General features: G+C 43.8%; 2 protein-coding genes and 1 long non-coding RNA gene across 6 annotated transcripts in view; 1 reads left to right on the top strand and 2 right to left on the bottom strand.

Moving 5' to 3' along the window:
• The window catches only part of TBL2 (transducin beta like 2), a 4,718-nt gene extending 3,208 nt beyond the window's left edge, over positions 1–1,510 (bottom strand). Inside the window, exons 1-2 of one of the 2 annotated variants that reach the window (XM_074264091.1) lie at positions 1,261–1,510; positions 72–196 (exon numbers count right to left, since the gene is read on the bottom strand). In XM_074264091.1, coding sequence (XP_074120192.1) covers positions 72–196; positions 1,261–1,381 — 246 coding nt within the window. In that variant the 5' untranslated portion in view covers positions 1,382–1,510. The remainder of the gene's footprint in view (positions 1–71; positions 197–1,260) is intronic. The other variant, XM_074264092.1, reaches the window with a different exon arrangement.
• Positions 920–2,970, top strand: LOC141540277 (uncharacterized). The gene is made up of 2 exons (XR_012481512.1): positions 920–1,007; positions 1,122–2,970. It is a non-coding gene; the product is annotated as an uncharacterized LOC141540277 (long non-coding RNA).
• Positions 2,971–20,984: 18,014 nt separating this feature from the next.
• MLXIPL (MLX interacting protein like) lies at positions 20,985–47,412 on the bottom strand. 3 transcript variants are annotated; one of them, XM_074264087.1, is made up of 17 exons: positions 47,102–47,412; positions 38,143–38,249; positions 35,014–35,096; positions 34,675–34,764; positions 34,278–34,322; positions 33,729–33,930; positions 32,242–32,322; positions 28,452–28,612; positions 26,214–26,706; positions 25,858–25,925; positions 25,592–25,739; positions 25,138–25,250; positions 24,929–25,048; positions 24,264–24,391; positions 24,011–24,134; positions 22,517–22,646; positions 20,985–22,317 (listed from the first exon to the last, which is right to left on the bottom strand). In XM_074264087.1, exons 1-17 carry the CDS (start codon positions 47,395–47,397, stop codon positions 22,199–22,201), a joined length of 2,508 nt encoding a protein of 835 aa, XP_074120188.1. In that variant the 5' UTR covers positions 47,398–47,412; the 3' UTR covers positions 20,985–22,198. The 3 variants fall into 3 exon arrangements, with proteins under 3 accessions (XP_074120188.1, XP_074120189.1, XP_074120190.1); XM_074264088.1 differs by having other exon boundaries at positions 25,592–25,736; XM_074264089.1 differs by lacking the exon at positions 32,242–32,322.
• Positions 47,413–71,164: the final 23,752 nt, after the last annotated feature.

Raw genomic sequence — 71,164 nt, 5'->3', positions numbered from 1 at the left:
GAGGCGAGCTGACCTGTGAGACGCACAGGCCACCGCAGGGCAAAGGAGAGGGGGGGGGGCAGCCGGATTACCTTCAGCTCGGCAGCCAGGAGGGCGTGAGCAAAAGTGTGCTGGTGGGGCCGTTCCTTCCGATACCGCTGCTTTTGTTTTCTGTGCCCTTGGCATTTAGGGAATGAGATGCCGTTGGATTTTGGATCTGTAAGAGAGGAGACTCTCAGGTCCCTTACACAGGCCTGGCCACCGGAGGGCCCAACCTTCCTGCCTCTCAGCCCATCGCGCTGGGCACATCTCTCCCGACCAGTCCGGTCAGTCACCCACTGCTGCCACAGACTCGCCCTCTCAGACTTTCCAGGCGCCTCTGGGCTCAGGAGAAAGGGGTCAGGAGGCTCCCCATCGAAAGTGCTCCCTTCCCGCTCCTCCCGCTACCAGCGGGCCGGGCGCGGTGTCCATGAGACACTTCCCAGCCCCGAGACCCCGGGCAAGTCACCCCCCATTTACAAAACGGGAGAAGGAAATGGCAAATCACTCCAAGAAAACCCCAATGGGCCACGGAGAATGAACCCCAGTGTAAGTTAGCAGAACACGGGGTGGGGGCGGAGCCCCAGCGTCCTTCCCGCCTGCCCCTCAGGCTCGGGAGAGCATCAGAGGGACCGCTCGCCCGCTCCTCCACAGGGTGGCCCAGGACCGGCAGCTCCCTGGGGCGCTTTCTCATTCGCGGGTGGATAGTTATCTAGGCCTCGCCGAGGGGCTGGGCAGCCGTTAGCCTTATTTTACAGCGAGGGAAACTGAGGCCTGGGAAATGTGCCACAGAGTTCCACAAAGCCAGGAGCGTGTCCCAAGAGTGCCGTTTCCTCCGGGGGCAGGGGAAAACCCAATCAGCCTCGGCCACACCGGGTGCCACGTGTCTTCACAGACGCCTCTGCACCGCCCACAGAGAACTCGCGTCCGCTCCGGCACCGGAGATTTTTCCCTAGACCCCGCCCGTCTTCCCGGCCCACTGCCGGCAGGTATCCCTAGCCTCCTCCCCCTTTCGGCATCCGTAGCTTCTTCCGGTCTCAGCTTCCCTCATCCTTCCAGGCACCCGTAGCATCGCCTAGTAACCATCCTTTCTATGCTTCCAGGCACCCGTAGCTTTTCCGGCCACGAGTCTTCTCCCTCCCTCCCGGCACCCGTAGCTCCCCGCGCACAGCTCGTGAGATCCTCGACAGCAGCACCTAGGCCGTGCCGTCGGTTAAACCGCCTCGGAATTCCGACGCTTACCGTCCCGGTGGCTGCGGGACCTCTTGTACCAGCCCTTCCGACCCTGCGCTGCGATCGCCACTACCAGCAGGGCGAACAAACCGAACAGCAGCAACGCCATCAGCAGCTCCATTACCTCCATCTTTCTGTTGCTGCTGCCACCTCGATGGGGGGGTGGGGGAGGGTCGCGGTGGCGCGGCCAGGGCGGGGCCGGGCGCGGGCACGAGCACGCCCGCCACGGGGGCTGCGCTCTTCGGGTGCAGCAGGGCGCAGGCGCGAGCGTTAGGGGGCGGGGCGCCTGGTGCATTCCTCCGGCTTGTGGGAGGAAAACGGGACCCCCTCTGGAGTGTCTGGCCCCAGCTCGGCTCGTCTTTATCCCGTGCGGACCGTGTGACCTTGGGCCAGTCGTTGCCCCTCTTTAAGTCGGACATTACACATTTATTAGTCTCTGCTGTGTACCAGGCAATGTGCTAAGCGCTGGGGACAAAAAGAGCACCCCCTTGGGGGGGCCCCACTAATGGGCTCTGGCGGAAAACCCTCCGGGCGACCCTTGGACAAGACCCTCCCCTCCTCTCAGCCAGGCAGTGGACTAGATGACCTCCTTTAGATCTGGGAGGTCAGCTGCCTTTCCCCCAAGTTCTAGGGTCATAAACGGGGAGCGACACGCAGTAGGTGTTTAAATGTAAATGACCCAGTCTGGCCCTCCCCGACCCTTTTGGGATTTTCTTAGCAGAGACTCTGGTTTGCTTTTTCTTTCTGACTCATTTTACAGAGGTGGAAACTGAGGCCAACAGTGACCCGCCCAGGGCCACCCAGCTCGGGCATGTGAGTCCCTGACCGCAAGTCCGCGCTCTGCGCCCCATGGCGCCCCTTAGCGGCCTCCGTCCAACCGACTCCCAGCCCAGTGGTTGGGATTCCTCCTCATTGGCGGAGAGGCCTTTGCAAGGGGTGGGGCGCCGCTCTCCACCAATGAGGAGGGAGTCCCGGCCAATGGCCTTTGGGACTGGACTCACACATACCCCAATAGGCTGTAATTTCTGTCATTGACCAGGAAGGAGGAGCCAGATTGTGTTTGGGAAATGGAAGTTTCTTGTATTATTAATTTTTCCGTAACGAAGGATTGCCCTTCTCTTTATTAATTTTCATTTTTAAAATCTTGTGGGCCTGTTTGTCTTCACGAGGGTTTCGTTTTAGATGTTTCCCTCATCTTTCACATTTTACTCTGTGCCTCGGCGAGGAAAGCAGCCCAGCAAGTACACCTGCTATTTCCCATCCCTCGGCCCCCACCTCTCCAGAAAAGAGAAGGCAGTTTGTTAGCTCTTTGGGGCTGAATTTTATGATTACAATGAGAAAGTGTTCCGTTTTATTTTTTTGGAGGTAGGAAGGAAGTCGTTCAGTTTGCATCGCTGTAGTGATCGCCTATTATTTTCCTTGTACTGCTTATTTCCCTCAGTTCATAGATGTTTTCCCCGGCTGCGCAGAATTCTTGTTTTTTCTAATACTACACATTACATTTGTGTGTCAGCCATTCTTCCGTCTTTGAGGCCTGTCTTTCCAAACATTCTGTTGATGTACGATTGCAAATCGTGGAACCGGACCGTGCTGAAGTATTAAAATTGGGGATCATTCAGGGGACACTGGAGAGGGGCACGTGACTCGGCTGTAATGCTGCAAATCGATAGTCACGTGGGAGAAGTTGTGTAGAATTAAGATCCAGTAAATGTACGATCGAAAAGATGCACCGTTTGTGGTAAGACAGTCGTGCGCCATTGGCACTGGGCAAAGCATCCTTGGGTCAGGAGCATGAGTGGAATGGATGGCTTCAAATCTGCATTTTTGCAGGGAATACCCAAGTGGCGTGGCTGCAGTAAGATGCAAAGGGAGACAAAAATACAGGGAAATGCTAATCCTGGGAATGATAAAATAAACATTGGAGACTGCAAATAGTCCAGAGAAAGAATCTTGCCATCTTTTATCTAGCATTGTCCAGGGTAGTGAACAATCATCTTTTTTCCTTCATAAGTAGAGAATGGGGCTTGACCAACTCCAGCAGTCAAGGAAATATATCTTTTAAGAACAAGTAGTCCTTGTTTAATCATTTCAGTTGTCTCTGACTCTGTGGTCCTCCCTCCTTTTTTATTTTATATATATCTATAGATAGATATTTTCTCCCAGTTACATGTAAAACAATTTTTAACATTCATTTTGTAAATTTTTTTAAATTTTTATAATTATAACATTTTTTATAACATATGCATAGGTAATTTTTTACAACATTATCCCTTGTACTCCCTTCTGTTCCAAATTTTTCCCCTCCTTCCCTCCACCCCCTCCCCTAGATGGCAGGCATTCCCATACATATTAAATATTTAACATTCATTTTTAAATGAAGCTTGTGAATATAAGATTCTCTCTCTTCTTCGATTGAGAAGACACACGTGAAATTGTACAAAACGTTTCCATAAAAGTCTATTGCAAAAGAAAACAAATCTCTGCCCTCCCCCTAAAAAGAACCCTCAAGAAAAATAAAGTTTTAAAAAAAGTAAGCTTCAATCTGTATTCAAACACAGTTGGTTTTCTGGATGTGGATGCATTTTTCATCACAAATCCTTCAGAGTAATCTTGGATCATTGTACTGCTAAGAATGGCAGTTATTCACAGCTGATCATCTCACAACATTGCTATTACTCTGTACAAAGTACATTTCAGTTTGCTTGAGTTCATGGGGTATTTTCCAGGTTTTTCTGAGCAGCCTGCTCATTTTCCATAGAGCAATATTCCATCATAATCGCATGCCACAATTTATTCAGCCATTCCTCAATTGATGGACATTCAATTTCCAATTCTTTGCTCTGAGAAAAGAGCTGCTGTATATATTTTTGTGCATGCAGGTCCCCCTCCTTTTTTTTTTTTAAATTTCTTGGGATTCATTCCAAGCTGTGATATTGCTAGGTCAAAGGATATGCATGATTCTATAGCCCCCAAGGCATAGTTCATATCTTTTGACCATTCAACTGGGGAAGGGCTCCCATTTCTTACAAATTTCACTTAGTTCCCATATGCAGGAGAAATGAGGCCATCAGATAAACCTTCAGAATTCTTTATACAATTTATTTTGTTAACTACTTCCCTCCTCTCCTGTATGTTTTTTTTTTTCTGTTTCCTTTTACCTATCTCACCTCAAGAAGTGTTTTCCTTCTGATTGCCCCTTCCCCTAATATACCCTCCTTTCTAACATCTTCCCCCTTTCTCGTATCCTCTTCCCAACCTGCTTTCCCATAGGGTAAGATAGATTTCTATATCCATATTGGGTGTGTATGTTATATCCTTTTAAATTCAGTTCTGATGAGAGTTAGGTTCACTTGATCCCCCTTCTCACTTCCTCTTCCTCTCCACTGTAAATGCTTTTGCTTTTTTTAGGACATAATTTATGCCATTCCACCCCTCTCCCTTTCTCCTACTACATTTTTCTCTCCTTTTTGGGGTTTTCTTGGCAGAGATAGTGGAGTGGTTTGCCATTTTCTTCACTTTTTTTTTTTTTTTTTTTAAACAGATGAGGAAACTGAGGTAAACAGGGTTAGGTATGTAATCAAAACACCTGGTGGAACTCAGCAGGGGTGGGGAGCAAGCACTGGACACTGCTTCACCATTTGCAAGCTAAGCCAGGAATAGTGTTAACAACAGATGCTCTTTTAGAGCAAGAGAAGAATCCTTTATTCAGTGATTCTAGTGAAAAGGTGAGGTCAGAGGCAAGATACACTTCGAGTGCTGAAGTGAGAGCAAGCTTTATACAGTTGGTGCGCTTCCTTATTCCTCCTTCACGGTTCAGATTGGTCTGATTATAATCTTCTCTATTCCCCCATGTTGATTATGGACCCTAGTCGGATTGCATCAGTCTAAGCCTGGGCCCCTTTGTAGCCAATTCCTTGACTCTCACTGATTGATTGGATACACACACACACACACACACACACACACACACACACACACACGTGTGTGTGTATATATATATATATACACATTTAACAATAGCTTTTTATTTTTGAAATTCCCAAATTTTTTCTCCTCTTTCCCCCCACCCCATCCCTTAGACAGCAAGTAATCCAATATATGTTAAATATGTACAATTCTTCTATACATATTTCCACAAATATGCTGCACGAGAAAAATCAGATCAAAAAGGAAAAAAAAAGAGAAAGAAAAAAGTAAACAAAAAAAGGTGAAAATACTATTTGTAATTCATTTAGTCCCCATAGTCCTTTCTCTGGGTGTAGATGTTGCCATCATAAGTCCATTGGAACTGGCCTGAATCATCTCACTGTTGAAAAGAGTCACATTCATCAGAATTGATCATTGTATAATTTTCTTATTGCTGTGTATAATGATCTCCTGGTTCTGCTCTTTTCACTCAGCATCAGTTCATGTAAGTCTCTGCAGGCCTCTCTAAAATCATCCTGTTGATAATTTCTCATAGAACAATAATATTCCATAACATTCACATACCATAACTTACTCAGCCATAACCTCAACTGATGAGCAGTTTCCAGTTTCTTGCCACTACAAAGAAGTGGTACAAATATTTTTTGCACATGTGGATCCTTTTCCCTTTTTTATGATCTCTTTGGAATACAGACCTAGTAGAGCCACTGCTAGATCAAAGAATATGCAGTTTGATAGTCCTTTGGGCATAGTTCCATTTTGTTCTCCAGAATGGTTGGATCAGTTCGCAATTCCACCAACAATGTATTAGTATCCCAGTTTTTTCTACATCCCTTCCAACATCATTTTTTCCTGTCATCTTAGCCAATCTAAAAGATATTTAATGGTACCTCAGAGTTGTCTTAATTTGCATTTCTCTGATCAATAGTGATTTAGAGCATTTTTTCATATGACTAGAAATGGTTTTAATTTGTCTAAAAATTCTTCATATCCTTTAACCATTTATTATTTGGAAAAATGGCTTATAAATTTATAAATTCTTATAATTTGAGTCAATTATAATTTTATGAGGCTTTAAGAACCCGTGAATGTACAGATTTCCCCCCAGTTTTCTGTTTCCCTTTTAATCTTATCTGTATTGGTTTTGTTTGTACAAAAAATTTTTGTTAAGAACCATGCCTAAGTGAAGGGGCAGGCCAGTTCTCCGAGATCCTCCACAGCTGTGAATCATCACACTTGAAGGAGTTGCAAAGCAACCTTTAGACGCAGATGTTCCTTGTGGATTGGGAATAAAATAAATTGGAGGCAAGAGGGAAGAGAAAAGAGGTCAGACAATACACCTGCCTCTCAGTCTCCTTGTATCATCATCATCCTCTCATATGAAGAGATTCAGTCTACCAGTCTGAGTTAGACTTCCAGCAGCCACTGGCAAGTGGCTCCTGTATCACAACTTTTAAACTTAATATAATCAAAATTATCCATTTTTCACTTCAAAATATACTCTAGTACTTCTTTGGCCACAAATGAGAGGTAAGTAATGTATTATCCCTAATTTAGAAATGAGCTGAGCCTTGGAGAGTTTGTCTTACACATTGCCAGGCAAATTGTGCTAATGTCTTTAGAAACCCACTCACTAGAGCCATGGGATTAAAGTCAGAAGGGCCCTCAGAGGCCATGCAGTTCAGTCTCTCCCCATTTTGTAGCTAAAGAAAAGCCCAGAAACTGATTTAAATCCTGTTTCTGTGACAAGACAATCACTCTCTAGATCTGTTTCCCTTTTTGTAAAATGAGATAGAATTAAATAGCCTCTTGAGGTCTCTTCCCCCAGCACCAGATCAGTGATTCTCTTTCTATATATGAAAGGATTTAGGGTCATTCTATCTCTGGATCTATGATTCTAATAGCCTATCTGATCTTTTTCCCATTATAAATACATTGACTACCTGATTCATTAGTCTCTTATGGACATAAGTAGCATGAAAGAATTGTTCATTGTCTGGTTATCCCCCTAGAATGGATGAACCTGGGTTCCTGAAGCTTCAATATTGAAAACTAGATCAAAGTCTGTTGGTGAGGTCCAGTCTGAGGTACTAGTTTCTGTTAAGCTCTTCCTTTGACTGTATGTCATATCTCCCCCATAGAAAACCTATCCATAGTCTAGTCAGGGAGGCCATTCTTTCATTGGCTGATCCAGGGGAACAAGAGCACCTCCCCCCACCCCACACACACCTTTTCTGATCCTGTAAAGCTTCAAGAACCCTCCTTAAATCCTGCAGGAAACGAAAATGGTAAATTTCTGCACTAAGACCTTTAATTTCTAGCTCAGAAACCAATCCAAAAGCCTTTTATCTACCACTTACTTATGATATGGAAACAAGAGTGGAGCCTATCCATTCCAAGATATCCTGACCTTTCAGAAGCTGGCTCATCAAATACATGAGTCACCTACCCAGACTCCCAGGAATGGGTTCTGTTTACTTCCCCATTTCGTCCACTTTAACATGGGAGTGCCAGCATTTTCTTTTGGAACTTCTGTGTATTTTAAAATTGGTCACTTTTTTTTTTTTTCCTTGCATCACTATTACTACCCCTCTCATTTTCTCCCAAACTCTCTCCTGCCTTCCCCCTGCACCCCCACAAAAGTCCTCTCTTATTGCAGAATTGAATCAAAGCAAATTTGTGTTGTAATAGTTGTGTTTGAAAATGTTTAATAGCTCCCCAGAAGTGGGAAGCATGCCTGATCATTAGTCCTGAGAAGGAAGAGGGAATAAGGCTGATGATTTCTGTGGGTTTATTTTGTACCTTACTGCTTTCCTGATGTTGTCAATTTTTTAGTATATTGTGTGAGATAGTGATCTAAGTTTTAATTTCTCCCAGATGGTTTTCCAATTTTCCCAGCAGCTTTTGTAAAAGAGTCCTTATTAGCTTAGTAGTTTGTGTCCTTGGATTTATTGGATTCTATGCTACTGTATTCAATTATTCCTGGATCTTGAATACCTAATCTGTTCCACTGACCAACTTTTCTATTTTTAACCAGGATCATTTTGATCATTTGCTATTTTGTAGTGAACTTTGAGATTTAGGTTCTGCTATGTTCCTTTCTCACCTTTTTTTTTTTTTTTTTTTTGTGCTGAGGCAATTGGGATTAAATGACTTGGCCAGGTTCACACAGATAGGAAGTGTTTAGTGTCTTGAGATTAGATTTGAACTCAGCTCCTCCTGAATTCAGGGCTCCTGCTCTATCTATTGCTCCACCTAGCTGCCTCCCCTCTTCTCCCCCCACCCCCTCAGCAATTCTTTGAGATTTTTTACCTTTTATTCCTCCAAAAGAAATTTTGTTATAGTTTTGTCTAGTTCTGTTAAAAGAATCCTTTTGAGGTTTGATATAACAATGAATATAAATTAATTTGAGTAGTATTTTCATTTTAATTATATTAACGTAGTCCAAACATGAACAATTAATTGTCCAATTATTTGTCTTCCTTTATTTCTGCAGCATTTTTAAAAATTCCTATAATTCTTGATTTTTTTTCTGATATTTAAAAAATTTAATTTTTCAATTAAACTCTTTCCTTTCTTTTCTGTTTCTTGCTTTGAAAAATAATAAATATGCATAGTCAGACAGAGTTTATCATTGCTCCTCTGGAATCATGGTTGGTCATTCTATCAATTAGAATCCTACATTTCTCATTATAAAAACAATTTTGAAAGACTTTAGAATTCTGATTTATTACTTTACCCAAGTCTTATTAGAATGGTTTCTAGTGTTTCTTCATTATAGGTAATGATTGCTCTTGGTTTGAGATAAATACTATTTACCATATTAAGAAAAAGTCAAATTATTGCTATGCTTATTAGTGTTGGTTATATAAAAGAGGAAAATATTTTCTAAAAATATTTTTCTGCATCTATTGATATAATCAATGGTTAAAATCAAGTAGTTTAAAATTTTTAAAATTATTACTGTTGTCTATTATGTTTATGGTTTTTCTAACATTGAAGCAACCCTGAATTTATAGTATAAACCCAATATATTTGTAACCTTTTAAATATGTTGTTGTAATTTCTTTAATAAATTTTTATTCAACATTTTTGCATTGATATTCATTAGATATATTTATCTATTGTTTTCTTTCCCAACAATTTAAGTATCAGGACTATATTTTTCAGAGAAAGAATTTGGTAAAATTTTATATTTGTTTATTTTTACAAACAATTTCTGTAAAATTGGAGAAGTTAATTGCTTGATGGAATACACTCATAAGTCAATCTTGTCTTTTTTTTTTTTTTTTTTTTCCCTTCTTTGAGAATTCACTTATGGGAATTTGATTTCTTTTTCTAAGATTCTTATTTAAACTCCCTATTCTAATAATCTGAATTAAAATATTTGAATATTAAAATGTTTTTTGTAGATATTCATCCACTTTGCTTAAGTGATTTTTTTGTTGGTATCTGATTGCATAAACAGTTCTAATAACTTTTTTCTTTCATTTTTCATGTTGGAAAGTTGGTTTTCCACTTTTTAAAAATCAAATTTGGTAATCATTTATCTATTAGTTTTTTTAAAGCTCCTTGTTACATTAATTTCAGTAGGTTTTTTTTTTTAATTATTGTTTGTCACTCTTTTAGTCTTTTGTGTAAATTCACTGACTTGTTCTTTCTTTCATTATTGAAAGTACATAGAAAGACACAATTTTTTTTTCCCTTGACCTGGGAGTTCCGGAATTTGGCTATTATATTCCTGAGAGTTTCATTTTGGGATCTCTTTCAGAAGGTGATTGATTAATTTTTTTCAATTTCTGTTTTACCCTCTGGTTCTCGAAGATAAAAACAGTTTTCCTTGATAATTTCCTGAATGATCACATCCAGGCTCTTTTGTTAATCATGACTTTCAGGTAGACAAATAATTTTAAAATTATCTCTTTTGAATCTATTTTCCAGGTTAGGTGTTTTTCCAATGAGATATTTCACAATTTTTTGGTTTTGCTTTATTGTATCTTGATTTATCATAAATTTATCATTAGCCTCCCTTTGCTGAATTCTAATTTTTTTTAAAGCTTTTTAATTTTCAAAAGATATGCATGGATAATTTTTCAACATTAATCCTTACAAAATCTTGTGTTTCAAATTTTCCACCTTTTCCCCCCACCCTCTTCCCTAGATAGCAAGTAATCCAATATATGTTAAACATGGTAAAAATATTTGTTAAATCCAATATATACATTAATACTTATATAATTATCTTGTTGCATAAGAAAAATAAAATCAAAATAGAAAAAAATGAGAAAGAATATAAAATGCAAGCAAAACACAACAAAAAGAATGAAAATGCTATGTTGTGATTCACACTTATTTCCCACAGTTCTGTTTCTGGGTGTAGATGGCTGTTTTTATCACAAGATCATTGGAACTGGTCTGAATCATCTTTATTGAAAAGAGCCACATCCATCAGAATTGATCATTGAATAAATAATCTTGTTGCCATGAAAATGATCTCCCGGTCCCGCTCATTTCACTCAGCATCAGTTCATATAAGTCTCTCCAGGCCTCTCTGAAATCATCCTGCTGATAATTTCTTATAAAACATCAATTCTAATTTTTAAGGAATTATTTTCCTCAGTGAGCTTTTGTACTTCCTTTCCCAATTGGCCAGTTTTGCTTTTTAAGGCATTCTTCTCATAGCTTTTGTACTTCCTTTTGCACCATTCTCAATTCTTTTTCTAATTTTTCCTCTATCTCTTTTACTTTATTTTAGAATCTCTTTTGAGCTCTTTCATGGTCTGGGCCCAATTCTTATTTTTCTTGTAGGTTTTGAATGTAGGAACTTTGACTTTGTTATTATCTTCTGAGTATATATTTTGATATTCCTTGTCATCATCATAACTTTCAATTGTCAGAAACTTTTTCGGTTGTCTACTTACTTTCCTAGTCTATTACTCAACTTTTAACTCTTTGTTAAAGTAGGGCTCTGTTTCCAGAGTGGAGGGTGTACTGTCCTAGGCTTCTGGGCTTTTGTGCAACCATTTACAGAGATTCTTTTATCTGACCATAAGCACTCTTTTATGTCCTGAAACTGTTAGGAGGGTCCCCACCCCCACTATAGCTCTAAGATTTAGTGTGCTAAAGTAACAAAAGTTCTGCTTTGCTGACACTGGGAATAGGACTGTGCTGGAACTGCACAATGGACTCCCACCCCATTGCCACTGGACTCTCTCCACTGACTTTCTAAGTCTTCCCTATTGTCCCTGAGCTGAGAAGTCCAGAAGCCTCTGGCTCTGCTGCTGATTCAAAGGTCCCACTGAGGCTTGGGCTGGGGCTGTGCTACACTAAAACTGTACATTGGACTCCTACCCTCTTGTCACAGACCTTTTCTGCTGTATTTTAAGTTGTCTTTAGCTAGAAAATGTTCTACTCCATCTTTTTGGGTGTTCTGATGCTCTAAAATTTGTTAACAGTCATTATTTAAGAATTTGGAGTGGTTTAGCAGAGAAGTTGGGTGAGTTCCTGTCTTTACTCTGCCATCTTGGTTCTGCCTCCCAAGATACATTTTTTCTTAAGTACCACTTTGGTTGTATTCTATAGATTGTGGTTTGAAGTCTTATTGTTATCATTTTATAAAATTGTGTATTGATTCTAATATTTTTTCTTTGATTCATCAATTTCTTAGAATTATTTAATCTTTGCTTAAATTTTAATACTTTCTTAAGAGGCCTTTTATGGATTAGAATTTTTGTTTAATTGTGGTCAGTAAGGGATGGATTTAATATTATTGTTTTTGGCATTTGTTATATGCTTAACATGTGGTCAGTTTTTTTTTCTTTGATAAAGGTCTCACGTACAATTTATAGATATATTTCTCTCTATGTATATATACATATACATTTACATATATATATATAGAGAGAGAGATAGATAAATAGAGAGAGAGAGAGTACATAGGTTTTATCTGCTACATTCCTCTTCATTATCACTGAAAATTTATGATGTCCAATTTCTATAATATTATTTTGGTTCTTAACTTATTTCTTACTTAGATTTTTATTAGATTTGTCTATATCCAAAAGGAGTATATTGAGGAGTACAATCCCTAGATTTCATAATCGGGCAATTAACTAGCTCAGTGAATAGAGGGCTGGACTTGAAGTCAGGAAAACTCATTTTCCTGTGTTCAAATCTGGTCTTAGACACTTACTAATGACCCTGGGCAAATCACTTAATATGTTTGCTTCGGTTTCCTCATACGTAAAATGAACTGGAGAAGGAAATGGCAAACCACACCAGTATTTCTGCCAAGAAAACCCAAATGGGGTCATGCATTCCTGAAAAACAACAATTTTTATAATATAAATATATATTTATATATTAATACACATAATAACACACTGTGCTACGCCATTTGTGAATATCATGTATTGATATTTCATTATCTGTGACAATGGACATCAAGTGAGGTCCTTGATTATCTCTTTTAAGCAAATCTGTGTTTTACTCTTGCTTCATCTGAGATCATGTCACCTATCTCTGCTTTTCTGAGATTTCCCTGAGACATGATTAACCCTGCTTTAGCCCTTCATCTTAACTGTCTCTCTGTTTCTTGAAAGTAGCATATTGTTGGATTCTGCTTTCTGATCCATTTTTACCTTTGTTTCATCAGAGAGTTTGGGCGCTACTATCTCTGAAACAGTATTTATAAGGGTGAGAAATGGTTTTTGACATTGACCTCCGTCTCCGTTCTTGAGTTTCTTTTCAGTCTTCTGGTGGTCTATTCTCTTGTGGGTTCTGATCATAGTTTGTATGACCTTTAAATGGGAGTTGGTTCCATCCTCTGTTGAGATGCTGCTAGACAACAGATTGGCTGTCCCAGAACTTCTTCGACAATGTGTGAACCCTGTGTCCAGCTGTGGCTCCCAGGGCTCTGTCTTCTTGTATAGGACATATAAGGCTGGTTCTGTTCCCTGTTTCAGCTCTGATAATCTAGGACAGGAAAATAGCATCAGAAATCAGCCTGATAAATGGAGCTGGCAGTGGTTGATACCAGCCTTGTTCAGAATACTGGCTTCCAGTGCATCTCTTGCTCCTCTGCAAACTTCCCTGATGGGGATCCTCCTCTCAGCCTCTCAGTGCCTTTCATAGCTTCTGGCCTGGTGAAGGAGGGTCGCTCTGGTCTCCTCAGAGGGATTTCATTCCCTGTTTTTGCTTTTTTGGTCACCTGTGCTCAAACCTGGCTCCCCTGGTGAGACCTCTCCAGTTTTCCTGCCAACTTCTGTCTTTTTGGACTCTTATGGATTGGAGGCAAGAACTCATTTCTGCTTTTCAAGGATATTTCTTTATTATTAATCTTTCTGGTGTCCTTTGCATAGATTTTCTAGTTTATGTGGGAAAATGGGGCTTCTTTGTGGCTTTAACTGGAGGTGAAATAAAGAAACGTTTATTATTAAATATCTTCTGTCTGCTTAGTACTCTGTAAAGGGGCTGAGTCTACAAAGCAATCAGTGCTGTGAGTGTTGTAGTGTATGGGACTAGTAAGGGCTTGGTTCTCCCAGTTCTCCATTTCTTGGTCAGGCTTGGTTCTTCCTCTCAGTGCTGACTTTCTTTGTCTCAGCTCACTTTTGTGAAGGATTTGTTTTTCTTTAACACCAGTTGTAGGAAGTCAGTGAGAAGAAAGAATAACCAAAGCTCATCCTCCTACCGGCCCCAGTTCATCACTACCTCATCATCATCAAAGTTGATCTGATATGGGATGCAATGGCACAGGACCGCCCAGCATGGCGTACCCTCGTCAGAGAAGGTACTGTGCTCTGTGAGCAAAACAGAATGGAATTGGCCCAAAAGAAATGCAAGATGTCCAAAATTAGAGCATCTGCCCCAATGTTCATGGGGACTATTTGTGTGCAAGCTGTGGCAGAGCAGTCTGATCAGCCACAGTCGGACACTGTGACGCGATTCTAACATAGTGATGTCATTTTGATCTTCAACAACTAATAACTCATTTGCACAGAGAGATCCGTGTGTGGATTTCTTTTTTACTCTGCAAAGTTGTAAAGTTGTAAAAGGAATCGCCAAGTCTCTAAAGCTCTGAGCCGCTAGCCAGGAAAACCTTCTGCTATTTCTTTCTCTCTTTCTCCCAGTCATTTCTTCCTTCCCCTACTTTTTCTGTTGCATTTGAGTATTGAAACACATAAATCATCAATACCACATTTATACTAAAAAAAGCTAAAGGCAAAGGAAAGAAAACTTAGGAAATAGAGATTAAAACAAAAAAGGAAAAAAGAATCAAAAATTAAGGGGATGCCCATCAATTAGGAATTGGCTGAATGAGTGGTGGAATATGATTGTGCTATAAGAAATAATAAACAGGATGGTTTTAGGAAAAGCTGGATAGTTCTGGAAGAGAGGCAAAGTAAAGTGGGCAGAACCTGGAGACCACTGTACACATTAACAGCAATATTGTATGATGATCAACAATGAATGACTTGGATGTTGTCAGCAATACAATGATTCATGACAACTGTAAAGAGATCATGATGAAAAATGCCATCCACCTCCAGAGAAAGAACTGTTGGAATCCAAATGCAGATAAAAGCATCCTATTTTTTACTTCTTTTTTTTTCCTGTTTTCTTTCTTAACATGTCTCATATGGAAATATTTTATATGATTGCACATGTATAACCTCTATCAAATTTCTTGCCTTCTCAATAAGAGGGGGGAAAGGGAAGAAGGGAATTTGGAACTCAGAATTTTTAAAAGTGAACATTAATTTTGTTTTATGTATAATTGGAAAAATATTTTAAAAAAGAACTGGAGATTTCTAATATATATCTATTCATATGCAACTGGTGTTTAGATAAGAGCTTAGGGTGGAATATATAGATCTGGAAGTCAGCTGTATGAGATAAGTAGATCTATGGGAGCTGGCAAAGTCATCAAGAGAGAGCATAGAGAGAGAGAGAGAAAAGGATCAAAGATTTTTCTTGATGGGATATAGACGATAATCCAATAAATGAACCTCCAACAAAAGAGTGATGGGATAGTTAAGAAAAGAACAATAGCATTACAGAAACACAGAGAATGAAGTGTCTGGGAGGAAAAGGTCCTCAGCAATGTAAAGAGAGATCCAGAAGGAGGGGAAAAGACCATCAGATTTGGGAGTTCAGAGATTATTGGTAACTTTGGAGAGATCTGGGAATTCAGAGACTATTGGTAACTTTGTAGAGAGCTGTTTTAGTCTAGTGATGGGACTGGAAGCTGGGGAGTGAGTGAGTTAATGGTGTCAGAGCATTTAAATTTTGCAAAATGTTTTCCTCACAACAGCTTTGTGAAATCCATTGTTAGAGGATGACTGAGGAAAGTATCTAAAGTTGTTGGTCAGCCATGTCTGACTCTATGTGATCCCATGGACTTCATCTACAGGGTTTTCTTAGCAAAAAAACTGCAATAAGTTGCCATTTCCTTCTCTAGGGTGTCACCATTTTACAGATGAGGAACTGAGGCATAAAGGACTTAAGTGACTTACCCAGGGTCATATAGCTGAGGAAGAGGGAGAAAACACACATTACAGTTTAAATGACCTGATGAAATCATACAGGTAAGAATTGTCTGCTTACTCAGTCTCTCTATGTCTCTCTCCCCTTAAGAACTTAACCGTCTGGGGGCAGCTAGGTGGCACAGTGGATAGAGCACCAGCCTGAATTCAGGAGGACCAGAGTTCAAATCTGATCTCAGACACTTAACACTCCCTAGTTGTGTGATCCTGGGCAAGTCACTTAACCCCAGCCTCAGGGAAAAAAATAAATAAATAAAATTAAATTTAAAAAAAAAAGAACTTAACTGTCCACAAAAACCAAAGAAATAGACAAAGCAGTGTGGTAATGGGAGAGCAGTGGTTCTGGAACCAGAGAACCAGGGGTCAGGTCTTACCTATTACATTAACTTCCTGGGTATATTTGAATAAGTAACTTTTCTCACCTCAGTTTTTTCAATCATAAAAATGAGGAGCTGGACAATACGGTGTCTAACGTTCCTTCTAACTCTAGAATTCTAATAACATGAGAAATTCTAAGAAGAAACAGCATCCTCCATAAGTCTTAGCATTTAACAAGACAGAACCCTCAAATTAACAACATTTAAAAATGCTTTTGTCCTATATATACTTCTAATCTGAATTCTGCCACCTCGGATTCAATTTTATCACCAATATAGGATTTCATTACCTTTGCCATCTTAGAAGGTATTAAGTGGGATCTGAAGGTTCTCTGGATTTGGATTTATGTAATTATTAAGAATTGTTCCTAGTCTGTATCTACTCTATTACAAATTATCTAATCATGGCCTTTGCTCTTTGCTCCATTTAAGAAAGTCGATTACAGTCATTATAAATAGGTGATACTTCCTTATAGGTTCTGGATGTCATATCTTTAACTGATACATATAATGCAAGAATTTCTTCCTAAATCTTTTATTTTAGAAATGTTGTTTCTTGGGCAAAAAAAGTTTCATCTTTTGCTTTTTCAAAATTTTTCAAATTTAAAATGTTTTATTTTTGTATAGCCTATGAACTTGGATGCTCTGATTCCGAGTTTACATGGATCAAAGCGACTGAGTGGTACAATTGCTAGAGTGTTCTTCTAGACTCAAGAGCTGGGGTTCTCAAACTAGGGTCCGTGGGCCAGATGCGGCCCACTGAGGACGTTTATGCAGCCCGCTGGGTAATGGCAAATGGGCTGAGGGGCAGAGACCAAGTATGAGGTTTTGTGTTTACTATAGAACGGCCCTCCAACACTCTGAGGGACAGGGAACTGGCCCCTATTTAAAAAGTTTGAAGACCACTGCTCAAGAGGATCTGAGTTCTATCTAGCCTCATACACTAGCTATGTGAGCAGCTGATGTCTTTGAATTTTCTACTACCTGTTTCTCTTAATTTATCTCTCTTCCCTCTCTTCCCAGAAAGTCACTTCTGTGAAACCTCTACACACAGATTTTTCTCATTACATTTGGAACAAAGAATAAAAAACAAACAAACAAACAAAAAAACTTTAAAAGTTCAGTGAAAATGAACCTATGAGTTCATCCAAACCTGTCATTTTATTCAGTGTTCTACAGTCATTGTCCCTCACTTCCAAACACTTACATAGTGCCTGGCAAACAGTAGGCACTCTATAAATGCTTATTCCCTTCTTGCCCCTCTCCCCTCCCACCACTTTGGCAGAGGTAGATTCTTTTGATTCTACCTTGGGACCAAGCTTGGCCATTATAGTCTATTCTGACAATTTTGTTATTTTAGGCTGCATTGTTGTAGCATTCTTTGCATCCCTTGGGTACACGGTAGGGACTTCATGAGTAAGTGCCTGTTGGTTGATTGGATGATGCAGAATATTAACACCATGAGGATTGTTGGGATGATAGTAGAATGTCAACCTTGAGAGGGATAGGAGCTATCAGTAACCTTATCTAACAGGCTTGGCTGGGAGGGAGAGGACCACTGCAGGCCCTTTGGCTATCCTGGTTACAAGGACTTTGGTTCTTTGTTGCCAGTCCCTGCTCAGAGCCGGTTTTGACCCCGACTCTCCTGTGATGGAGATATGAACAGGGCTATCAGCAGACTTGGCATTGAGATTAGATTTCCAGTGAGAATCATACCCACTCCCATCTTCCTCCTCCCACACTCTCAGAAGGGCTGCCTCCAAGGACAGACAGACAGCAAACCCTGAGGGAGGAACCCTGAAAGCAAGTGGGGCAACTTTCACTTCCTTCTACTCTGCCCTTCTAGGGAAGCTGGCATTTCCCTCACCCACAGGCTACTTGACTGGGGCAGTAAACAGTTATTGATTGGTCTGGGGCAGAGGAACAGTGATTATAAAATCAGTGCTTCACCAAAGTTATTCTGGCCAGGGTGTGCAGATAGAATGGAAAGGGAGGGACTAACAGTGGGAAGACTCCTTAGGAAGCAGTTGCAGTCTACGTGTGATACGATGGGAATCTGTACCCAAGCTGATGGCAGTGGAAATGAGGGCAGACCCAAAAAGACATTTTGAGGATAGAAAGATCTGGTTGGATGTTGGATAAGTAACTGAAAGTCAAGGGAGAAGATAAGAAAGGAACCCAGCAAATTAAAATAATGACACAGAGTAATATCTCAGGATGATAAAACCAAACCTTGGATATTTAATTAGTGACCATTGGACATTGTGATGTAGTGGATAAGGAACTGGATTTAGTCAGGAAGCCTTGAGTTTGTTTATTTATTTATTTTTCCTGAGGAAAGGGTTAAGTGACTTGCCCAGGGTCACACAGCTAGGAAGTGTGAAGTGTATGAGACCAAATTTGAACTCAGGTCCTCCTGAATTCAGGGCTGGTGCTCTATCCACTGCGCCACCTAGCTGCCCCTGGAAGCCTTGAGTTTACATCCCGCCCTAAGTACTTACTAGTCTCTGAGAAAATTACAGTCTCAGTCTCAGTCTTTTCATCTATAAAATGGGGGAAAACAGTTATTTTGAGAGTCAATGAGATATACTAAGTGCATCTCAAATTTTAAAAGCTATATTTTGTTTTTGTTCACTTGTATCCATCACTTCATGACCCTATTTGGGGTTTTCTTGGCAAAGATGCTGGTTTGGTTTGCCATTTCCTTCTCCAGTTCATTTTACATATGAGGAACTGGGGTCAATAGGATAAAGGGACCCGCTTAGGGTCTTGTAGTAGACGTTAATAAATGTCTGAGGCCAGATATGGACTATGAAGATGAGTCTTCCTCTTTTGGGGCCTGGCACTCTCTCCACCCATATGCCCTACAGACACATCAGCTATTTTGATCTGTGAAAAATTATGGGAAACAGGAAAAGTGCTACAGGATTGGAAATGGGTGAATGTCGTCCTGATTTTTAAAAAGGAGTAAGTAGATTTTTCAAACTCTAGGCTGACTTTGTTACCTGGCAAAATTCTAGAATTTATAATGAAAAAATAAAGTTGGTAGGCATAGAGGAAGAAGAAATACGGGGATTATGGGGCAGAATTTTTTTTTTTTGAGGGACAGAATGACCATATACATAGAATGGGGAAATGTCATAGGTACCACATACTAGATTTCAGTTAGGCACTTGGCAATTTTCAAGAAATTCACGTGGATAAGAGATTGGAACTTACCCGAATTGTAGTAACTAATGGATCCCCAACCAATTAAAGATTTCTTCTGTTCAACATTTTTATTGGCAACTTAGGTGTAGATATTAACAATGGGGTTATCAAATTTGCAGATAACAAATCTGCAAATCTGATGCTGGGGGCTGAGTCAGGGGGGCTGGCATATACTGGGTAGCAGAATAGGTTTAGTAATAGGAAACCACTGTAGATATGTGATAATAGCAGGGGTTTGATGAAAACCACAAAGCGGTTTTCACACATAGTTCCTTGGTTAATAGAATACACTTCCCTCTGCTCCCTCCAACCCGTATTCCAGATTTGCTTGACATTTCAGAAACCATTCTTTATCTTCTTTTTTTTCTGCTTGATAGAGTATTTCCTACTATTGTATTTTCCCAGGAATCCATCTTTTTCTCACTTGAGACAAGGTCACCATGGGAAGCTTTTGCCTTGGGGCTCTCCTCCTCTTCCGGGTCACCCTCACCCTGGGATCACCATTTTAGGAAGGGCCCCACCCTTGACTTCCTTCTTTTCAGTTAGTGAGTTGCTACCCCCCACCCTTTTACAACCCATTCATTTTTTAGTACTGCTTTAAGGCCTCTTCCCATTAGAACTTTAATAACAGAGACTCTTTTACGTGAATTTGTATCTTCAGTGCTTACTCCGTTACCTGGTACATTGCATGTCCTTAAAAATGCTTTACCTATCCAGCTTTATATCTGTTCATCCATCTGTTTGTTAGATTTCATTTCAGGGTAGCTTCATTATTAATAATTATTCATTATTAGGGGCAGCTAGGTGGGGCAGTGGATAGAGCACCAGCCCTGAAGTCAGGAGGACCCAAGTTCAAATCCAGCCTCAGACACTTAACACTTCCTGGCTGTGTGACCCTGGGCAAGTCACTTAACCCCAATTACCTCAGGGAAAAAAAAAAAATTATTCATTATTAGATGGTACATGGACAAAGTTAGGGGAGAAAAGATTCTTTAAACTCTGAATAGCTAGAAAAGTGGTAAAAGACCCAGGGAAAAGATAATGAAACATGTCCACTCCTTCAGAGAGGAGGTGGGATATTGCTAGGGCAGATTATTATCCATTGTCAGATGTGACGATTCTTTTGATGTTTTTGCTCTTTTTTTTTTTTTTTTTTTTTTTTTAAATCGTCAAGAGAGGAAACTATCAATTTAGAGCTGGAAGAGACCTCAGAGGTCATTTAATCCAACTCTCTGGCTTTACAAATAAGGACCCAATGAGATTAGGCAGCTTGCTCAAGGTACTTGTTGATTACTAAGCTAGTGTTTGCAGCAGGATTTGAATCTGTTTCTTCCTGATTCCAGTTCCAGAGAACTCTTGATCCGCCTACTAGGTTATACTGACTGCCCTAGAAGGAAAAGCCAGCACTGTCTTACAAGGCCAGGACAGGCCTGCTCCACTTCAGAGATCAGACGGGGGAGGGGGGGTTTCAGTCCAGGGGGGGTTCAGTCCTGGGGGAAGGTGGAAATAACTGGGATGTACAGACAAAAGGCATCAAGTGGGCGTATTTCAATTTAATATGCATTTTGTGGGAAGACAAGGTGTTCTCAAAGCTAGGGGGCAGGCAGCCTCCAAGGGCCTTGTGGAATCAGGGCCTTGCTTGTCCCAATCCTGAACAAGAGGAGGCTGAGCCAGGTCTCGGCAGATTCTCACTTTTTTATTGGACAAAAATTATTCAGAAAATTCACACACCAGAAAGATGCTTGCCTTTCCTCTGATCAGGAGCTTCGTTTGGGCCAAGCTCTCCTGGCTGTGTCTCCCTAAGCCCAATCCCCCTGGCCCCAGGGAGCTGTCCTGCCATGGGCCCCATAGATGATGAGGGGAGAGAATGGGGTGAGGGGCAGCAAAGGCCCCTGGACTTTAGCTGGTGGTCTCATTTAAAGAGCCAGAGAAGCACAGAGGAAGCAACAAGGAAAGAAGGAAATCCTTGTCCACCTGGGGTTGGAGGTTAGAGCAGGAGAGGGAAGGGTGGGTGAGCTTCCCTCCTTTTAGTCTGGTCCATGCCCTTCTTTTGCTCCCCACTTCTCCCACTATCCCGGCTGAGATAACAGCACCTGGGATATCAGGTGAGGCAGCCCCCTCACTTTATAGTGGAAAACTGAGGCTTAGGGGGACGAGGGACTTGTCCACATAGAAGTTGCCAGCAGCACTGTGAAGCAACCCTGGTGCCTGACTTTTTCCTTGTTTTTCCCTTGGCACAGAACTATGCTTCAGAGGTGAAATGTGAGGGTAACCTTTGCCTTCTGGCCAGTGGCCCTACTCGGAGACAGGAAGAGGGAGATGGTAATTTGCAGTGGCCAGGGCTCCTTCCAGCCAGGGATTCCCCCCCCCCCCCCCGTTGCCTGAGGGGAGCTAACGGGATGTACCATCTCCCTCCCCTCCCAATACAAATTAATCTTCACCTCTTTCTCTGGGATGATTCCCATTTGGAGGCTGAAATGAGGCATGGGGGTGATGAGGGGTGGGAAAAGGGGAGATCAAGGGGTATCACAGTGGGTACACTAGTGATATCCTGGTGGGACACCCACTTGTAATTTCTCCATGGCTGGATGATCATCATGTCATGGTTACAAATACCTATTACCATAGCAGGTAGGGGAACAGGGCATGAGCCCAGACAAACAGTTTGGTTATCTCCATGCTTCCTGTACTCTAACATCCTCTTTCTCCCTGGGGTCTGCTTCCCCTCTCTCAAGGCTGGTGCAGCTTTTATGTTATGATCCTTGGTATATCTGCCCCATCCTCTGACAGAAGGATTCTGGATCCTACATCCAGAAAAGAGGCACTGGGTGGCGTGGGGGAAAAACCCCAAGTTGCCGAGATTCACAACTTAGGTTAGCTTCTGGACCCCTAGGAGGGGTTGCTGAGGTTGCCCTCCGTGACAGCTCGAGCAGCCTGCTCAGGGACACGGGCAGGATCAGTCAGGATGCAGGTGGAGGTGCTCAGCTGGCGGAGGGAGCTCAGGACCGCTGGTGAGAGAAGGAGACAGCCATCAGTCAGATCATCCATGCCCATCCTGCCCATGGCATGGGGGAAGGAGCAGTGCTGGGTGCAGGGGGTGGGAAGGGCAGGTTCTGGGGGCCATAAAGCTGTGACGGGGTTTGATGGTTAGAGGACTGTGATCTCTACAGTGGCGGTCAGTGGTGGTGGTAGAGGGATTCGACCTACTAGGACGCAAAGCAGGCAGAGAACAATACTGGTCCAGCCAGGCCAGTGAAGTCTGGCGTAAGCTGTGTAGACTTGCTGTGGACACCATCCCATTGAAGGACTCAAACAAAGGCCGGATAAGGATGCTGAACTGGCAGCCCAGTGGGTTAAGGAAGATACACCTCAGACAGGATCCCCCCTCTGTCTGTTCCCCATAACCACCATTTTGTGAGATAAAAAGTAGAAATATGGTTATTTTCACTTTCCAGGTCATATAATTTAGAGAAAGAAATTTCAGAGACCATGTGGTTCAGCATGCCCCCCCACCCCATTTTCCAGAAGAGGAAAGTCTAGGGAGATGATTTGCTCAAAGTGATCAGGAGGGTCTTTTGCTCTAGTAGTTCCAGGCAGTGTGCTGAGATGCTGGGGATACAAGGACAAAAGTGAGAAGGGCCCTGTCCTCAAGGAGCTTACATTTGGTTGATGGGGACAATACGGAAGTGTGCCCAAAATATATACCCCCCCAAAATGAGTTATTTTGGGGGGATCAGGAAAAACTTCATGTAAAAGGAAGTTGTTCCTTATCCTCAGACAACTTATATTTTATGGGGAGCCAAAACTCATACCCAGGCTTTCTGCCTCCCAAACCTGTCTTTGCCCTATTCCACACACAGCCTGGCTGCCCAGGAATTCCCAGAATTCAGCCAAATTTTGGCCTATAAATAATAGACAGAGATGACTCAATGGATGATGAGGAAGGAGAGGGAACAGAACAGGTCTCAAGTCAGAATGCAAAAAGTAGGGAGGATAAAGGGATACCCACCAACCAGTGCATCTGTTCCCATCATAGCCTTGGGGCGAAATGGTGGCGGATGAGAATGGGGGTGTCCCTATTCCACATTTGTTTTTGTATCAAAGCCAGTTAGGGGGTGTAGGGAGAAAAGAGTGTTTCAGGAGTCAGGAAGACCTGAATTTGAATCCTTTCTCATACACTAGATGTGTGAGCCTGGACAAGTCACTTAACCTTTATCTGTTCAGTTTCCTCATCTGTAAAATGGAGATAATAACATCTAACTTCCAGTATTTTTGGTAAGACCAAATGAGATAACATGGAGGGTGCCTCAAAAGTCTCAATACGGGGTCACCCTGCATATTAAAGAACTATATAAGTGCTAGCTGTTGTTGTTCTAATTCCTGGTAGCTAGTGCAGAGTAATTATTTGAGTTAACAAGTCAATATAGTTCTGTCAAGCAGTTAATATGTGCTGGGTACCATCCTAAGCAATGAAATAATGAATAATTTAGACTAGGGACAACACTGGGCTTCCAGTGGGGCTGAAGGGTCAATGCCGCCCACAGCCCAAGTGCTTCCTTGCACATCTTCTTCCGCAGGCCCTTAGTCATCAGCTCAGACCAATAATGCCCACATATTCCTCCTCCCCAATCTTGGGGGCTGGCTCTGGGGCATTTCTTAGAGCCCTCTGACAACGGGGTCTTTCTGCTCGGAGAAGGATACGACCCAGAATTTCCAGTTGTGCAGGGTGCGAGCCCGGACGTAGTCGTCAAACATGTCCCTCATCTGGTCAAAGCGCTGGTGGGTGATGGGCACGCCAGTGGCGGGCAGCTGCTGTTGGCAGAGGCTGCAGGCCCCAAGGGAAGAGAGTGGGTTAGGGTGGCCTGCCAGGGTGAGTGGCCGGCATCTCTGTGACCTCGCCTGCCTGGCCCAGCTTCCCTCTCCCTCCTGGCCAATCAGCTGCTAGTCTCCCTACTTGATGGCAGTGTTGAGCTCCTCAATCTGGTCCCGCAAATGCTGGGCCTCTTCCTGCATCGCCGCCCGCTCCTGCTGCAGCATCACGATGTATTCTGCGGTCTTCTGCAGAGTCGTGGCCTTGCTCACCTGCAATTCGGGGCCGAAGCAAGGGGCCTTGGGGGAACTTGTAGGAGCATGGGCGGTCCCTAAGGTGGGGGCTCACTTCTCCTCAGCTCATTAAAATCACTGTGTATTAAGCATATATTGTATGCAAGGCGCCATGCTGGCATCAGACGTACAAAAATTCAAGGTGACCATCTGTGCCTTCACAGAACTTCTCACTTGTTGGCCTGGGAGGAGCGACATGGACGTACCCATGATTCCAAAGAGAAATTCAACAGATTAAAGATGTCTGCAGCGTGAAGGAAGGAAGGGTGGGTGGGAGATGGATGGGAGATGAGTGGGCGAACAGGTGGATGGATGAGTAGATGGGTGGATGGGAGGCCCAGAGAACAGCAGGGAGGTCATTAGGCAGTAAGTTGGAGACAGAATGGTATAGTGGAAAAAACCTGGCTCTGGCCTTAGAGGATATGGGTTCGAATTTTGCCACCTTCGACACTCCCGGTGAGACTCTGGTTAATCGCTTCCCCGGGCCTTCGTGCCCTCCTCGGCGGCCTCGCTCACCTTGAGGCTGGGCTGGGCACTGAGTGTGCTCACCAGCCTGTGCAGGGTGTCAAATCCCAGCTTGATGTTGAAACGCCGCTTCTGCTCCGCTGAGATGTGAGTGATACGCCGGTTCTCCGTCTGCAGGGGAGGGGTCAGGGTTAACTGGAGGGTCCCGGGAGGGAGGAGGCCCAGGGAGGGGAAGGGGCAGGAGGGGGAGCCGGCCCCACCTTGTTGTCCGGGCGTGCTCTGCCCAAAGTGGGCTGTGGGGGAGAGATCCGCGTGCCCAGCCCCACTGGGCCAGGCATGGGAGGCAGCTCCCCAGACAGACGCCGCTCGTTTCCTGCGACGAGACAGAAGACGGGCGCGCTCAGAATATTCTCTGCATCTGGACACAGACTCTCCACTCCCGCCCTTGCCGACCTTCAGTCTGTCTGTGGCCGCTGCTCCGCGTCCCTGCTCCCATTCTGGCCCGACTAGGATTTCCCCGGCCCACCCTTTCCCATATGTATCCTCTTCCTCGTAGAAGGGAAGCTCCCCGAGGGCAGGACGACTTTGCTTTTCCCACTGGGATCCTTGGCACTTCGCTACCACAGGGTAAGCACTTGCTGAAGGAGAGGCTCTCTCTCCTCTCCTTCCCAGCCCTGTCGCCAGCCTCTGCCCACTGTGTCTGCCCATGCTTACCGGGCGCTGGAGGGGAAAGCCTCTCTGCTTTGGGCACCAGTAAGGGCCCGGGAGCAGCCAGAGTTATGGGGGTCAGGGTGGGCTGGGGCTGGGGCTGAGCCAGAGGTGGGGAGTAGAAAGAACAGGGAAAGTCCGAGGGTCCTGACTGCTGGAGGAAGATGAGGAGGAAGGCTTGGTCAGAGGGGAGGGCCACCCTGAGGACCACTCCGTACGTGTGTGAGTCCCCTCCCCATTTCTGACCAGCAGCCTGACCCCCCCCCCCTTACCGGGGATCCAGAAGGCCTGAGAGCACTGCTCGAAGGGAGTGGCGCTTCCAGCATCTGCTCTGGTTTGGCTGAAGAGGAGAGTGAGCAGAGAGAGGTGAGAGATCCCTGCCCAGGGCCAGTCTTTGCCTCCTCCCTCACTGCCCCCTCCCTCAACTACCTTTACTCTTAGCCACTTCCTGAGCCCCAAGCGGCCAAAACTACCTCCCACAGGGACCTCTGTGCTTCCTCCCCCTGCATCCCTTCAACAGCTCCCTACGGGGGTCCCTGCCCTTTCCAGCTCCTCCATTTTCCAACCCCCTTTCTACCAACTCTGCTTCTTGCCCCCCTCACCAAACATCTCCCCGAGTCCCCCTTACAAGCAGTGAGCAGCTGGGTAAGACAGGGGTTGGACGCCCCGGCCAAGGCGGGAGGGCTGGGCCTTCGCATCCGAGGGGCCGGCGTTGGAGGCTTGCTTTTGAGCCGTGGCCGGGGCACGGCAAATTGGGGCCCACAGCAGGGCTCTGGGTATCCTGAAGGAAGGAGCTCCAGGGGGAAAGGGGATGGGGAAGGACCAGTGTTGGGGTGAGTCGGGGGGAAGTTTGTGGGGGTGGGGAGTGGGGGAACTGTCGGAGGGGGGACCGGATTAGGGAAGGGAAATCTGGGCGGATATAGGCAGTCCTCTTGCATCAGGAGAGGGGAAGGGGCCAGGGGCGAGAAGGGGGCAGAGGGACAGGGCTCCAGGCCCGGCACCTTGGGAGTAGGGAAATGGAGGAGGGACTGGGGGGCTTTGGCCTTGGGGTCTTCCGGCAGGAGGAAGTCGGGGCTCAGGAAAGTTGGTGAGTCCAGGGGTCCAGAGCAGCTGCTCCGAGCCTGAAAGAAGCAAAAAGCTTAGTGGCTGAGGGAGCCCCTTCCCCCATCAGCATGTTTTATGGAGAGCTCTGTGCTGGGCACAGTGAGGGGACAGGAAAAGGAGACACAATCCTGCCAGGCTAAGGGCCCTCTGAAGGGGGTCACTAATGGGGAGCACAGGCTCCCAGCCCGGGCCAGCTGGTCTCTGGATGTGAAGGACAGGAACCTTTGGGTTTGCAAAACAGATCATTAGACCCCAGTAAGACAAAGGGACGGCCCAAGTGCTAAGGAAATGCACCTCGGGGAAAGGAGATGGGGTCACTGGGCCCGGGCAGGGCGGAAAATCCTGGTAGGCAAAGGAGACTTCCTGGAGGTAGGGGTTTTAAAGGGGGATTTCACAAGCCCGAGAGGCAAGGTTTAACAAGGCCGGGGGAGGCGGGGGCAGAGAGGAAGGGACACGGAAGCAGCCGACGCAGAATGAACAAGCACTTCCCAGGGAAGGAGACGTCTGCCAGGCTGGGGGGGGGGGGGGGGGGGAGAGAGGGAGCGTCTCGGCTCTAGCAGAAGCCTCGTTTTACAGAGGAGTAAACTGAGGCTCAGAGAGATGACATGATTGGTCCCGGCAGCCCAGTAACGTGTCTGGGAAGGGATTTTACCCCAGGCCTTGCCGACTCTAAGGCCAGCACTAGTTCCATTACACTTTGCGGCCACTTTGTGGCTCACAGGATGTTAGCTCTCTTTCGTTTCACTTTTGTCTTTACACCCCTAGGACCTCACACTGTGCTGGGCACACAGTAGGTGATTAATAAGTGCTTGTTGATTGATGCCCGGGATGAAGGGACTGGGGCCGCCCCTATTCCTGCAGGGCTTCAAGCTTCAGAGCCCTCTGCAGCCCAGCGTTTTCTCACATCCAGAACCTTGGGTTTTAGTCTTGGTTCTGTAATCTCCTAATTTTATGACTCTGGGCAAGTCCAAGAACCTCTTGGAACCTCGGTATCCTCTTCTATAAGATGGGAATTTTGATCACGATGACCCCAGAACCACTGCCCTAACAGGGTCATGCTGAGAAAAGGGGCTTTGTAGATGGCCTAGAATTCCACAAATAACGTGACTTCTCCCTAACTCCGGACAGGCAAAAGGGGCTTATTCCAGCCCCCATAACTGCTCACACTCCCCCCCCCCCTTTCTTTGAATCTCTCCCTGCCCATTTTTCATACTAACCTTCAAGGCTCAGTTCAAGTTCCGCCACCTCCGGGAAACCTGGGACCACCCCAGCTTGTGAGGATGGTACTGGCCTCCCCCAGCATGGCCTGGACCACCCAGTGACACAGGGCCCACTCGTCACAGCCTACCTTCTTTATTTCATATAATCTGACTTGGGGGAGTCTCCTCGGGGTCCCCCACAGTCTGGCCGGGGATGGGGCTTGTGGGTTATAGGGATAACGAGCAGTGAGAACAGCAAACATTTACGTCGTGCTTACTAGGTGCCAGGCACTGTGCCATGCTTTACAATTGTGATCGCATTTGAGCCTCTCAACCACTCTGGGAGGGAAGTGCTGTTATTATCCCCATTTTACAGATGGGGAAACTGAGGTAAACAGGTTAAAACGACTTGCTCAGGATCACGTAGCTAGGAAGGATCTGAGGCTCCAGGTGAACTCGGGTCTTCTGCCCCCACTGGGCCTTTTAACTGAATGAGTGTGAGAATACCAAGGCATTAAGGACTAAGATGAGGAGTTTGGGGGGAGGTGGGAACACTCACTCACCTGTAGGCGGCTGCCCAGGAGAAGGGGCACCCCCTGGGGGGCAGCCGGGGATTCTGGTGTCAGGAACCCGCCGCTAAACAGAGGGTCGGCCATGGGGTTAAAGCTGGGGGGCTCTGGGAAGCTCACAGGTGTCGATGGGGGCCGGTGGTTGGTGAAGAAATCTGTAAGTCAAGGACAGGACAGGCAAGTCAGGGGGCACGAGGGGGGCTTCTCTTTCCTTGGTGACCCGCTCCGCCACATTCCACCTGGAGGCCTTGGAGAGGGACGGGGGCCTCTGTACCCACGAGAAGCCCGTCGGGGAAGGTCCCTGGGTGGCCATGGGTGGCTGTGTTTTTACAGTAGATTGTGAAACTGGGAGAGTTTCTGTCTCACTCATGAGGGAAGCGGCTCCGGAGTAGGGTGGGGTGGGCCAGGCCGAGACCCCCGGAAATGGCCCTCCCAGGGGTGCCCTATTGCCCAGCCCATGACCCCCTGTTCCTGGGCAGGGTTCTGCCATTCCGGTTGGGAGAGGGAAGGGAAGTGAGAGGTCAGAGAAGGGGGAGTCCATGACTGGGGAGTGAGGATACAGAACAACAGGGAGGGGCAGGGCCCCGGTGGGTGGAGGGAGAGCAGGGGGCAGGGGCAGCCCCAGCTTTGGCCCATGTGGGGGTTGTGTAAGCTGAAGGCTATTCTGGTTTTGGGAAGCAGCTGCCTGTGGCTTAACCACATCCCGAGGGCTTTCCGAAGCGCCCGCTGCCGACTGCCCGCCTCCTGCCCTCTTCCCGGCACCTTTCTCCGGCCCTGACCCAGGCTGGTACCCTGGTCCGGCCGCGGACTGGGGGTTGGGAGGCTGGGACCCTGGAGAAGGACTGAGCGAGAGAGTGTGAGGGATGGAGCCTCTTTCTCTCTCTCTTCTCTGGAGCCCTCCAGCCCCCGGAGGACAAGGTGGGGGTAGGCTCAGCCCCTTGTCTCTGGGTAAGGAGCCCCCCCACCCCCAGGGAGGCTCAGGGGAGAAGGAGGGGCCACCGGGGCTCCCGATCTCAGAGAAGCATTTCTACAACTCGGGGGCTTATGGATCCTGTGTAGACAATGGCATGAAACTGGCCCCTGGCCCATTTGCCCCTGCCCCCCCTACCCAGAGCTAACTAGGCGCCCAAGGTGGGGAAGCAGAGACAAAGGGCCTCGTCCCACCCTTTCAGGCTTCCAAGAGCCGTGGTCCTATGTACCCCTGAGATCAGCTCGCACCTTTTCTAGCCTTTCCCCCAAGGGGCTGCCGAAACCCAGGGTCAGACCAGCCCTCAGGACCCGGCCATCCGTCCTGCCCGAGCCCTTGCTGCTCCTGAATCGAGAGCCCCGAGTCCCCTGCCACCGAGCCGGCTCCGACAGCGAGCCCTGACCCCCCGCACCGAGGCTCCATCTCCACCCCAGGACTAAGTCCCAAACATTATGCATCATAGCCTTGAGCCCATGAGTCCCCAGACCTCCTCCCTGTTCATAAGCCCCCCTCTGTCCCCAACACAACCCTAAGCCCCCCAGAGAAGAGAACATGTCCCTCTCCAGCAGCAAAGCCCCACATGTGACCCTGAGCCTATCCCCGGTACTCCCCACACCCCCAGCCCCGATGCCCCGTCCTGGGCCCAGCCTTGGGGTGGGGCACTAACTGCTGCTGGTCCGGCTCCCTGCCCCAGACTGTCCTCAAGCACAAAGCCGGGCCCGTCCCTCCCCTCCCCTGCTTGGGAAGTTTCCAGGAGATGCGGGTTCCCCTGCCAGGCGTTCCGGCCCTGGCCTCGATTTCTAGGTTTGTTTCCTGTTCTTGCCCCTCACACTTCACGTTCTAGTCAGCTGGATCCATTAGTTCTTCTCCATTGGAGGTTCTGGATCTTTGTATCTGCTGGGCCCCTTAGCCCTCTACTTGCATGAAGCCTTTTCTGGTCTCCCCAGTTTTTGTGCCCCCCAAATCTCCTTGACAAAAGGGGTTTGCTTAGCTGTGAATATAAGCTGCTTGAAGGCAGGGAGTCTTTCCTTTTTGACTTTGGCTCCCCAGTATCTAGTACAGGCTTTGGTATACAATAGGGGTTTAATAAATGCCTGTAGAATTTAATGAAATCCTCAACATTAGAACCTCCTTTTCTGGCCCTGAACCCCCACCCCGCCATCAAGACTCCGTCCTCAAGCCTGAGCTCCCTCCTCCCAGCATTGAGCCTCCAGTATCCCTACCCCTGAACCATCCTCCTGTCTGGGAGCCCTCGGCCTCTGCCCTCCTCTGCTAGTGAACACGAACCCCCTCCTCAGGCTGGACTGTCCTCCCTGCTCTGGAATCTCCATCGCTCGTTAAATCTCTCTCCCCATACTTTGGGGCCCAGCGCGAAGCCCAATGCCCATCATTTAGTCTCCAACTGCAAAGGTGAGAACAGAAAACTGCTCTGAATCGAGGTCCCTGTCCCCATCCCAACACCAGGCACCCTCGGCTCCGGGCCTCACAGAGGGGCCCCACACGGAGGCCGAGCGAGACTTCTCACGCCCTCACTTCAGGCTCTCCTTGCCCAGCCTCCCCTCTCTCTCAGCCTCTCAGGGTCGCGTGGTCTCCCCTTCTCTCCCCTCACCCACCATGACCTGGGGAAGGTGGGGGAGGCCCTTTGTGGGCAGCCTCTTCCTACCTGGTTTTCGGGTGTCCATTCCCAGCCAGGGCTGTCCCCAAGCAGGGCCAGCCTGCTCCCCAAGCCCAGCCATCTCCACTTCTGCCTGAGGCAGCCACCTCCCCTCTCCCCATGGCTGGCCGGGCAGGCATGGAGGCACGGGCTGCTTCCTCATTCCCAGATCCCCATTGGCCCCTGCCTCTTGATTGGCAGACCCAAAGAACCTGTGGGGAGCAGTGGGGACACCAACCCCTATCTCGGCTCTCCAACCGGCCCCTTGTGCCGGGGACTCCGGGGAGCCTCGGCTCTGACCGGAGACAGAAAGCTTTTTCATCCCTGGTTTAGGATAATGCTCCAGTCTGAGCTCTCCTCCCTTGTACTGGACCCCAGTGTTGAGTTTTAAGCCCCCCAGGGCCCTGAAGTCCTGTTCCATGCTGAGCTCCCATTCCCAACCCTGTCTTTATTCTTCTCAGAGGCTCCAAACCTGGAACCGAACCCTTGTTCCATCCCTGAACACCCGCTCTCACACCGAGACTGCTCCCTCAGAGCTGCACTTCCCCGTCTGACACTGCCCTTATCTGCAGCAACAAGCCTCTGTTTCCAACCTGGGCCCTCAGCCCCGACTGAGTCACCGTTTCATCCCTGAGCCCTCGGTCCAGCCCCGAGTCCACCCCATCCTCGGCCCCGGCCCCGGCCCCCATCCTCTGCCTCAGCCCTGGCACTGACCACCCCATCCTCGGCCCCAGCCCTGGCCCTGACCCCCATCCTCTGCCTTAGCCCTAGGCCCTCAGCCCTGGCACTGACCACCCCATCCTCGGCCCCAGCTCTGGGCCTCTCCCTAGTATTCAGACCCCACCTGACAATGAAATCCTAGCCCAGCCTGAGAGAGCCCTCATCCCTGATGCTGAGCTGTCCCTAGGACTGAACCTTCCTCCTCAGCACTGACGTCCGCTCGGGAATGAGCCACAGACTCGGAGCTCCTCCCCGGGCACTTTGGTCTGAGGGTTCCCTCCCTGAAGCGTCACAGGCCCAGAAGAAATCTCTGCAGACATCTTTAGGGCCCAAGGGGGGGCCTTGGCCGCAGCCATGCTCGTGCTTCAGGACATCCCCCTCCCCTATGGCGGCTCTCCGGCCCCCACCTTGGGCCCAGTTCCAGCTCTCCTGGCTCCCCTCACCTGAAATGTCCATGAAGTCGTCCAGGCTGGGCTGCAGGGGGGTCAGGTCTGGTTGGATCATGTCGGCATTGCCAATGTAGGCTGGGGGGAGGGCGGAGGCAGCGTCAGGAGAGGCTGGAGGAGGCCCGGACGGTAGCCGGCCACCTTCATACTCTCGTAGCCTCACGGCAGGGGGCTCCCCTCATCCCCTCCCAGGGTTCTCGCAGAATCACCGGAGCCCAGGGCAAGGAGCGGCCTCGGAGGCCACCTGGCGCAAGCCCCTGCTGACCAAGGATTCTCCCTCTGCTGTCCCTCCCCAGGGGCCTGGGGCGGGGAGGGAGGTCGTGGCATCCTCCTCATCAGCACGAGCTGGAGTCTTGGTCAGGTAGGAAGCAGGCTAGGTGGCCTTTGAGGTCCCTCCATCGCTGAGAGTGGGTGACTCTGTGAGGACCCGGGGCCCTTGGGGGTGTCCCCTTTACCCCCCTCTGGGCAGTGGGCACCCTGGATCTCTTCTGGACACCAGCCTCTCTGTCCTGGTTCTGCCCTCTGAGGCCAAGCAGGACAAGTCCAACCCTACCACGTGACATGACCCCCCACCCTCATCCTCGCTCCCGGACTGCTCTAGGCTAAATGTCGGTCACGTCTCCTGGGATGTCCGGGCCCTGCTGCCAGTCCGTCTCCCTTCTGGTCCTTCCCTAGTGGGCTCATCCCCAGCCCCTCTCTGCCAGGTCTCCTCTCCAATCCTTCCTTCAATGAAGCTTTGCCCCTTCCTCCCAATGTCCTTTTAGAAGTCATCCATTCCAACCCCCCTTATTACAGATTGGAAACTGAGGTGCAGAATCCTAGTGTGGGATATTCAGCAGAAAAGGCACTGGATTTGGACTCTGAGGACCTGAGTTCAAGTCTTGCCTACACGTGACTTGGGCAACTCAGTGCAATGCCCGGGAACTCAGTTTCCTTATCTGTAAAATCTGTAGTAGTTTGAGAGCTACAGTCCTCTAATCCAGAAGTGAATTACTTCCCTGTCTTTATCTATGAAATGAGGGGATTGGACTAGGTGGTTTCCGATTTCTTGTCCTGTCCTAGGCCTATAAGCCTATTGGGAAATTGTTTAGCAGCCACTCAGTTCATAGATTTAATCCATTCACTCAAAAGCCAAGAGGGTCGAACTAGGTGACCTCCCAAGTCCCTTCTAGCTCTGCATCTGTGACCCTGTGTTTCTGAAGTCACAACCAACCCATGCCTCAGTTTCCCCATGTGTAAAATGGAGGAGTTGCATTACATGGCCTCTAAAGTCCCTTCTACCTCTACATCTGAGATCCTATGATCTTGAAGTCACAAGCTCTCTGTGCCTCAGTTTCCTCCTTTAGAATGAGGTACTGCACTGGCCCTTTCGGATCTACACCTGCCATCCCTCCTAGCGGAGTCTTTCCTCTCAGAACCCCAGCTCGCCGTTCCCGGCAGGCTTCACCCCGATACCGGAAGCCGCCAGGGTTCAGGCTTCTCACCGTCATCAGGAGGCAGCTGGAGCGGGGCAGGACTGGGCTGGGTCATGGTGAAGAGCGTGTCAGAGATGTCGGACAGGAAGCAGTCGAGATCGAGGAGCTGCCGGCCCCCTGGCTCTTCTTCGGTCCCCCCCAGCAGCACCGGCACCACGCTGGAGAAGAGCTGCTCGCACCATCGTTCTGGTGGCCTCCACCCCCCCTCCGCCTGGGGAGATGGCACCAACCAGCAAGCCAGCGGGACAGGGGTCAGCCTACTGTCCGTCCCTGTCCCCCCATCCCCCAACCCCTGCTTAGAGGGATGACTCTGATCATGTATCCTGCAGAGGTTGGGGGGTGGGGGGTATTGCTCCAATGCACAGCTGTCTCCTCCCTCCAGTTGGGAGATGGCATTGCCTGGGGTCACCCTACTTCCTACTCCCATAATCCTTTGCTCTGCCCCTGCTTCCATCTCCTTGTGATACTTGTGGATTTTCTTTTTAATCCCATTCCCTTCAAAATAAAGTCTTCCCTCCGTCTTCCCCAACTCTTCCTTTGCTCCCTCGAGCCACCTACCTGCTTGGGGGCCAAGAGGTCCCCTTCCCTGCTGGATTTTCGGAGCTGCAGGGACACACAGAGGGTTGGCTCCCACCAAAACATCCCCTCCACCTTCCCACCATCAGGAGCCCCTCTCCCCCAGGTGCCCGGCTCTGGGAGGAGGGAGGACATGGAGGCATCACATAGCCACTAGGTGGTGCTGCAAGTCTGGCTGTAGAGAAAGGGATTTCCATCCAGGGAAGAGAATGGTGGGGGTCTGAGAAGGTCTGGAAGGGCAGCAGGAGCTGGGGCCGGTCTGGGGCTCCCAACCCCATCCCTGAGCGGCTGGGGGTGGCGCCTCCTGGAGGGACCAGGCTTTGGGCCCAGCTCTGGGCCGAGCTGGCTGCTGTGGGTGGGAAGGCCCTCTCCCACTCACCCGCTTCTTGTAGTAAATCCGCCACTTGTGGTACTCTCGCATGACAACTTCAATCCTCCGCTTCCAGTAATTCCCCTCCAGCACCACGGCCTGGGGAGGGGGAGGCCAGGCCCATGGAAAGGGAGGCTCGGAGGCCCAAGGTGGGCCATTCCAGGAGCACCTTCCCCTTTCCCCCATCTCAGCCGTCCCCACTCTGTCCCTGCCACCTTCCACCCCAGTTAAGTTAGTCTAGAGTCAGGCTGGCCCCACAGGGAAAGTCGGGGTGGGCCACGTCAGTCACCCTTGGGGGAGAGGTTTAGGTCTGGAGGAGTCCGATCTGCAGGGGGACCTCTCAAATACCTCCGGTTTCCGGTGCTCGTCCGCCTCGGATCCCTGCAGAGGGGTCACAAAGCCACAGACCGGGCTCTTCCTCCGCTGGACATCTAGGAAGGAGGTTGGCCAAGTCAGGCCACTGGAGACTTCTGTTCTCCCAGCCTCCCTCCCCTGGATACTCACAATGAGCAATGGAAGCCACTCACTAAGAATGACAGGATTATCCCAGGCCCAGTCCCAAATTCTCCTCCTCCAGGAAGGCACCCAGATTTTATTCTCCATCTTTTTTTCCCCTGAGGCAATTAGGATTAAGTGACTTGCCCAGGGTCACACAGCTAGGAGGAGTGAGTTAAGTACCTGAACTTCTGACTTCAGGGCTGGTGCTCTATCCACTGCGCCACCTAGCTGCCCCATCCTCCACCTTTTTGGTCATAGTCCCCTTCATTTCACAGAAAGCCCTGGGTTCAGACCCTGCCTCTACCACAGCCTAGCCATGTAATACTGGCTAACCTTTCAGGATTCCCCTAAGATTATAAACTTCAAAACAGTTGCTGAGATGCAGGAGTTAAAGTAATTCATCTCTAGTAATTCCCTATAATACTTACGGAATCATAGATAATATAACATGGAATCATAGATTCGATCAGAAACAGCTCATTCTGTTGTCTCAGCTATTATGAATTATTTTTGTGTGCACACTGTGTGTGAGTGTGAGTGTGTATATGTGTGTGTGAGTGTGAGCGTGTACGTGTGTGTGTGTGTGTGTGTGTGTGTGTTGTGAGCGTGTGTGTGTGTCTCCAGCTGGAGAGGAAGCCCCTCAAAGCCAGGGTCCAAAGCTCACAGTTCCTGGAGCTCCCTTAGGCGACCCAGGGCCGCGCCCCAAAGGACACTCAACAGATGCTTGAGGAAGGAATGAAAGCAGAACTTTGGCTCAGGCCTAGAAGCAGAAAAGGCCTCCGTCTGAGGCCGTCTAGTCCAACCTCTTCATTTTCTAGATCAGGAGACTGGAGCTCCAGAAGGTGAGGTCCCAGGGGTCTCTGAGTCCACCGCTGGGCTCCTCCATGGGACCACACCGGAGGACGACTTGAGGTGCTGCTTCCTTCCCAAGAGTTCCACAGCCCAGCAGGAGAACTGCGCAAGAGAACTCTCTCTTCTGTACTAGACTTCCTCTTTAGTACTATTATTATGACTATTAATATTATGACAACTATTAATATTAACATCAACTAATATTAATATTAATAGAATCATGAATATTAACATCAACATGAACAGGAAGATTAATGTTATTATGACTATTAATATTAACGTGGATTAATATGAGTATGATATATTATGACTATTAATATTAACATGAATGAATGCAAATATTAATAGAATTGGGAATAATAATATTACAATAATTACATTAATATGGATATTAATATTCACATGAACTAATATTAATATTAATACTAACAAATCAGGAGGGAGTGGATAGAGCACCAGCCCTGTGGTCAGGAGGACCAGAGTTCAAATATGACCGACTAGCTGTGTGACCCTGGGCAAAATCTCAATCCAGATTCCCCCTCCCCCAAACAATAACAAAATGAAAACAAACTAATAAAGGAGATGGCACATTGTGGTGAGCAGAGAGCTAGCCTTCGAGACAGGAAGATCTGGGTTCAAATCTTACCTCTGATTGCCCCCGATGTCTCCCACACTTACCTCCAGGAATTCTGGGAACCTCGCCAAGAAGGTAAATGGAATATGTGGGGAATAGCTATAGAGTTGTGTAACGGGAAGAGCCTGACTCTGCACATAGAGGATCTGAGTTCAAATTCCTATGCTCAGGTTTACTACATAGGCAACTAAGGGCAAGTTACTTAATCAGATTGAGCCTCAGTTTCCTTTTATGTGAAATGAGGGACTTGGACTAGCTGGCCTTTGAGGTCTCCTCCAACTTTCCATGTAGGAGCCTAGGAGTTGAACCTGCAAGATCGGACCTTAGAGGCTAAATGACCCCACTTCTTCCCCCCGTCCCCGTTCTACATGTTAGCTCCCCAATGTCACCCCCCATTCCAAGTCCGACAACCAAGCTTTTATTGGAGGAGGGAGGCAAGCCTTTGAGGACCCTGAACTTGTGCTCAGTGGGAGAGTCCTCGAGCTTGGAGGAGGGCCCAGGAGGCAAACCATCCATTATTACATTGGTATTAGGGAAGGGATCGGCAAGAGAGCTGCACTTTCCTTGCTCCTCACTTGGGATTTCATGAATGTAGGGAAACTTCAGGATGAGGAAATTCCCTTCACTAAGGGAGACCAACATTTGCTCTGCCATGCCACAAAAACCTGTTTCGGGTCACCGAGGCAACATGTTCAAAGTTGGACTTGAACCTAGGTTGCCTTGACTATGAGCCCCTGCAGTGAAATAGGGGAAAAATGCGCTCAGTCCCCCTGGAGAGGGGACAGGCTGAGTAGATGAGCAGATCGCAGCCGTATATGGACAGGCTTGAGTTGGCTGAGATACAAAGAGATGAGGCTTACCTTTAACCTGAGATGATGTAAGGGGTGACTTCCCTCAACTTGGCTGACAAAATCTGGAGCTCGATGGACTATGGATCTGAGCCCTAGGATGCAACTGCTGCTCAGAGTCAAGCACCCACTGCTGTGTAGTGAGCAGGGCACCATATTTGGAGTCGGAGGGAGAGGGGTTCGAATTCCAGCTGCTACTACCCACCTGTGTGACTTAAACAAGCACCTTGATCCCTTAAGTCCTTAGCATCTTCTTGTGTCAAACAATGGGCTGGACTTAGGATCAGAGCTGCCAAGGGACCTTAGAAGCTAACTAATCTAAGCCCCTCAATTTACAGATGAGGAAACTGAGGCTCAATGTCTCACGGTTGGATGCTAGCTGCCAGGGTTCTAACATAGTTTGTTAGAGGAAGGATTGACCACTAAAGTCTCTTCTTCCAAATTTCTGATCTTATGATTGACTCCACTCCAAATCTATGCTACTAGGAGTCCAACTGGAGTCAGTCTGGGGGGGGCTTCCTGGAGAAGGCGTGTTTTGAACCCAAGAAAGCCATGACTGTAAGAGAAGCCTGAGGTGAAGAGCAGAGGAAAATGGAGGCCCTAGCCCAGCTGCCCTCAGCCCCCCGGATGCCCTCCCCCACTCACACTGGATGTACCAGGCCCTCCAGATCGCGTTGTTGAGGCGAATCTTGTCCCTGCAGAGTAGCTTCAGGCCTTTGAAGTTCTTCCACTTGGGAGACACCAGTTTCCCACTGTGAGGGGCAGAGCAGATCTGGGTCAGGGAGGACAGAGGGACAGAAGGGAAAAAAGCCTGTCCTCTCCCCCAGCTCCAGTCACCACCTACCTCCAGGAGAATTTCTGATGCCCACACCTCTAGTCCTGTAACAATGGCAGCAGGCGGGCACCTGGTATCTGGCACTGGCAGTGACCCTGAAGTCCTCTATTACCCCTCCCATCTTCCCCACACATCTGTCACCACCTCTAAAATCCTCACCTTTCCCTCTTTTGAAGCATTAAAAAAACTCAAAAACCTCATTAAAACCTGCATTATTTGAGGTGGTTTGGTGAAAATACCCTGTATCAGGAATCAGGAGCCTGGAATCCTGGCTTAGATTTACTACCGATTCCCTGTGGGATCTTGGGAAAGGCACTTCTCAAACTTTTACAATAGCCTGCTAAGAGGGCACCCTGCCCTGAGCCTCTTCTCACTCCAATACAGCCTCCAAACAGCTGCTCAAGGGAGTTTGGGCCAAGTCACTCTCCTATAATAAACTCCAGGCTCCCTATTGCCATATATAAACACCTTTCTTTGGTACGGAATACTCTTCCCAATTTCCCTTCCCACTCTCCTTATACTTGAGGCTCTTTTTTTCCCTTCTATAGTCCAGTCATGCTCACCCACTTGCCATTTTTCATACAGAATGCTCTATCTCCCGACTCCCTGCCCGGTCTGGTCTGCACCCCTGCCTCACATCTCCCTCATAGAATCCCTGCTTTCCTTTCAGTCTCTGTCCAAGTACATTAAGCTTTTCCTCCCTCCCACCAGCTATCCCGTATCTCATTTCACCAAACGACACCGTATTCATTTTGTAGCTTTTCTATATACCCAAAGATGTGCCTGGATTGCTTCTTGCATTAGAATGTAAGCTCCTTGAGACAAGGCCTATTTCATTTTTGTTTTAATAATCTCCAATTCTTAGCATAGTCCCATATATATAGTAAGGGTTTAATAAATGATAATTGATTGATTCTCCATGGATCCCAATTTGCCTCTTCCACTGTCAACATTCACAGTTTTATAATTATATTATCTGGGAAACTGATAACACATTAACTCAGGATCAGTCATTAACACTTTAGTTAAAATTACTTTATCAGATTAATCCCAGAGACATAGAATGAGAAATGAGACATGTTCGGCTTGGCTGTGATGGGAAGAGCGAAGGGCAGGGAAATAGAGAGTTACAAGATGAGGTGGCTTCTCCCCTCCACTTTTCAGTATCTTCTTTTCTCTCCCAGCATCCCTCAGTTCTGGTTTCCTCCCAGTTTCCCCAATCTTCAATGCACCCCCCTGTCCTGGTACTGCTCCCAGAGTCCTGGTAACCTCTGCTAGGGAGACAGCCCTCTGGGTCCTGCCTTATCTTCACTGTTGTAGGGGGACTTTTGGAAGGAAAAAAAGTCACCCCCCCATAAGGAGCTCTTGGCCTGGCCCAGCCCTCTGTGCCCTTCCAGCTACAATCCAAATCTCTGGATGGTGTCCAGCTGCTCGGGTCCCAGTTTTTCCCTGGGGAGTATCATGAAATGAGGTCAGGGAGAGGAAAGCACGCCTCCTCCTATGATAACAGTCTGAGGTCAATCTACGTTTGCCCTATGCTAGTTATGGCTCGCCTCCAGAATATGTTCTGGGACGAGTTCAAGCCAGCCTGGCACCTTGGAGAATAGACACTTCCAATGATTCTCTCTACTGCACAGGCCCCAAAGACCTTAGACTCATAGGAGGATCTCAGAGGACCTTTTACAGGAGGGGAAACTGAGGCACGGGAGAATAATGTGATTCGCCTAGGGGACAGCAGTGGAATGTTGAACTCAGGTGCTTTGACTCTTGAGCCTCTAAGCTCTACAGCCTCCCTCTGTTCTTCAAGGAATTCTTTTCCTTTCCTAGCTTAACCCTGGGACTTGGGAAGAAGCTCTAAGATTGGAGTTGGCTTATGGGAAGGCTGTGGCGGCCCTCCCCTTCCCCCTGTGTTTGTATGAGGATCTGCGCTTATCTGGGCTCCGGCCCTAGCTCTCCTGTGGCCCCCTCTCCACCCCCATCTGGGCCTTCCCTGGTATCCAGGCTGTGTATTTGCTCAGCAGCAGCTGGAGGGGGCTGGGCCAAGGCCCCAGCAGTGAGGGCCTCATTGCTCTAATACAGTGTACATAATACCAGGCTCATGCCCCAGAAACAAAACACCATCTGGGAAGGAAGAAGAAATGGAGGGGGGGAAGGGGGGAGCTTGTAGGCCCTTCCTGTCCCACAAACAGAGCTTCACTTTCACCATCTGGGGGTCTCAGGGCTGGAAGTGCCCAAGCCTCTCATTTTACAGATAAGGAAAGTGAGACCCAGAGTGGTTAAGTGGTTTGATCAGGATCACAGAACTGAAAAACATTGGAGGCAGGATTTGAATGGGGGTCTTCTGGGCGCCAGCACTCTAGCCCCTGAGTCAGCTTTCTCCAACAGGCCAAGGAGAATGGAGCCAGTCTGGAGGGGCCAGGCTAAGAGCTTTGAAAGAAAAGGGAGGGGATTGCGAAGCCTTTGCTGGCAAACACTTTAAAAACCTAATGAGGTGAAAAAGATGGGGATGAGGGGGAGCAGAAAGCAGAAGAGAAAGAACTGGCTTGATCAGGGCCACCTGATGAGCCTAAAGGCTAAAGTGAAGCCCCCCCCCCCCCCCACCAGCAGGGACCAACTTTTGGGTTAGGATTACTTGGCCTCTCTGATTTAGAGGGAAAAACCATATAAAGGGGATTTCATAAATGCCAGCATCTGTGTACACTGTGGAGTCTACTAGTGCACAGAACACATCATAAAGACTGGAGACTTAACTTATTTGGGCTCAGTACAGGCTTACTGGTGCTCTGGCTGGTCGACAAGTGATTATCTGAGAGTTCTATCTGGAATTGTCTACTTGTTCTCTCCCTCTTCCATCCAATTTTGTATCAATACTTGTGAATCTCTGATATCTTTATGTGGCAATGGATAAAGCACCCGTCCAAAGTCAGGAGAACCTGAATTCAAATTTGACCCATAGACACTAGCTGTGTGACCCTGGACAAGTCACTTAACCCTGTATGCCTCAGTTTCTTTATCTGTAGAATGAGCTAGAGAAGGAAATTACAAATCACTGCATTATCTTTGCCAAGAAAACCTTAAACTGCGTCAGAGAGAGTCCGAAAAGCCTTAAAAACAACATATCCTTTTAAGCACAAGATACTCTGTATTTAGTTTCTTTATTTGGATATTTTATACTCAGCGATCCTGAGTATGGCTTGCTTTGATCATTCCATATTGACTTTTTATCTACATATGTACTATCATCCAGTCAGAGTACCAATCAAGGACTGATGAGGTACCCACCTGGCTGTCCAGAACTTTAAGAGGGTAGCTGGGAAGAAGCCCACCCCGGGTATGAGTGTGCTGGACAAAGGTCTGCTATGGAGCTGACACAGGCACACGGCTTGGCATGGTGGGTGCCATCCTTGGAGACTGGCCAACTTTCACTACCATAAGTGATTTGAATAATGGATGGATATTTCTCTACTGAGACTGTGATGGAGGTGGATGATAAAAGGGGGAGGGAGGAACCACTCAATTTCAACTTCTGGTTTGAAAAGTACAGGTTGGCTGAGCCGGCCACCTAGCCCATAGTCGTGAGCCCACAGCCGAGCCCTGGGCCCCAGTTCTGTGTGGCTGAGAGGATCACTCTTGAGGATCTTTGTGTCCTTTCTGCACTCTCATTCGATGATTTGCTCTTTAGGGAAGTGTTTCCAAAGTTGTTTTTCCTAACTATGTGAAGAACTTAATCACCTGGACTAATACGGAGCATGGAAGAAGGAGTAGGAGCTAGACCCTGAGGCTGAAAGGCTCTTTTCTGGATTTGCCCAGCTCTGTCAGCCACTGTGTGATCTGGAGAAAACCACGTTTCCGACGTGGCAGGTGTCTACTTCCCTACTGCAGGCCCTTATTACTTCTAGTCGGGGTCATTGCAGGAGCCTCCTAACCCATCTCCCCTCTCCAACCTCTTCCCTCTCAAATCCATTCTCCATGTGGCTTTTCTGAAGTACAGATCTCTATAACGCTCCTACTCCATAAATCTGATTGGCTCCCTATGGTCCCATGGATCACTCCTTTGCTGATTATTTAAAACCCTTCAGGACCTGCCTCCAACCTATATTTCCAGCTTCATTCTACATTATTCTTCTCACTCTGTGGGCAAAGAAGTCTCCCCGCTGTTTCTTGCCCTCGACATTCTGTCAATCATCTTCCTGCCTTTGACCAGTCTCCATGCCCAGGTCATGTTCCATGCCCTATCTCCATGATGCATCACCTGAGCCGACCTGCCTCTCTGCTTGCTCTGAACTCTCTCACCTCCATCTCTTCCCTCCTGCCCTCCTCTCTTCCTACAATGCTCTTCTCTTCCTGTTTAATTCTTTTCAAAACTGCCTTCTCCATGTTGTCTCCCTGATGTCTTTGGTCCATAATGTTGTCTTTTGTCCCAAGAGGACCATGACATCAGGGAAGGGATGCTATGACATGCAAATGAATTGTATTTATGTGAAGAATGGTTGGGTAAAGTCACCTGCCTCACTTTCCCCTCTAGTATCAGGTCCCATGGCCAGATATAGATCAGGACGACTGGAGATGACCCTGGATGAAACAGGAGACTTATGGCCTTCCCCTTGGACTTCAGCTCCAATGGACAGAGGTAACATTGCAGATTAGGATTCTCTCATTCTCTCTCTCTCTCTGTCTCTGTCTGTCTCTTTCTCTCTGGCAATTGGGGTTAAGTGACTTACCCAGGGTCACACAGTTAGGAAGTGTTAAGTGTCTGAGATCAGATAGTTCAGGGCTGGTGCTCTATCCACTGCGCCACCTAGCTGCCCTGATAAGGATTATTTTTTAACGGCCTCTTACCCTCTTATTAAATAGTAAGCTCTATGAAGGCAGAGACCATGTTTTTCTCTTTTCCCAACTTGACAGGTTCTTATAGAAGATCCCCTGAACATACTAAACATTTATAACATTTCCCACAGATGATATGCTAAACATGGAAGGCATTTAATAAATATTTTCTGAATAGACGACTCCCTTTCCCATTTGATAGTTCTTTGCATACATTCCCCAGGTCTATTCTTCTCTAGGTTAAGTATACCCAGTCCCAGACTTCCCATTATTCCCGGCCCTTTTCCTCTGGATGGATCGGAGTCAGTGTTATTTTCTTCCCCAAAGGGAAGTCCCTTCAGGGACAGTTAGGGTATTGCCAAGCATAGCTTAGTATCATTCTGGACAAGGTACGCCTTTTACTTTACAAATTGCATAAATCCACAATTATATTTCCTGAGCCTTTTTTTCTCATCGATTAAATGGAGATGACACTTGATACTGCAATAATTGTATAACCATAGGTGATTCATAAAAGCCTGAGCCTCTATTTGTTATCTAGAAAATGGGGATAACAGTATCTGTAGGGAGGCAGTGGTGGCGTATGGATAAAGAGGTAACTTAGAACTAGGAAGACCTGGATTCAAGCCTTGTCTCTAACTCATAATGGCTGTGGGATGCTGGGTAAGTGACTCCCTCTGCAGACAACCTTCTCAGAATACAAGTTACAGAGGAGGCGCTGGCTGCATCAGTGGAGTTTCCTCACCTGGGAGTTCTTATAGCAATGAAGCCAAAGGGCCAGCCCTTACCCTGCACTCCCTCCTTTCCGGGGCTACTAGGAGGCTTAAATGAGACTATATGTAAGGCCCCTCTGAGAACTTTGGAGAACCACTGGTTAACTTCTCTAGATTTCTAATTCCTCCTTCAGGAAACTGTCATTATCTAGCCTCTGCTGATCACTGAGCCTCTCCAGTGTAGCTTGGCTGGATCTCCTCCTCCCTCTCAACCCCCAGTATTATGCTCTCATTCTTAGCATTGATCACCTCCAGCTTCCTAGCACCCCCCACTCCAAGCCAGGGCTAGAGAGAAGAAAAAGCAAGGAGTTCCCAAGAAGAATAGCTAACATTATTTATAGAAAACTTTAAAGCTTGCAAAACACTTAACATATGACTTCATTTGAGCCCTACAATCACCTGGTGAAAGCTACAAGTATTATCCCCATTTTACAGATGTGCAAACTGAGACCGAAATCCATTAAGAGTCTTGTCCGGGGTTTAAATTCAGTTCTGACTTCCTATGATCCAGCACCATTTTCGATGTTCTGACACCTAGAAGTTGCCCAATCTTCCTTCAACCCCTCTGCAAACCCCAACCCAAGGACACACACATTTGGTTACAGATTACATCCTTAATGCTGCTGACAGAGGGTGACTGCCCAGATTGAGGAGGCCATTAGGTACTTTGCCAGGTGGTGGGGACCCCTCAGAGCTTACATCCTGGGACTGTGCCTGCCTGGAGTCTGAGACTGCCCACTTGCACCTTTGCTCAACATTAGGAGACAGGACTCCTGGGTTCTTGTGACACTGCCTCTCTGGGCAGCTTGGACTATTTTTAGAGCACATGTGTTACCGTGGGGGGAGGGGAAGCAGAGGGGCTGAAGCCATGGGGGGGGCGGAGCTGGCTTGTGAAGGGGAAATCTTTTCTTTGGGGGAGGGACAGGGCTCTTAGTGGCCAATCCCAGAGTGAGACCCATCCCCCAGACCTTGGCCTACAGTCCACCTGTCCCCAAATCTGAAGGGAGGACAGGACAGCAGGGAGGGCAAAAGAGGAGAAACAGCTCTGAGGGACTGAAGGGCTCAAAGAAACTCATCCCACACATGCATCCCCTGTCCCGTAGAGACAGTGGGAAATCTGGCAGGGTACACCCTGCCCTCTGCCTTGTCTTCTGGGAGAAACAGAGGCCAGAGCGTCTGAAGGCCTCTCCCTGTGATCTGCCTTTCCGGAGACAGAACTAGCAGGGACCAGGGACCTTGTTTTTTGGGGGGCGGGGATAGGGTTAAGGGACAGAAAGGATCCTAACCCCTGTTAAGGTGAGACCATGCTCAGGACCTGAGATGCCCCAGACTGTCCTGTGACCTGGGAGGAAGAGAGAGGGAGGGGGAGAGTTGAGGTGGGAATTTGAACTTTCCACATTGGTCCCGGCCACCCAGCCGATCGGGTTGCAACATGACCTGGGCATCTTGCCAACTTATGTGGGCCAAGGTTACCCGCTGCCTGCCTGGCCAATAGATTCTCGTCGTGGGGACGGAGGGCTCCAATCCCCCGGTTGATCAAAAAGAGCCCCTCCACCGCCCCCTTGCCATGTTCCTTTCTGGAACTAAAGGGAGGTAACTCTCCTCCCCTTGCCAGGACCCTTGGGTGTTTCAGGGCAGGGGGAAGGGCGGGCAACGGATGCCAGAGTTTCTCAGAAGGGGGAGGGAGGAGGGAGAGATATTTGCAGAGAGAGGATCAAGGTCGGCCTATCCCCCTTTCTCCTCTCCTATTCCCAGTTGATAATTTATCCCAATCCCTGGATTGTTCTGTTCTTTGCTCTGGGAACTTTGCTCTGGGACATCCAGGGCACTTGGCCAGGAAGGGGGCAGGGAAAGGGGTTCCTGTGCGCCCAGCCTGGAGCTGGCTGGACGCAGACTTCCACACCCCACGAGCTGCCGCCCATTCTCAGCCTCCTCCCCCCAGTGTTCCCTTTGAGGTTCTAGGTTGGAGCCCCTCTGCTCCAAGCTCAGGGGCAGGGGAGAGGTGCTCCGTCTGGGACCACCAAGTCTCCCGACTGCCCAGCTAAGCCCTTCCTCCAGACCAGGGGCGGCTGGGACCACTGGCCCATGCCAGCCCCGATCCCCCAAGCGGCCTGCAGCGCCCCCTGCTGGGACAGACTTCCTGCACTGTGCCTGCTGCGAGAAGAAATGGGCTTGGAGGCTCCAGCCTTCCTACCCGTGGCTTCCTCTAGGCCAGGGGAACTTCCCGGGGGAAGTCACAGCAGGGTGAGGTTCTTAGCCGGCATCTTGGGAGTGCGCAGAGGAAGGTCCCCTCCACACTAGGATGGGGCCAGGAGTTTCCGGCTAGGATGAGCCTGGAGGCCCTCAGACGGGGCCAGTTACAGCCAGATTTGAGGAGAAGGAAGATGCCGGTTCCGAGGTGAGAGAATGGCGCTGTGGGGGCTCTGGGAGAGCAGAGAGGGGCGCAGGCAGGAAACGGACAGGAGGCTGGGAATTCTGAGGAGGGGACTACGGTGGGCATGTCTAGGGGGGTGGGATAAGAGCCCCGGGGAGCCTGTTTTACAGTGCACTTGCTCTGTCCCTGGGCCTGGGGGGATGGTGGGAATTTGTGGGGAAGCGGGGGATTTCGGGAGGCACAAGAAGTTCTAGTGGGTTTCTCCCGAGGTGTCCGGGAACGGAGATCCCGAAAATGCGGCTCTGCGGGAAAGGTCCCGCGGCGGAGCCCAGAATAGAAGCAGTGGGGGAAGGTCCGGGCGCTGCGGATCTGTCCGGCTCGGGATCCGGCCCCAGGAGAGCGGGGAGAGGCCCCGAAGGGGAAGGAGGGGGCGCACCCCGGCATAGCTCCAGAGCAGCGGCAGGTCCGAGGGCAACCTCGGTTCCGGGGCCCCGGGGTGACGGGGGTGGAGGGTGCCGGGGTTTGGGGCGGGCCAGAGAGGAGGAGCTCCGGCGTGTACGCCCCGAGGTGGCCGCGTGTCCCGGGGATGTGGGGTGCTGGTTCAGGTGAGGTGACGGGGGCAGCCCCGTGAAGGGGAGACGGGCTTTGGGGGGGACCTCCCGAGGTGGCCGCGGGTCCGAGAAGAACGGAGGACCTTGGGACAGGCGGGAAAGGCCCACGAGGGGGGCAGGGGCTCTGGGGGAGGCGAGCCTTGGCCCCCGGGGGCCCCCGTGAGCCCCGCTCATTCCGGCTCACCTGTAGGCCAGGCTCATGCACTCGAAGAGGCGGGTGAGCGTGGGGTCGATGCTGCGCGGCCCGAAGTCCGCGGGCCCCACGGGCCCCTCCTGGGAGCCACGCCGGGGCACCGCGTCGCTGTGCGGCGACGACACCATGAAGTGGCCGCTGTGGATGACCTGCGGAGAGCGGAGCAGCGAGGCGGCCCCGCGCCGGGGGCCCGGCTCCTCCGAGTCCGTGTCCGAGTCCGAGTCCGGCGCCGGCTCCGCACGCGGCCCGGGGAAGCCCCCGGCCAGCCCCGCCAGCGCCCCGGCCATCGCCGCGGCCGCCGCTGCCAGTCCGCCCCGCCCGCCGCCGCCCGCTGCCTCCGGCGTCCGGCCCGCGCAGTGGGGCGCTCTAATTAGCATGACCCGCCCCGCCCACCAGCCCCCGCCCCCGGTCTCCTGCCAAGCGGCTGGGCCGGCGGGGGCGGGGCGAGGAGCTCATTAACATAATATATGCTCCAGGTGTGCTCCAGGCCGCTGGGCCCGCGGGGGCTGCAGGGAAAGCTGAGGAACCTCGAGGGAGACGGGAAAGCCGCGGGGAGCGAAGAGATGTCGCCCCCAAAGCCGAGGCTGTCCCAGTAGCATGGACTTAGAGCTCGGTCTTCTCCCTCATTTTACAGAGGAAGAAACTGAGGCACGGAGAGGGCTCTTCCCCAAGATCTCTCGGATCGACCCTTAAACTCTGCGGTGATCGTGCACCTCCAAGGGGCTGAGTGCCGCGTGTCGAGCGCTCTATAGATACGTCCAATTACCCACTGAGCTCGTCTCGCCTCTCAGCCTTTGTACTGACCGACTCCCCTTCCCCTCCCCCTTCCCCCACCTGCAATGAGCTTCACCTCCGCCCCCAGAATCCCTAGTTTTCTTTCCCGCTCCGATCGGACCAAATCTGCCCGGTTCCCCTCAGCGCGAGAGAACCTGCCCCGGACACCCCTGGATCTACTTTGTATCCCTGCACGGTTACTTTGTTCCATTTTGTTTGCCTAACAGAATCACGTTACTCCTTGAGGGACGGCGCAGTTCCAGAAACACTGGAGGGACAGGGACTGGGCCTCGGATTTTTATTTATTTATTTTTTTTGCTGAGGCAGTTGGGGTGAAGTGACTTGCCCAGGGTCACACAGCCAGTGGGCCTCGGATTTGATCCGTCTAGATCTGGACCTAAATTCCAGGACATTGGAACTTTTTGGTCTCAAGATCTCTTATATTCTCACAAAATTGAGCCCACCGAGAGCTTTTGTTTCTATGGTTCCATCTATGGCTATTTACAGTATTACATCACAATACTGTTGTGAAAATACTTTTGGTTTTCTGGACCCCCTGAAAGGGGGGTTTCCACACTTTCATAGACCATATTTTCAGAACCATTGCTTTAGGCGACCCCCCTTTACCATTTCAATTGGCCACCCTCCCTACAATGTATAGTCTTGGAGGAGGAGTTCTTGACTCAGAGTGTATGAACTTTTAAAACCTGTTTTGATAATTCAATATAATTTTTTTCAATCTATTTTATGCATTTAAAAGCGATTTTTTTCTTAGAAAAAGTACAGAGCAAAAAAAAAAAAAAAGAAAAGAAAAGATACAGAGCTTTCACTAGACTGTCAAAGGGGCGGAGCGTGCTCAGACATGCTTGTGAGAGCAGATTATTAAATTTTCTGAGTGAGTATCACATCTAGGAAATGGACAAACCCCACAAATCAGTGATTGGTTTATTGTTTTATTGCTTAAGAAAGTGATGGAGAAAATATTCACGTGAAGAAGTATTGTTTGGAGAGTCCATTGTTAAGCATCCACAGACATAGCCTTGGGGCCATGACATGCAAAAAGTCTAAGGATTTTTTAGTAGAATTGCCTAAAGCAATAAGAGATTTAGTGACTGGCAAGACTCACAGCACAGGTTCATGTCAGAGGCACACAGTAGGTGCTTAACAAATATTGCGATTATTTTGGAATTATTATTATGGAAGTAACTGAAGCAGAATTCAAACTCAGACCTCTGGATTCCAGCTCCAGTGTCCTTGCCAGTAGTCCTTCCCTGCCTGTAAATCTGTATTTCTGGAAGTCCTCCATTCTTGGGGGTATTACTGGGGAAGAGTAGAAAAGGGGGATGATTGAGATTAACAATGATGGCTTTCAATGGAGAATAAAAGCCTAAAAGACAAGTCCATGTTAGGAATGGACATGGCTAGAGAAGACAGCCAGAGGGTTGAAATGTCCTTCTGACCCCAAAGATAATAAAAAGAAATAGAGGGAGGCCTCCAGTTTGGTGAGTAGACACTCTGGGGAGAATATATATATGTATATATATGTATATATGTATATAATTTTTTTTCTGTTTTCCTGAAGATTTTATTTTATTTTTTATTTTTAATTTTTCATTTATTTTTATTTTTATTTTTTTTGGGGGGGATATAATGTATGACATGAGCAAGATTGATACTGGATAAGAAGGTCCAATGGGGAGAGAGGACTGTGCTGATGAAGATTCACACTAAGAAGGAGTTCCTAGATTCACCCCAACTCTCTAAATGGGCACAGAGTGAGAGGAGAGCATCATCTCTCACCCACTCTCCTACATCTCACCTTACTTTTACTATCTTACTTGCCTTTAGCCTAAGCCAGTCTTATTAGGTACCTGAAAGTGTGGAAACCCAAACTTGCCCTTTCCATTCCAACTGCTGATTCTGATCTTCTGCCATGAGGTAGTGATGTGTGTATATGCATAGAGTTAGGTAATATGTATTTGTATGTGCTCTGGCTATATAGACCAAAGTTTCAGGGCTCCAGTTAGTAATTAATGGCCCGAAGCACCGAATATCAGATTTCCCAGACTTCCCTGTTTGCCACCTTCCTTCCTGGGTTTCAAGACACCATTGCTACATCACATTTCCACATCAAGTCTCAGAAACTCATATCTGTCCATTAGCCAAACAGTCCAGCACTTTGGGTATCTGAATCCCCATCTGAAATGAAGAGGCTACATCTCCTAACAGAGAGGTAAGATATTTTTGGACATGGCCAATGTGGGAATTTCTTTTGCCTAAATTTGTATGTCTTTTTTTTTTAAACAAGAATTTTGTTAAAAAAAAAAGAAAGAGAGAGAGAGAGAGAGAGCGAAGAGAGAAGAGAGAGAGAGAGAGATGAGAGAGAGAGAGAGAGGAGAGAGAGAGAGAGAGAGAAGAGAGAGAGAGAGAGAGAGAGAGAGAGAGAGAGAGAGAGAGAGAGAGAGAGAGAGAGAAGAGAGAGAGAGAGAGAGAGAGAAAGAGAGAGAGAGAGAGAGAGAGAGAGAAAAGAAGAAGAAGAAGAAGAAGAAGAAGAAGAAGAAGAAGAAGAAGAAGAAGAAGAAGAAGAAGAAGAAGAAGAAGAAGAAGAAGAAGAAGAAGAAGAAGAAGAAGAAGAAGAAGAAGAAGAAGAAGAAGAAGGAGGAGGAGGAGGGAGGGAGAGAGGGAGGAAAGAAGGGAAAGAAAAAAAAGAAACTTGGACAATCTATAAGTTCCATGACAGAAAACTGAGCCACTTTCACTTGAATTATTCAGGAAGATCCTGAAGATTATCTGGCAAGATAAAGTACCAGCTCAGGTCTTTTCTTAAGTTGAACTATCAAGCATTCAAACTCTACTTTCGAGAGCTCAGCTCCAATGGGTTAGCCCATGTAATCTGAATGCCAAATGCAACATTACTTAAAAGACTTGCACAAGGCAGACACTCACACGCTAGTCAGAAGTGGCACAAAGACACCCTCAAGGTCTTGCTGATGAATTTTAGTATCAACTGTGAGATAAAAGAAATGGGCACAGGACTGTCCAGCATGCCATGCTCACATCAAAGAAGGTACTGTACTCCATGAGCAAAGCAGAATCAAAGTAGCAAAAAGGATACTTGAGCTGCACAAATCTAGAGACATTTTCATCCCAAATGTTCTAACAGACTACTTGTTCTTGACCTATAGTAAAGCCTTCTGAACTCATATTGGACTGCCAGTCACAAAAAAACACATTGTATCCCAACCCCTTTATTGTGATGTTATTGGCCCTTTTTGAAAATGAAGGATGAACAACAATATGTGTATGCATACACACACACATGCATACCCAAAAGCCATTCCCAGTAAATAAGTGATCAAAAGATATGAATAAATAGTTCTTAAAAGAACTGTTAAATATTCAAAACCACATGAAAAATGTTTCACATTTCTAACAACAAGAGAAATAAATGAAAACAACCCTGGATTTTACCTAATATCCTGAAAAATGGGAAAGATGTTAGTTAAAATTTGGGAAATAATGTTGGTAGGATTGTGGGAAGACAGGCACATATGCATTGGAAAACCATCTGGATTTGTTTAAATAAAGCAACCAAAATACTCACAAAATAAATAACTTTTGTCTTTCTCTTTTTTCCATTACAGGGAGTGGGAGAGAGAGAAAATAAATTTTTGTGAGGTAAAATGAAATTTTTAAAAACTTCTAAAAATGAAGGCATTTGCCCCAGAAGTGTCTAAGGTCCTTTCTGGTGTGAGCATTCAAGGATTCTGTCATTTAGTTGTGAGGTTTTGAGCCTCAAAGAAATGATAGCCTTATGCTGCCTGCCTCACTTGTTTATGCTGCTTCTCCTTCATTTCTTTTGAACCTACCCTGCTCAAGGCTTTCTATTATGCTTGTTTTCTCCTGCCTGTTCACTCCCTCAACAGACAATTCACAATAACTCACATTTTAAATTATAAGAACATTACCAAGCCTTTCTACAGCCCTTTAAAGTTTTGCATTTCATTTGAGCCTCACAACAGTCCTATGAAAAAAGTACTATCATCATCCCCATTTTATGGATGAAGAAATAGAGGTGCAAAAAAGTAAGTGAGATTGATGTTATTATTCTCATTTTACAGTTGAGGAAACTGAGGTAGAGAGTAATTGTGACTTGTCCAGGGATAGACAGACAGTTAAATTGTAAGGCAGGTTTTAGATTCAGGTCTTCTTGTCTCCAGTTCCCACATTCTATTCAATGTCTTACCTGGTTGCACATTTGAAAAAGCATACATATCTTTATTCAATACAATCCTTGGAAATAAATAATGGCTCTTTTTTTTTTTTTTTTTTTTTTTTTTTGTCTCCCAGTCTCTATCATGGCTCGTAGAATTCAATTACAAAGCTATCACACACACTTATATTGTGATCATTTTCATGTCCCAAAAGAAAGGATCCAGCAAACTCTGCAAGCCAATCCCTGACATACACATATGAGGAAACTTTGTATATAAGTAGCCATCATACTAAACAGCACCAAGCAAAGTCCTGGAGCAGATAATCTTTCTTTCTTGAACTACTTAATCAGCCTTCTTTTATTCAATTGACAGATTTTTGGAGGGTTTTATTAATAGTCATTTTTTTTTCTCTGGTCACAATCAAGAACTATTTGGGAAAGGAGCCAGAGGAACTCCAGAAGGAGTTAAAAATCCTAGGCTAGAACAGGAAGGGTCCTTAGAGATATTTGATCCCTTTATAGATAATGAAACAGCTGTGAAAAAAATTGGCTTGAATTTGGAAGAATTCAGAGAAACATTGGAAAGTTTATATAAATTCCTATCATCCAAAGAAAGCAGTGCCAGATGAATTAGAAATACAGTAAAGGGAAGTAACACAGACAGAGTATCTAGTTCTAACACAAGGTTAGAACATAGAGAATACATAAAAGAGCTAGAATTTGAATTCAGTTCTTGTGATCCTCAGAACCCATTCACTCCAGATGACAGAAAAATGACAGAGAGAGAAGCAAAAGACCTGGAAGCATTTGAACAGGGGTAGAAACTTTTTCTTTTTCTTTTTTTAATAGCAATAGGGACAATAGACTTAGTTTACATGTTAATTCTTCCAAATTTCCCCCCTCCTTTTTATTCTTTGATGCCTGGTTCATTGGGAGGGAAAGTATGAAAGAATATATTGGGAAATAAAGATATTATAAAAACAAAAGCTATCAATTTTTTTTTGAGAAAATGATTGTAAAGATTTTTCTCAAAAGCAAATAGAATTGTGAAGTAGGAGATATAAAAGTGTTCATATCCCTGATTTTTTTGAAGGCAAGGATTTGTCTATTTTTTATTTTTGTATCTCAATTCTTAGCACCTTGTAGAGATCAAACTACATAATAAAGCAGTAAGCATTCAAAACATTTGCTATTGATTAAAAAATAGAACAGTAGATCTATGGGACAGAATCAGAAAAATGGAACTCAATAACCCTGTATTCAATGAACCAGAAAACACAGTTACTTAATGAAAAAAATTCCCTACTTAAGAATAATTGCTGGGAAAATTGGAAAGCAGTTTGGCAGAAATTAGGCTTAGACTAAGACCTTATATCATAGTTCAGAATACATCTAGAATAGTTAGATGATCTGTATATTAGAGATCAAATCATGAAAAATTTAGAGAAGAAATGGATCACATTTCATTCAAGTTCTGGGTAGAACATGAAGTCTCAGCCAAAGAATAGAAGCAATAGTTACAAAAGAAAGTAGATAGTTTTCATTATAGGAAAAACAAACGCCAACAAAATTTATGCACCTAATATAGAAAGGGAAATGACTTACTAGAAACAAATATTTTTATTAAATTTCTTAGAGAGGGATTTTATATCTAAGATATATAGACAACTAAAAGAAATATAATACTAAAAACTATTCTTCAATAGATAAATATCAGATGACTAAAAAGAGAAACAAAACAAACTCCGATACTGAGGTTTTACTAAGTAAACTGGCAAAAATGATGGTAGTCAATATTATAGAATATATAATAATATAAATAATTGTATAATAATAATTAATAAATAATTGTATAATTATTATTATATATAAACAATAAAATAATTGTATAATAAATAAATAAAAAATAAAAAGATGGGGACCTAGCTTTTTTTAATTAATTTTTTTAAATAGTTTTACCAAATATATGCATGGGTAATTTTACAACATTGACAATTGCCAAACTTTTTATTCTAATTTTGGGGGATTTAGCTTTGAGCTAGTATAATGGATGAGGTTGAGGGAGCAATACCTAGTTTGAAATAAACAGGTGACAAATTTACAGTGGTCATTCTCTTTGGCAAAAGGCAGGTTTCTTTAGGGGAATAGGTTACAGATAAAATGAAGGAGGAAAATTGGCACCAGAAGTGGAATCAGAAGTGGCAAATATGAAATAGAGTTGAGAGAGCAAATAGTTAGCAAGGAAGAAGACAAGTTCCCCAGGGGAACTCACAATTGAAGGAAATACTTCATGAGATGGGAGTAAACCATTGACTGGAAGATTAGACTGACCAGAATTAGCGAGAGTAAGGAGAAAGATGCCATTAAAGGCAAGGCATTGTGAGGGAGAGAGAGTATCTCATAGTGGGCTTAGAACTAAATTCTCTATAAGAGAATTTAGCAAAGATCTTCCTTATAAGCAGATACTTTATAGGGGAAATTTAGCCTTGGAGTTTCTTGGGTACAAAGGCACAACTCAAGAGGGAGAGTCAGAGAGCTAGGGAAATGCACCTGGCAAACCAGATCCCAGACCTAAAGATATTCTAATCAACATGTCAAAAGTTGTTTAAAGATACCCAGAAGTTGGGGGTTGGACAATGGGCTTGATAAAGAGTTCCTTCCTCACAAGGTTGTTGAATGGGCTTGATAAAGAGTTCCTTCCTCACAAGGTTGTTGTGAGATTAAATGATATCATAAAGATCATACACCATGATCCATGGGATTTATACAGGAATGCAGAGAGGGTTCAATCTTAAAAAAGTAGCAACAGAATTGACAGTGTCAATAACAAAATAAACAAAAATCATATAATTTCTCGACTGCTGCAGAAAAAGCTTTTGACAAAATACAATATTCATTCCTATTTTTAAAAACTCTAAAAAATAGAAAAATAAATAGAGCTTTTCTTAAAATAAGAAGTTGTATTTACCTAAAATGAACAGCAAGAATTATCTACAATGGGAATAACTAAGAAGACCTCTTAATAAGATTAAGGATAAAGCAAAGATATTTATTGTCACTACTATTGTTCAATGTTATAATAGAAATGCTCATTTTAACAATAAGAGAAGAAAAAAGAAATGGAAGAAATTAGAATAGGCAAGGAGATAATAAAGCTTTCATTCTTTGCAAATAATATGATATAATTAGAGAATCCCAGAGAAGCAACTAAAAAATTATTTTAAATAATTAAAAATTTTAGCAAAATTATAGGACATAAAATAAATCCACACAAATCACCAGTATTTCTACATATTATTAACAAAACCCAGCAGCAAATATATATATATATATATATATATATGTATGTATGTATGTATGTATATAAATTCCATTTAAAATAACTGCAAGGAACTGGAAATTGGGGAATGGCTGAATAAGTTATGGTGTGTTAGTGTAATAGAACATTATTGTCCTATAAGAAATGATGAGCAGGCTGGCTTCAGAAGTCTGGAAACTGATGCTAATGGAGTAGAACCAAGAGAACATTGTATTCAGCAACAAGAAGATTATGTGCCAATCAAATGTGATGGACCTGGCTCTTTTCTTTTTTCTTTTTTTTTAATTTTTATTTAAATTTTTTTCATGTTAAATATGTAAAAGCATATGTTAAATACAATATATGTATACATATTTATACAGTTATCTTGCTCCACAAGAAAAATAGGATTTAGAAATAAGGTAAAAATAACCTGAGAAGGAAAACAAAAAATGCAAGTGGACAATAACAGAAGGCATGGAAATGCTGTGTTGTTGGACTTGGGTCTTTTCAAAAATGAGGTGATTTTAGACAATTCCAATAGACTTGTGATGAAAAGAGCCATCAGAATCAAGAGAGAGAACTATGGGGATTTTATGTGGATCAAAGTGTAGTATTTTCACCTTTTTTTGTTGTTGTTCTTGTTTGCCTGTTGCTTTTTTTTCTGTTTTTTTTCCTTTCACCTTTTGATCTGATTTTTCTTATACAGCATGACAAGTATGGAAATATGTTTAGAAGACTTGCACATGTTTAATCTATATTGGATTACTTATCATTTAAGGGTAAAGGGAAAGGGAGGGAGAAAAATTTGGAATACAAAGTTTTGCAAAAGTAAATGTTAAAAACTATCTTTGCATGTATTGGAAAAATAAAAAGCTATTAGAAATAACTACAGACTATTAAAAATACTTGGGAATCTACCTGCCAAGGAAAACTCAGAGGCTCCATGAACACAATTACAAAACACTTTCATTGAATGTCAAAGTTAGATGGGGCTTCCAAGACCATCTAATCCTACCCATTTGTTTTACAGATAAGAAAACTGAGTGAAATGATTCTGTCCCAGAGCACACAAGGAGTACTAGGACAGAATCAGAATTGGGATTGTGGTCTTTTCACTCCAAAGTTGGTGCTCTTTTTTTAATGCCATATTTCTCATGCTGCTGACTGGTACTTCAGGGGAAACAATAGGGGAAAAGGGGAAATGGGAAAAAGAAGCATAATTGAAGAAAGAAATTCGATAACTGAGGCAACTAGCATGAAATGGACCCTCAGGTAAACAATGAGTAAGACTAGAGTCTAAATTTCAATATATGGATCCCAATGGAGAAGCCATCTGCACCCAGAGAGAGAGAATTATGAAAACTATGGATGGAATCATAGTGTTTTCACTTTTTATTTGTTGTCTTTTTCTTTTTTTTTTCTTTTTGGTCTGATTTTTCTTGCACAACATGACAAATATGGAAATATATTTAAAGGAATTACACATATTTAACCTATATCAGATACTTGATATCTTGGGGAGGAGGGAGGTAAGGGAAAGAAGGAGGAAAATTTAAAACACAAAGTCTTATAAAAACAAATGTTAAAAACTATCTTTACATGTATTTGCAAAATAAGATACCATTGGAAAAAAAAAAAAAAGACAAGAACTCAATAATACCACTTCAAGGGGCAGAGACTTTAATAAGACACTTCCTCTCTTTCACCCTGTGAAGGTGGAAGATCCAGAGACTTTGGGACATTGAGACTAATGCTGGGAAGCTGCTTCCCAGGAAGGAGTAGAATAGATCAGCTGGAGGAGGAATCCATTTGCTTGGTTGCCATGGGACAAGAGTATCCTATTTGGTATTATTCTAATTTAATTATCCTTGATAACAATTTTCTATTAATTAATTCAGCTAAATTAATTAGAAGAAAACTTGAGAATGATGTCAGAATGTATAGATAACAAATTTTAAGATTACATAGCTTGCAAAATCATTATTTTAAGTATCTTTACCCTTTGAATGTTATTGTCTTAAGTCAGAGCTTCATTGAGCAACCTTAGTTATAGCTCTTGTAGGAAGCCTAGCCACTTTCTTAGAAAAAAAGAGCCTCCTCTCCACTCCCCACCCCGACTTTTTGGGGATTTTAGTTCTTTTTTCCAGATTATACTGATCTTTTTCTCTTCACTTCAGGTCTCTGGAGGGCTCCAGAGATGCTGAGACAAAAACAAACAAACAAACAAAAAAAAACAATCATTCCCTGCTCTTATGGAACTTAAATTATATTATGGTATTTATTAATTCATTTGGCAATTATTGATTAAACACCAAGGTGAAGTGGAATCAATAGAGTGGTGACCTCATTGTCCTAACCTGGGTTCAAGACCTGTCCCAGATATATCCAGGCTCTGTGTCTGTTTAACCTGTGTCTCAGGAATAATTCACCAGGGTTATCTGATCTACATCAATGGAGGAAACTGTTGCTGGGAGCTTCCTGACCTAATAATATGAGTAACAGGATAGTGACCTGGACATCTACCCCAAACTCCATGACTTCTCAAACATTTTCAGAAGGGAAATTAAGTGCCAGAGATAAAGCAACTTCATCTTTTCCTGGAATCTAAAGGAAGCTAAACAAAAATGAGTTTTAAAATACAAATGAGAGAAATTTTCAAGCAGCTTATTGACTTGGAGGGGAATGGACTTCAAAGTGGGGGAAGATTCTTGACCTCAAAGCATATAGGATAAATCAATCAGAGGGTAAAAAGATGGTCTTTCTCTCACCCTCCATAGACAGGCAATCATGGAGTCTGTCTCCAATATAATCATATTTACTCTTATTCCCCAACTTTTCCCATTCCTCTGTGGAAAGACCTAACTTCCACCCTTCTGCCCCAGCCATATATCCTTTAGAGCAGGTATTTAAAGTGGCAGATGCCATAAGGAAATTCATTCCCATCCCGTCCCTCCATGCAGGTTATTTCCATTCTCTCTCCCCAGGTCATTTGTGGCTACAGCAGATACCCTTGGCAGGACAGGCTCTGGATTCCAGATACCTCAAAGTATCTAAGCAGGTACCCCTGGCACATACCCTTGGCATGACAGGCTCTGAGCCCCAGATATACCTAATACCAGCCCTAGGTACCCCAGATATCTCAAAGTATCTAAGCAGGTACCGCTGGCAGGTGCCCTTGGTATGACAAGCTCTGAGCATCAGGTACCCCTAAAACTAGCCCCAAGTAACTTCCATAGGTCAGAGTTTCCCCCCCTTCTTGGTATTCCCTGAAACCATGAGCCCTACAGGAAGGGGCAGACATCAGGGGTTTGCACTCTGCACTGCAGATCATTCCTCCTCTCCAACCCCAAACTAACCACTCTCACAAACTTTCCCCTTGTTGCTGAGGGCACCACCACCATCCCAGTTTGCAACCTTGGGGTCATCCTCAGTTGTCATTCTCCTCCCCCTCCATATACAATCACTTAACAAATCTGGATTCTACCTCCATACCACCTTTCCCATCTGTCCTTTCTCTATGAATACACCCTAGTTCAAGCCCTCATTACCTGTTACCTGGATTGGTATAACAGCCTCCTAGTCTGTATCCCTCCCTCAAACCCCTGTCTGTTCCAGGCACTTTCCACACATTAGCCATGATGGTTTTTCCAAAAGTGAACGTCTGACTGTGTTATTCCTCTCTCCTCAATAAACTCTAGTGGCTTCCTATGATTTCTAGGATCAGATATTATTTTATCTTGAAGGCATCCATTTCTAATTTCTCTCTGTATCTGTTTGATGATACCTATAACTATATGTAGGGGTAGTTAAAAAGTGCAGTGAGTATAGTGTCTGGCCTGGAATCAGTAAAACTCATCTTTCTAAGTTCAAATCTGGCCTCAGATATTTACTAGCTGTGTGACCCTGGACAGATCATTTTACCCTGTTTGCCTCAGTTTCCTCACCCATAAAATGAGTTGGAGAAGAAAATGGCCAACCACTTCAGTGTTTTTGCCAAGAAAACTCCAAGTGGAGTTACAAAGAGTCAGAAAGGACTGAACTGAATCTGAATTGACTGAAATAATTATATATTTTATAAAGTTATAAATAAGTTTATAAATAAATATAAATATTATATATATAAAGTATCTTTACTTATATTTTTTGTAAGTATTTACATTTCTATTTATTTATGAATAAGTAAATACAGGTGTTTTGGTGAGTGATCAAAAAGCTTGGTGATTGTTGGTACGTGAAGATTGTTGTTCTCCCTTCTCAAAGATAATCATAACATTAGGGAGATGACACCATAACATGCAAGCGAATTGAATTTAAGTGAGAGAGGGCTGGGCAAGGTTACTAGTCTCATTTTCTCCTCCAGAGCCTTCTGGGTGCAGATATAGCTCAGGATGACTGGACATGGCCCAGTGGGAGATTTTGGCCTTTTAAAATTTAGGTCTTTAATAAATCTCAGTTTGACTGAGGCAATACTCAATTAGTGGTTAAGGCTAGTTAAGAAATGAGTCAGAAAATGGCCCTTTTTACCTAGTCACAAAAAAAAAAAAAATCAATGTGGGAGGAGACCCACAGAGTTTCTGGCCAAAAAAAAGACAATTGCTATTTACACTTACTTTGAATGGAATGTTAACAGCTTAAGAAACAATGACTGTGAAGAATTCACAGAAACCTTGGAAGACTTTTATGAACTGATAACAACTGAAAGAAGCAGAATCCGGAAAACAGTATGCACACAGTGACTACAACAATGCAATTAGGAAGAATGTTAAATTAGATAATGAAAAGAATAAAAATCCAATGTAATGGTATTGATCATTCCAGACTTTGGAGAAGAGATGAGAAAATGAATCTCCTTCTTTTCATTAGAGAGATGGAGAATTATGGATGTGGAATGGGGGATATTTAGTTAGACTCAACTGATGGCTTGGTTGGTTTTTCTGAGTTGTTTAATTGTTTAATTTTAGATATCTGTTACAAGGAAAGGCTTAGTGGGTAGGAAAAGGGATATGTCTTTTGATGTAGAACAATAAATATATCTTGATGCCTCTGCTTAATTTCTGGGGGAAAAAAAAGGAAAGGCAGAGCTTATAGAAGGGAGGGCAAATTGAGGGAGGAAGGAGTCAAAAGCAAAAGATTGGTGAGGAGGAACAGGGTGAAAGGAGAAAAGTATAAGCAGAAAAATAGGATGGAGGAAAATACACAGTAATCATAACTGTGAATGTGAATGGGTTAAACTCTCACATAAAACAGAAGTGAATAGCAAAGTGGATTAAAAACCAGAAATTTACAATGTTCTTTACAAGAAACATATTTAAAGAAGAGAGATATACACAGAATAAAAGTAAAAGGCTGGAGCAGAATATATTGTTTCAGCTGAAGTAAAAAAAAGAAAAACAGACTTTGAAGCAAAAGCAAAAATAGATTTAATTAAAAGCAGTAATGAAGGAAACTATACCTTGCTAAGGTACCATAATCAATATCAATACTGAACATATGTGCACCATGGTATAGCATCTAAATTTTTAAAGAAGTTAATTACAGGAAGAAATAGATAGCAAAATTAGACTAGTGGAGGACTTCAACCTCCCTCTTTCAGGACTAGATAAACCTAACCACAGAACAAGAAAAAAGTTAAAAAGGTGGATGGAATTCTAGAAAAGTTAGATATGATATGATAAATCTCTGGAGAAAATTGAATGAGAATAAAAAGAAATATACCATTTTTCCCCCCAGTGGTACATGGCATCTACACAAAAAGTGACCATATATATTAGAGCATAAAATCTCACAATAAAAGAAAACAACAGAAAAGCAGAAATATTAAATTCATCCTTTTCAGATCATGATGCAATAAAAATTATGATAAAGGGCCATGGAAAATAAATAGGCTAAAATTTTATTAGAAATTAAATAATTTAATCCTAAAAATGAGTAGGTCAAACCACAAAGCATAGAAACAATCAATAATTTCATCAAAGAGAATGGCAATAATGAAACAATATACAGAAACTTATAGGATGCAACCAAAGCAGTTTTTAGGGGAAATTCTATATCTCTAAATGCATGTATGAATAAAAATGTAGAAAGAGAAGATTAATGAATTGAACATGCAACTAAGAAAAGTAGAAAAAGAACAAATTAAAAATCCCTAATTGAATACCAAATTAGAAATTTTGAAAAATTAAATGAAAGATTAATAAAATAGAAAGTAAGAAAACTTTTGAATTAATAAATAAAAGGGTTAATTAATAAATAAGGGTTGGTTTTATGGGGAAAAAACCAACAAAACAGGCAAACTCTTGGTTAATTTCATTAAGAAAAAAGAAAGATAAAAATTAATTACCAATATTAAAAATGAAAAAGGTAAAGTCACTACCAATTAAGATGAAATTAAGGCAATAATTCAGTTATTTTTGCCTAATTGTATACCAATAAATCTGCCAATATAAGTGAAATGAATGAGTATTTATGAAAATACAAATTGCCCAGATTAACAGAAGAGGAAATTAAATACTTAAATAACTCCATTTAAGAAAAAGAAATTCAACAAGCCAGCAATGAACTTCCTAAGATAAAATCTCCAGAGCTAGATGGATTTATAAGTGAATTCTACCAAACATTTAAAGAACAATTAATTCCAATATATTACTTGGGAGTTATTATTATTATTATGTTCTATTAATTATAAGCAATCAATTAAATTATTATTATTTTATATATATATATATATATATATATAAATTATTTTGAAAAATAGACAAAGAAAGATTTTTTTCCCCCTTTTTATGACACAGATATGGTGTTGATACGTAAACTATGAAGAACCAAAACAGAGAAAGAAAATTATAGACCAATTTCCCTAAGGAATATTGTTGTAAAATTTTTACATAAAATATTAGCAAAGAGATTTCAACAATTTATCACCAATACAATACATTATGACCAGATGGGATTTATTCTATAATTAGTCTATATTCAATATTAGGAAAATTATCAGTATAATAGACCATATCAATAACAAAATCATATTTTTATCTCAAAAGATGCAGAAAAAATTTTTGAAAAAAATAGAGTACCATTCCTATTAAAAACACTAAAGAGTATAGGAATAAATAGTGTTTCCCTTAAAATGGCAAGCAGTCTATCTAAAGCTATCATCAAGCATTATATGTAATGGGGATAAACTAGAAGCATTCCCAATAAGATCAGGGATTAAACAAGGTTGCCCATCATCACCACTGTTATTCAATATTGTACTAGAAATGTTAACTTCAGCAATAAGAGAAGAAAAAGAAATTGAAGTAATTAGAATAGGCACTGAGGAAACAAAACCATCACTGTTTGAAGATGGTTTGGTAGTATATTTTGAAAATTCTAGAAAATCAACTAAAAAAACTAAAGTAGTAACTTTGAAGAAGTAATGACTTTAGCAAAGTTGCAGGATATAAAATAAGCCCACATAAATTATCAGCATTTCTATATATTACCAATAAAGTCTAGCAGCAAGACACAGAAAGAAAAATTCCATTTAAAATAACTTTAGACAATATAAAATATTTAAGAGTCTACCTGCCAAGACAAACCCAGAAACTATATAAGCATAAACACAAAACATTTTTCATACAAATAAACTCATATCTAAACAACTGGAAAAATATCAGTTGCTCATGGATAACCCAAACTAATAGGAGAAAAATTTTAATTCTATTTAAATTAATCTAATTATTCAGTGCCATTCCAAATTACCAAAAAATCTAGATTTAGAAAAAAAAATAAGAAAATTTATATTGAAGAACAAAAGGTCAAAAATATCAAGGGAATTAATGAAAAACTTCAAAGGAAGATGATTTAGCTGAATGAGATTTAAAATAGTATTATAAAGTGGTAATCATCAAAAAAATTTGTTACTGGCTAAGAAATAAGAGTGGCAGATCAAAGAAATAGGTTAGGTATATAAGACATAGTAGTAAATAGCTGAAGTAATGTACTATTTGATAAACCCAAAGACTTCAGCTTCTGGAATAAGAACTCATTATTTGAAAAAACTGCTGGGAAAATTAGAAAATAGTATGGCGAAGATTAGGTATAGATGAACATATCACACCCTATAAAAATAAGTACATGATTTATACATGAAAGGTGACAGTAGAAGCAAATTAGGAGAGCAAGGAATAATTTACTTGTCAGATTTTTGGAGAAGAGAATAATTTATGATCAATCAAGAAATAGAGAACATTATGAAATGTTGGACATTTCACATGGACAAAAATGGACAATTTTGATTACATTAAATTAAAATAGTTTTGCACAAACTATACTAATGCAACCAAAATTAGAAGGGAAGCAGAAATCTAGGAAACAATTTTTATAGACAGTATTTTTGATAAAGGTCTTATTTCTAAAATATATAGAGAACTGACTCAGATTTTTAAGAATACAAGTTATTCCTCAATTGATAGATAAAGGGTATGAACAGGCAATTTTCAGATGAAGAAATTAAAGCTATCTATAGTCAAATTTAAAAAATTCTCTGACTCATTATTAGAGAAATGCAAATTAAAACAATTTTGAGGTAGTACCTTATACCTAGAGACTGGCTAATATGACTAAAAAATAAAATGGTAAATTTTGGAGGAGATGTGGGAAATCCTGAACACTAATGTGCACTTGGTAATTTGGTGTAGTTGTGAACTGAACTTACCATGCCGGAGTATAATTTGGAAATATGCCCAAATGGCTATAAAACTATGCACTTTAATCCAATAATACCACAAATACCCACAGAGATCATAAAAAAGGAAAAGGACACATATGCACAAAAATATGTATAGCAGCTCTTTTTGTGGAGTAAAAAAATGTTTAATTTAAAAGATTAAATTTAGCATATATTTCCTGGTAATATTAAATTATCCAATTCTAGTATTCAATGATACTATGCTGTCTCCCATATAATTGCCTGATTTTGAGTTTGTAATCCAGTAAAATCCTCAGATCTTTTTAACACAAATGAGCCATGTTTTTGCCATTTTGAGTTTATGAAATTAATTTTTTGAACCCACAAGTAGTATTTTTACATTTATCTTTATTCAGTACATTTAAAAAAGTAAATTAATTTTTTTCAATGAACAGAATTAGAATTAGAAATTGAGGGAAATGCCCATAAATTGAGGAATGGCTAAACAGGCTATGATATATAATTTTAACAAAATATTGTGGTGCTATAAGAAATGGTGAATAGATAACACATTTAACATGTATGGGACTACCTGTCATCTAGGCGAGGGGGTGGAGGGAAGGAGGGGAAAATTTGGAACAGAAGTGAGTACAAGGGATAGTGCTGTAAAAAAAATACCCATGCTTATGTACTGTCAAAAAATTATAATTATAAAAAAAAAAGAAAAACCACAAAAAACAAAACCCTTAAAAAAAAAAAAAAAGAAATGGTAAATAGGATGATTTTAGAAAAATCTGGAAAGAATTACATGAATACAAAGTGAAGAGAGCATAAGCAGATAACATTGTACATAGAAAGAGCAATATTGTACAATGATCAGTTATGATAGACTTAACTCTTCCCAGCAATCCAACAATCCAAGAGAGTTCCAAAAGACTTGTGATAGAAAATGCCATCCACGTTGAAAAGGGAACTTTGGAGTCTGAATGAAGATCAAAACATTCTATTTCCATTTAAATTTTTATCATGTTTTTTTCCTTTTGTTCTGATTTTTCTTTCACAATAAGACTAATATGAAAATATGTTTAACATGATAGTATATTTAAAGCCTTTGTTGGATTGCTTGATGTCTTGGAGAAGGGGGAAGAAAAGGAGGGAGGGAGAAAAATTTGGAATTCAGAATTTTATAGAAATTAATGTTGAAAATTATCTTTACATATGATTGGAAAAAATACTATTAAGTGAAAAAAATAAGGGGGGGAGAGAAAATAGGAAATAGTGTAGGAAGAAAGATGGAGAATCACAGAATTTAAAACTGAAATGTCAGGTACAAAAGAGGGTTCTAGTTCAACCCTAATGTTACATCATTTTTTCTTTACAATCTCCCTGATAAGAGATCTTCGTGGGTGTAATTGAAAACTTCTAGTGATAGGAAACTCAACTATTGCCAAGATAGCCCATAGTTCATATAAGTTAGGAAGTATCACCCTTTGCCCTTGAAGTCCAAATGGAGGAAATGATTCTCAAAAAGATTAATCGACTAATTAGTTAGCAAGAACTAAGAGCACATATTCCACAGGAAGGGCCAGAGAACCTCATAGAAGATATCAAGAGCTAAGAACACATAACCTATACAAAGGGGCCAGAGAACCTTATAGAAGTTTTACAAAGATCCAGAAATATCTTTCTCAGAAATTTGTTCCCATTGCTCTCCCTCTGCCCATTAGTTCTTAGAAAAACAAGTTGAATCTCTTTCTCATGGCAGTCCTTCAAAATATTGAGGATATGAGGGTGATCTCATATCACCCCAGACTCTTTTTCTTGAAGCTAAACATTCCCAGATCCTTCAGATGAAGCTCATAGGATATAATCTACATGCACCTTATCATACTGGTCTTTTTGCTCTGTACATTTTCAAATGTGCCTCCAAAAATGTGCTTCCAGAACCCCATAATGCTTTGATGTATTCTGACCAGAGATTTAGACAGCAGAATCATGATTTCCTCAGTCCATCCTCTGTCTTAATGTAATCTAAGATTGCATTAGTTTTCTAGGCTTTCAGAAAACACTGTTTAATTCAAAAGATTAAATTTAGTATACGTTTCCTGGTAAGATTAAATTATCCAATTCTAGCATTCAGTGATACGATGCTGTCTCCTATATAATTGCCTAATTTTGAGTTTGTAATCCGGTAAAACCCTCAGATTTTTTTTTTTTTTAACACAAACGAGTCATGTTTTTCCCATTTTGAATTTATGAAATTAATTTTTTGAACCCACAAGTAGTATTTTTACATTTGTCTTTATTTAGTACATTCAAAAAAGTAACTTATTTTTTTCAATAAACAGAAATTTAATTTTCTGTTATTCCTACCTCCTAACTCCCAATTAAAAAAAAAAACAACCTCAAACTCTTGCAACAAATATGTAGAGTAAAGTAAAATAGACACCTAAATTGGCCATGTCTTCAGAATACACATCACTGGGCCATCACATCTCTGTCAGGAAGTGGATAGCATGCTTCATGATTAGTCCTTTGGAATCTTATTGGATTTTCAAGGATTATTGAGTCTTTCAAAATTGTCTAATTCAGTACCTTCTGATTCGATATATCTCATAATTTTAACCTGCAAGGATCTCTTTGGACCCAGATTTTACCTATTAGCATATTAGCCATCTCTCCAAGTTTTGTGTCATCTGCATAACTGACAATATAGGAGGTAGGACCTCCTGAGAGAGAAGTGACAGACTAAGGATGCAAGCTGAAGCATATTGTTTGGTCATGGCCAAGATAGTAATATATATTGTTAGATTAAACATATTTATTGCAAAGATTTTGTTTTCTTTTTTCAATAAGGGATTTTGCCAATTTTTTAAAAATGGCATTTTATTTTCCCCCAGTTATGTGTCAAGAAAAAAATTTTAAACATTCATTTTTACAAGATTTTCAGCTCTTAATTTTTCTTCCTCCTTCCCTTCCCCTCTTCTGAAGATGGTAGGCATTTTGATATAGTTTATACATGTAATTTTTGCCAGTTTAAAAAATAAGAAAAAGAATGGAGGAAGGAGGAAGAGATATGGAAAGAGAAGAATAGGAAAAGAAATATAAGAAATAGAAAAATGTGAGGAAGGAGGTAAAGAAGTGCTTCAAATATGGAAGCAGGCAATTCAGTTTAAGTGCAATTCAGAATGGGACAGTGTCTGAAGGGGATTGGAAGACAGTGAAAAACAGAGTGAGGAGCAAGAACTTGAAGAAGGTTCAAGATGACTCTCACATCTTGACTAAGAGGTGATGGATTTGGAAAATTGAGACATTTTCAGATAAGACCAATGTTTGGGTTTGCTCTGAACAAAACTTATCTGTTATTAGAAAGGATTTTTATTTTTATTGGGGGAGGGTTGAAGTTATGGGGGGATCCTAGTAATAGAGATCCGCCCAAAGAAAATAATTTCAAAGAGGAAAAAGATGCAGAAGAGAGCAAAGAGAAAATCAAAAGGGCAAGAAGAGCAGTGTAATCGCTACCATGTTAAAGTTATCATATATCTTCTTAAAACTGTTATAAATAATAGAGACTCAGACTTTCTAAATAATAACTGGTTCAAGTTATACCATGTATAACATTCTTCTGATTCTATTCACTTCACTATCCATCAGTTTGTATAAGTTTTTCCAGGTTTTTCTGAAATCATCTTGCTTGTTATTTTTTTTTACACAATAATATTCCATCACAATTCATATGGCACAGCTTGTTTAATCATTTCCCAGTTAATGGGTTTCCAATTCTTAACTACCACGAAAAGAACTGCTATAAATATTTTTATACAAATAGTTCATTTTCCCTTTTTTTTGGATGTCTTTAGGATACAGACCTAGCAGTGGTATTACTGGATCAAGGGTATGCACAGTTTTATAGCTTTTTGGGCACAGCTCCAAATTGCTCTCCAGAACTTAACACTTAACACTTCCTGGCTGTGTGACCCTGGGCAATTAACTTAACTTAATTAACTTAACCCCAATTGCCTTAGCAAAGAAAGAAAGAAAGAAAGAAAGAAACTGAGTCACATAAGGGTTAAACTGACTTGCCTGGGGTCACAAAATAAGGGTCTGAACTGGGATTTGAACCTCAGACTTTCTGAGAGCTCTTCTATGCCGGAGTTTTTGACCCACATTGTGCAAAGTATCTTCAATGTAAATTATCACATTTAGAAAACCACTGGTGGATCAACCTTTCTCTTTTCCTGTTTTCTTAGGCAACAAGGTGGTCCAGTAAGAATAGCACCCACCCTATAGTCAGAAGATGTGGATTCAAATCCAGGCTCAGATCCTTCCTAATTGTGTGATGCTGGGCAAATCAATTAAACCTTTCTGTGCCTCAGTTTCCTTACCTGTAAAATAGGAAGAATAGCAGTGCCTATTTCATGGGATTGTGAGGATCAAGTGAGATTTTTTAAAGTCTTAAGCACAATTCCTGACAGTAGCATAGAAATGGAGAGATGACCTTGTGGCAAAGTTGCCTGCTCTCCTAATTTCTTTTTTTTTTTTTTAATTATTATTATTATAGCTTTTGATTCACAAAGCATATGCATGGGTAATTTTTCAATACTGACCCTTGCAAAACCTTCTGTTCCAACTTTTCCCCTCCTTTCCTCTGCCCCCTCCCCTAGATGGCAGATAGTCCAATACATGTTAAATATGTTAAATTATATGTTAAATCCAATATATATATATACATATTTATACAGTTATCTTGCTATATAAGAAAAATCAGATCTAGAAAGAAAGAAAAAAACCTGAAAAGGAAAACAAAATGCAAACAAATAGCAACAGAGAGAGTGAGAATGCTATGTTGTGGTCCACACTCAACTCCCATGGTCTTCTCTTTGGGTGTCGATGGCTCTCTTCATCACTGAACAAGTGGAACTGATTTGAATCATCTCAGTGTTGAAGAGCTGCTCTCCTAACTTCAAGGGGAATGGATAGGACAATTCTGTGCAGGTGTTTAAGTTGGAGGCTAGTGCTTCCATTTTGCAGATGGGGGAAACTGAGACCCAGAGATAAAATTGTGAATTCATCCAACAGTTCTGGAGAGCAATTTGGAGCTGTGCCCAAAGAGCTATAAAACTGTGCATGCCCTTGATCCAGTAATACCACTGCTAGGTCTGTATCCTAAAGACATCCAAAAAAAGGGAAAAGAAACTATTTGTATAAACATATTTATAGCAGTTCTTTTCGTGGTAGTTAAGAATTGGAAACCCATTAATTGGGAAATGATTAAACAAGCTGTGCTATATGAATTGTGATGGAATATATTGTGTAAAAAAATAACAAGCAAGATGATTTCAGAAAAACCTGGAAAAACTTATACAAACGGATGCATAGTGAAGTGAATAGAATCAGAAGAATGTTATACATGGTAGCATAGTATTTTTCTGTGAAGAATTGTGAATGACAGCTATTCTCAGCAATACAATGATCCAGATGAATTTTAAAAAACTCGATAAAGCAAATTATCCACCTCCAGAACGGATATTATTTCAATACAGACTGAAACCTGCTATTTTCACTTTCTTTCTTTTTTCCTTTTTATTTGAGTCTTCTTGAGCAGAATAATTAATATAGAAATGTTTTATATAATTGCACATGTATAACCTATGTCTGATTGCTTACCATCTCAGGGAAGAGGGAGGGAGGGATACAATTTGGAACTCAAAACTTCATATGAAAATGTTAACAAATTAAAAAATTCTTGGAAACTTCCTGCTTACCTGACTTCAAACCTGACCTCGGATGCTTTGCTGTGTGACTTTGCTTCCTCAGTTTCCTCATCTATAAAATGAACTGGGAAAGGAAATAGCAAACCACTCCAGCATTTTTGCCAAGAAAACCCACAAAGAGTCAGACATGACTGAAATAATCCCAGTTTTACATCTTTTGCCTCTTCCATACCATCTTAGTTCATCACTGCTTCTCTTCCCCACAGATGTGCCCCCCTCACTCTTGAATTGGAAAACACAAGTGTTTGCATATAGCCTATAGAAGTTGTATTGATGTTATGGAAGAAACAGGGATGAGGAGCTCCAGATATTGGCACACAAGCTTGTGTGAAGCTTGTTTGACAGCCTGGCACAGTAGAAAGAGCCCTGGGCTAGAGGATCTTGATCTTTTTTTTTTTTTTTTTTTTTTTTTTTTTGCTAGGCTCCATTACTTGCTGAATGAACTTAGGCAAATGACTTAGGGGCCTTAGTTTCCCCAAGTGTCAAACAAAGACAACATTGCTGGCCCTGCTGTTCTAAAAGGGGATGTATTGAAAATCTAACAGGACAATGGGTGGGAAATCTTGTTATGCAGATGATGGGGGTCATTACTGTGAGTGGCCCGACCATGTTGAGCTCTTTGGTGGGAGGCAGGCAGATCCCTCATCTGAGAATGGTTTGTTCCCTCTCTAACTCATTTATCTTTGAGGCTGGCTCAGGGAAAGGTATCATTTATTCCATCCTTATCAGTGCTACCTATTCAGGGAATGTTCTCTTCTGGGGTCAGGACCCTAGGGGATCCCCAGTACAAAAGCGAGGATTGAGGAGGAATTCAAAGCTGGGCTTAAGTTCTGCCTCTGAAACACATAGGCTGTATGATCTTGGGTAAGTCATTGACCTTAGCATTCCCTGCAAATGTCTAAAACTCTGGCAAATGACAATCAGCATCCCATGATATCTCTCTCTGTCACTTACTCTGTGTGTGACAGGTTCCTCCTTCCTTCACATTCACAGATAGTTAATACCTTCATAGAATCCTAGACCCAGGTCAGGATAGGACATCAGAGGTCATCTAGATCCATCCCTTCATTTTATAGATGAGGAAAGGGAAGCCCAGGACAGGTTAAATAATTTACCCAAGATCACAGAGGCAGGAAATGGGAGAGTTAGAATTTGAACTCATCTCTTATAACTTCAAGTTTCTTACTATTTCCATTGAGTCACAAATAATAATCTCTCCCTGCTGTGCCTCTAGCTCAGAAATACTATGGAAATCATGGGTAAAATTGGAGAGGAAAGTGATTTGGAAAAATATTAAATGCAATTTAGGTGTGTTACA

Source organism: Sminthopsis crassicaudata, chromosome 4 (genome assembly GCF_048593235.1).
Source record: "Sminthopsis crassicaudata isolate SCR6 chromosome 4, ASM4859323v1, whole genome shotgun sequence".
Lineage (NCBI taxonomy): Eukaryota > Metazoa > Chordata > Mammalia > Dasyuromorphia > Dasyuridae > Sminthopsis > Sminthopsis crassicaudata.
The sequence above is the reverse complement of the archived record's forward strand: the minus strand, read 5'-3'. Positions and strand labels throughout refer to the sequence as shown.

Excerpts from the sequence above, each read along its gene's own strand:
- MLXIPL (XM_074264087.1), bottom strand. The coding sequence starts at position 47,397 with ATGGCCGGGGCGCTGGCGGGGCTGGCCGGGGGCTTCCCCGGGCCGCGT. Across the intron at positions 26,707-28,451 it reads TCCTGGGCAGCCGCCTACAG|GCTCGGAGCAGCTGCTCTGG; the intron begins GTGAGTGAGTGT and ends TGCTTCTTTCAG. Across the intron at positions 22,647-24,010 it reads ACAACTGGAAATTCTGGGTC|TTCAGCATCCTTATCCGGCC; the intron begins GTATCCTTCTCC and ends CTGGGCTGCCAG.